We start from the raw sequence: 72,089 nt of genomic DNA, 5'->3' as shown, positions 1-72,089 counted from the left end.
TTGGCATAGGGATGAGTGAGATGTGATAGTGGGGGGTGTGGGACGTGGTGATGTGATTGGAGTGAGGGTATGTGATTGCATGTAGGTAGGGAGGAAGTAGTAGTAAAGATTTGACTTACCAGAGTCCAGTCCTCCTCCTACTCCAGCCTGGCCCTAAGGATGCATGATTGTGAAGACCTGCTCCTCCCATGTTGTTAGTTGTGGAGGAGGAGATGGGGGTCCACCGCCAGTCCTCTGTACAGAGAGTTGGTGTCTTGCTGCAATGGAACGTACCTTCCCCCGTAGGTCAGATGTCATCCCTGGTTCTTGGGTGCTGTCCCACGGCGTTGACCATGTCCACGATTCTCCACCATAGCTCAATCTTCCTAGCTATAGATATCTGCTGCACCTGTGCTCCAAAATAGCTGTTGCTCTACCCTGATGATTTACTCCACCATGGCCCTTAGCTCCTCCTCTGGCTGTCTTTGTGGTGCCATGGGTATTGTGTGAGGTGTGTAAGTATGGGTGTGTAGGGTGATGTGTTGGGGTGTGTGATGTGGGGTGTGTGGGTGGTATATAGGTGTAGGTAGTGTGTGGCTCTGGTTTTGTCTGTGGTCGTGGTGTCTGTCTTGTGCCAATGGCTTGTAATGGTAAGGGGTTGTTGGTAATGTGGGTGTGTGTTTTATAGTGGTGTGGGTGTGGTGTGTGCATGGGTGTCAGGTGTGTGTTGTTTGAATTGTCCAATGTGGTGTTGTTTTGTTTGAGTGTGTGTATTTTGAGCCCAGTGGTTTGTACTGTCAATGGTTTACCGCCGTTGAATGTCTGCGGTGGTGATTCGTGGGTCATAATGTGGTGGGTGTAGTTCTGTTGGAGTAATGGTGTGGGTTTTGATACCACCAGTTCATCACTTACCTTTGGACTGGCGGAATTGTGTCTGTGGCTGAATATTGACAGATTGGTGTGTGTGTCATAATTTGGTGGACGGATATCCACCACGGCGTCAGTAAGTTGGCGGCGATAGCGTGGCGGTATCTCACTTACGGCCAATGTCATAATGAGGGCCTTAGTGCCTTCATCCTGAAGTTTTTGTTATCCTAATACGCAGTCCTACCTTTTTGTGGCAACCGTATAACACCCTCAATGAATCCATTTCTCAAGCTAAATCGGTCTGGGTATGTTCAGTAGCCGTGACCCGCTTCGTGAGGTGCCGGAGAGCATCCTGAAGAATCCCCATCTCTGCGATCACAATATCCATTTTCAACTCCAGGGCCTTGTGGGAGTCAGTAATAGCCTGCAAGATAGCCTCTAATGTGGCTTCTTTTTGGCCCACAAATGGAGCAGCTGAGGCACAGTCCCCATCCACAACATCACTTTTGTGGGCAGTTGGCAGGTATCGGCCTCCCTCCTTTTTGAGGGTTTGTCCATAATGGTCTATGCTAGTGGCAATAGGGGCCCTCACTAACAGGCACAGAGTCAGGGTCAGTTGGTTTCGCATCCAGATCTCAGGGCCATCCATCACCCTCAGGCAACATAAAGGGGGAGCCGAGCAGCAGCGCCAATCATAGATCTCAACACCTTGAAAGTAAGGTAGCAATCAGGAGTCACTCGAGATAGGGCACCCTGGTCCTCGTGCACCTGGAGCCAGCAGGGATGGTGAAATTATGACACCCCAACACCCGATGCTCTTCTACATGGTCCAGAAACTGAGTTGACATCCAACTGCTGCCACCTTCAGGCAGCTCTAAACAGTACCAATGGTCCTGAGGCCCCACACTCCCTGTCTGCGTATACTCCTGAATAAACCCCGCAGTTGGGGAGCATCTCATCAATGTCCTAAGGCCCCTCGTGACTCACTTCTACATGCCCAAGGGCCAATCCTCAAGGGAAGGAACCATTGAGCCACTGTAGAACGCTGCAGCCACTCCTTTGCACCGCCACTTATTTTCCAGCCCTGTGGGGCACCCTGGCCAGTCTCCACTCTTTGCCAGGGTCCCAGCTGCCACAACAGCACAGTTCTCACTAGGATGTATTACCTCTGTTCCTCTGCCATTTTGAGAGTGCAGCTGTGCGGTGTCCAAGGTCCCCAGCAAACAGAGCCTTATTTATTGGCAAGGAGGCTACAAAAATATCTCTGCCAGGCAGCAGGTGCGGTTCAAGGGCACCACCATCCACTTTCAGCACAGGATTACGGTAGGATACCACTGGATGGTACCAGTCAGCCTGTAGCACCGAAGCTCCGGTCTTACTCCATCATAGTCAAGCCATGCCCCCCTCATAATGATTAAGACTTAGGGGGTGATTCTAACCCTGGCGGTCGGTGATAAAGCGGCGGCCAACCCGCCAACAGGCCGGCGGTCCAAAAAATGGAATTCTGACCCTGGCGGGAACCGCCAACACAGCCCGCCACATTAACACTCCGACCGCCACGGCGGGACAGACAAACAGCGCGGCGGTCACCGCCAACAGACAGGCGGCAGACAATGTACCGCCCACACTATTATGACCGGGCAATCCGCCACCATTTCCGGGGCGGGAGCACCGCCGATAAAAACACGGCGGAAACAGACTACGAACGGGAAAAAGCGCACCTCTACGCACTCCACGAGGAAGGAGGACAGCATGGAACCCGAATTAAACATCCTACCTGCTCTCGTCTACCTGCTCATCCACCACGAGTACGAACGCCGGCGCAGACGACAACGGTGAGTACTGCACCTACGACACAGGGGAGGGGGGAGGACGAAAGGTTACGTGCACACACATACACCCACCCCCCCAAACCATGTACACACCAATGCAGAGCAACAAGTCACAGTGACACCACCCAAACCCCCGTAAAAAAAGCAAGGACATATTTAAATTGTGACTCGAAATTTATGGGAAATAAAAACCACTGATAAGTCACGGTCAAATAGCAATAACAATTTAAAAAAAACAATTCAATATCCAGTGCATACGATAAACCGAGGCAATAAGTCCTGCACATCTAACGATATTCCAAGTGTCCGTGGGCCAAAGTGTATCAACACAAGGGCAAAGCCCACACAGGAGACCTGAGTCCTTTGGAGAGAACACTGCAGGGGCATCTGATGAAAAAACTACAGGCACCTCAGGGGGAAGGGAAGGGGGGGGATCACCACAGCCACATGAGTTCACGACGCCAGATCCACGAAGGGGCCACCATGCCCACTGTGCCATCCTGGGGAGTGCAAAGCCACAGTCTCTCAAGTCTCTACAGTGGGTGGGCTGCCCACTGTGCCATCCTGGGGAGTGCAAAGCCACAGTCTCTCAAGTCTCTGCAGTGGGTGGGTTGCCCACTGTGCCATCCTGGGGAGTGCAAAGCCACAGTCTCTCAAGTTTCTGCAGTGGGTGGGCTGCCCACTGTGCCATCCTGGGGAGTGCAAAGCCACAGTCTCTCAAGTCTCTGCAGTGGGTGGGTTGCCCACTGTGCCATCCTGGGGAGTGCAAAGCCACAGTCTCTCAAGTCTCTGCAGTGGGTGGGTTGCCCACTGTGCCATCCTGGGGAGTGCAAAGCCACAGTCTCTCAAGTCTCTACAGTGGGTGGCTTGCCCACTCGGCCATCCTGGTGAGTGCAAAGCCACAGTCCATCAGGTGGATAACAGTCTCCACCGGTCAAGGAGGAGGCATGGTGGGCACAGTGAACCGTGAACAGTAGTTCGAGACAGATCCGGCACTGTCATTGTGCCAGTAGTGCTTGAGACGGCGGGGCCCAGCGGAGCGGTGCTTGACAGGAAGGGCCCAGCGGAGCGGTGCTTGAGATGAAGGGCCCAGCGGAGCGGTGCTTGAGACGGCGGGGCCCAGCGGAGCGGTGCTTGACAGGAAGGGCCCAGCGGAGCGGTGCTTGAGATGAAGGGCCCAGCGGAGCGCTGCTTGAGACGGCGGGGCCCAGCGGAGCGGTGCTTGAGATGAAGGGCCCAGCGGAGCGGTGCTTGAGACGGCGGGGCCCAGCGGAGCGGTGCTTGACAGGAAGGGCCCAGCGGAGCGGTGCTTGACAGGAAGGGCCCAGCGGAGCGGTGCTTGAGATGAAGGGCCCAGCGGAGCGGTGCTTGACAGGAAGGGCCCAGCGGAGCGGTGCTTGAGATGAAGGGCCCAGCGGAGCGGTGCTTGAGACGGCGGGGCCTAGCGGAGCGGTGCTTGACAGGAAGGACCCAGCGGAGCGGTGCTTGAGACGGCGTGGCCCAGCGGAGCGGTGCTTGACAGGAAGGGCCCAGCGGAGCGCTGCTTGAGACGGCGGGGCCCAGCGGAGCAGTGCTTGAGACGGCGGGGCCCAGCGGAGCGGTGCTTGAGACGGCGGGGCCCAGCGGAGCGGTGCTCCTCTGCACGGCGGGGCCCTGTTCAGCGGTGCTCTTCTGCACGGCAGGGCCCTCTTCAGCGGTGCTCTTCTGCACGGCGGGGCCCTCTTCAGCGGTGCTCTTCTGCACGGCGGGGCCCTGTTCAGCGGTGCTCTTCTGCACGGCGGGGCCCTGTTCAGCGGTACTCTTCTGCACGGCGGGGCCCTCTTCAGCAGTGCTCTTCTGCACGGCGGGGCCCTCTTCAGCTGTGCTCTTCTGCACGGCGGGGCCCTGTTCAGCGGTGCTCTTCTGCACGGCGGGGCCCTCTTCAGCGGTGCTCTTCTGCACGGCGGGGCCCTCTTCAGCGGTGCTCTTCTGCACGGCGGGGCCCTGTTCAGCGGTGCTCTTCTGCACGGCGGGGCCCTGTTCAGCGGTGCTCTTCTGCATGGCGTGGCCCTGTTCAGCGGTGCTCTTCTGCACGGCGGGGCCCTCTTCAGCGGTGCTCGTCCAGTAGGTCAAGGGAGCCAGACCTGGCCTGGACTCCCTGCTCAGTCGCCCTCCGACCGTGCTGTTGCTGGACCCTTCGGTGACGGAGTCCTGGGCCCTTTGGTGTTCTTCCTAACACCCGGGATGGGGCTTGTGGGCCCCTCCTGCTCCGCGCTCCTGCTGGCTGACTTTTCCGCCCTGCTGCCCTTTCGCTCCTTAGATGGGTCTCTCGGGCCCTTGCCTCCCCTAGATGTTGTGGCTGGTGAAGTGGGCGAACTTGGCTCCTTGGGGGCAGCCGTGTCAGTCCTCTCACGGCGGCCCTTTAGCTTCCTGGTCCTCTTGCCTGGTGGGGGGCTGGCTGTCCCCTTGCTGCTGATTGAAGTGTCACTGCTGGCAAAGGGTGGGCTCCAGAACCCATGCACAACAGTGACACTCGAAGCTGGGCTGGTGGTGGCTGAGGTGCTCTTGGGACTCTTTGCAGATGGAGGGGGTGGGTCAGTGGAGGGAAAGAGGTCAAGATTAGCAAGGAAAACTTTCTTAGGACCAAGGTAATAGGTAGGAGAAGTGGTGATGTGAGTGGAGGGAGAGGATGTGGTTGTAGGAGAGTCAGGTGTGCTGTCTTTGGGTGCAGGTGCTTGTGCTGGAGGCTGTCGTGAGGTGGATGGCTGTTGGGTGGGTGTCTGCCTGCGTTTGTGTGTCTTGGAAGAGGGGGTGACAGACACAGTGGGAGAGGACACAGGGGACGTGTAAATGGTAGTGGGGGTGGTGACTGCACGTGTGCGGACTGGACTGGAGGGTGTGCTGGTGATGGAAGCACTGTCTGATGGTGGTGTGCATGCAGGTGTGAGTGTAGATGTCACAGGGAGGGAGGAGGGAGGAGGGAGACGAGGAGGAGGGGGACACAGAGGTGGTAGTGACTGTTGGAATGTCTGCATCTGGGTGTTGCTTGCGTGAATGCTTGTGGGTTCTGTGGTGCTTGTGTCTGGATGAGCTGCCCTTGGGTGTTGAGGTGTGTGCAGGCTGGTCTGATGGTGTGGATGGGATAGGCTGAGGAACAGGAGACAGAGACAGGCTAGAGGCAGTCAGAAGAGGGAGGCTGGAAACAGGGACAATGGCTGCCTTCAGTGCTGAGGCCAGAGCATTGAACGATCGTTGATGGGCAGCCTGACCCGAATGAATGCCCTCCAGGTAGGCATTGCTCCGATGCACCTCCCTTTCTACCCCCTGGATGGCATTCAAAAGGGTAGTCTGCCCAACAATGAGTGTCCTCAGGAGGTCAATGACCTCCTCACTGAGGGCAGCAGGGGTAACAGGGGCAGGGCCTGAGGTGCCTGGGGCGAAGGAGACGCCCGCCTTCCTGGGCGAGCGGGCACGAAGCGTAGGCTGAGGGGCTGCTGGGAGGGCGGGGCTGGTGCGCTGGGTGGCGGCTGTACCTGTAGAGGCGGGGGGCCCGGATGTTGCCGCCACCGCTAGGGAGCTCCCATCCGAGGACGTGTCGCTGTCGCTGGTGTCACCACCGGTCCCCGTTGTGGTGCTCCCCTCGCCCTCCGGATCACTGGTGCCCTCGGTGTCTGTTCCTGGTCCCACCGGGGCCTTGTGACTTGCAGCTCCCTCGTGCTCCGATGCCAATTCTCCTCCGCCTGATGATGCTAATGCACACATGCACAAGAAGATGAAGAAGAAGGGTGGGGGGAGAAAAACGAAGACCAGGTTGAGTGCATGCAATGTCAACACCGTTGGCGGAGAGGACAGACACAGGAGCCTCATGCACTAAGCCGCGCATTCGGGGTACACTACTCAGTACTTCTGACTAGGACAACAGGTCTAGAGACGACAAAGGCGCACATGTGTGATGCTGGACCATCGATAGCTGTACTTGTCACCCTACAGAGGTGGGGGCCGGGAGCACAGGGCCATGCCTAAAGGTGAGGACTACACTACAGAAAGCGCCCTGGCCTAATGTCATCCACAACCCTCCTCCCCCACCCAGACGCCTCCACTGCGCAGAGAGATAGCAGAATGTGCTGATACTCACCCCCTTGTGTCTGCTGTGATGTCCTCAAGCGCCCATCCAAATCAGGGTAGGCCACTGCCAGGATCCGGGACATCAGGGGGGTCAGGGTACGACTGGCACCCCTCCTAGGTTGGGAGGCCATCCCCAGCAGTGACTCGGCGGTCTTCCTGGTCCCGCGGCGGATGTCCTCCCACCTCTTGCGGCAGTGGGTGCCCTGTCTGACGTGGACCCCCAGGGCCCGGACTTCCTTGGCGATGGCACGCCAAATGTCCACTTTCTGATGGGCGCTGACCTATTTGACATGTACAGGGTGGGAAGGATAAATCATCAATTTTCTGCATGTTAGATGCGATTGGCCCCCCCCTCCCCAACCTTGCCATATGGCACATGCTCTCATCTGTCGTGCGTTGCACTCCTCATTCGCCCCCCACCCCACCAACTTACATCCCCCCCACTCCACACAGGCATAGCCCATTCAATGTGCACCCAGTGTACTTACCTGTTGGTCTGGAGGACCGTAGAGTAACGCATACTGGGGGAGGACCCCATCCACAAGTTTCTCCAACTCCTCAGACGTGAAGGCAGGGGCCCTTTCCCCAGTCGCAGCAGCCATTGTCACTTCCAGACCGAGGTCACAGCAGCACTTGCAGTATAGGTCCTCTCCTGTGGATGATCAGGTCTCGAGTGATTAAGCAGATAGAAAATGGCGGACACGCCCGCGGCGGTGCGTACCGCAGCGGTGCGTACCGCGACCGCCGGCGCACCTTGTCATTGGCTCCTGAAACCCATTGGCCTCAATGTTAGCCAATGCGGCTTCGTATAGCGGTCTTCGACCGCCTACCGCCACGGTGTGCCACGCCAGCGCATTGACCTCACATCCCATTGTCCCACTTCACAGGTCAGGCAGCCGCCATTTCAAGGGCCCACATGGCATAATTTGTACTGCGTCACACAGGCCTAGGCCTTGCATTGCCACACATACACGCATTTCAATACATAGATAATCGTGTGCTATGCATGCAGTGGTGAACGTACCTGTGATTTGCTTGACTGTGTGCGCCATGTTGTCCTTCCTAGGCACCGTCCGCTGGGACTTGCGAGGAGAAGGATGAATCCTCGCGTGTACCGACCGCTAGTGGACCTGTCGACAATGGAAGAACGCCATATAATACTACAATACCGACTTGACCGAGCCACTATACATGAACTGTGTGCCCAGCTGGAGCCAGCCCTGATGTCCCCCATCCGCCAACCCACAGGAATTCCCCCTCTAGTGCAGGTTCTGTCAGTCCTCCATTTTTTGGCAAGTGGCTCATTCCAGACAACAGTGGCCATGTCATCTGGAATGTCTCAGCCTATGTTTTCAAAAATCTTGTCTAGAGTGTTATCTGCCCTGACGAAACACATGCGGCGCTACATTGTATTCCCTGAGGAGGTTGATTTGGCCACTGTGAAGGGTGATTTTTATGCCCTTGGACATATCCCCAACATAATTGGTGCCATTGATGGGACCCATGTGGCTTTAGTACCCCCAAAAGACGATGAGCAGGTGTACAGAAACAGGAAAAGTTACCATTCGATGAACGTCCAGGTGGTCTGTTTGGCTGACCAGTACATCTCCCATGTGAATGCCATGTTCCCTGGGTCAGTGCATGACGCGTATGTGATGCGAAATAGCAGCATCCCTTATGTGATGGAACAGCTACAGAGACAACGTGTGTGGCTAATTGGTGACTCTGGTTACCCCAACCTGCCTTGGCTATTGACCCCAGTGAGGAATCCCCGGACCAGGGCAGAGGAACGGTACAATGAGGCCCATGGGCGAACTAGGAGGATCATTGAAAGAACCTTTGGCCTCCTGAAGGCCAGGTTTAGGTGCCTGCATATGACAGGGGGATCCCTGATGTACTCACCAAAGAAGGTGTGCCAGATCATCGTGGCCTGCTGTATGCTTCACAATCTGGCATTGCAACGTCAGGTGCCTTTCCTGCAGGAGGATGGTCCAGATGGTGGTGTTGAAGCAGCTGTGGAGCCTGCGGAGAGTGAAGAGGAGGAAGACGAAGAGGACGACCCAGACAACAGGGACAGAGTTATCCAACAGTATTTTCAGTAGCACACAGGTAGGAATCAGCCACGCCATTTAACATTTACTGAAAGCCCCCTGCATCTTTACTTTGTGTATTTCCCCCCAGTTCTTTTAAACTGATGTTTGATTTTCCCTTCCCTTTTCAGTGCTGTATGACCCACTGCGTGACTTCTGCTTGGTTAGCCCATGGACTAATGCTTATTGACATCGGTATGTTGTCATCACATAAATTACAGAACATTATTAATAAGTAATGTGTTATACATTTGTCAATAATACAGGCTGACTCCAGAATGATTTCAGTGCAATGAGTGATTTATTTTTAGTGCTAGATATTGGTACATGATATTAAAACGGTGATGGGTGAGGGTGGAGTTATGTCCATGGCAGAGTCCAGTTCTCGGTCGCACAGGTGCATTGTCCATATGCCTGTGGAAGGATGGAGCAGGGGCAGTTCAAGGTTGGACAGGGTGACAATGTGGGACAGTGGGATGACATCAGGGGGGATATTAGGTTGGCGGGGGTCTTGGCATCCTACTCTGTCTTCCTTTGAGATCTCAGGTTCCTCTTGCGGGGTGGTTGTTCTTCAGCAGGAGGTGGGGTTCTGGTGGGCCGTCGTTCTGTGGGGGCCTCCTGACCACTAGCACCGGCGGAGGTGGTAGGCTGTTCCTGGCTAGTGACAGGGGCCCTTTGCGGTGCCACATGGTCCCGCAATGTGGTTTCTATCCGGTTGAGGGCCTGGACTATGGTCCCCATAGCGGTAGTGATGTTCCGGAGTTCATTGCTGAACCCCATGTACCGTTCCTCCTGCTGTGCCTGGATCTCGGTGAACCTGGCCAGTACCGTCGCCATCGTCTCCTGGGAGTAATGATATGCTCCCATGATGGTGGTGAGGGCCTCTTGGAGAGTGGGTTCCCTGGGCCTGTCCTCCCCCCCCTGTCGCACAGCAGCCCTCCCAGTTGCCCTGTTTCCCCGGGCCTCTGTCCCCTGGACGGTGTGCCCACTACCACTGCCCCCAGGTCCCTGTTGTTGTTGGGGTGTTGGGTCAGCCTGGGTGCCCTGTAGTGGCGGACACACCGCTGATTGACGCGTCCGCGAGACAGAGGCATGGGCCCGCTGGGTGGGAGCTGTGCTGGTGTTCCCAGAGGGGTTTGGGTCTGCTGTGGCCTGTGTCTGTGTGTGGGGAACCGACTGTCCAGAGGTCCCCGATGGTCCGGGCTGGTCGTCAGGTTCTAGGTCGACAGAGCTGCTGTCCTCGCTGGGGGCCTGTTCTGGGGGTGGGATGGACAAATCTGGACCCTCCGTGGCGGTGTGTTGGCGTTCGGGCCCTGCAGGGGTAAAGGAGTATGGTTATTGTTTCTGTGTGTGCCATGGCGTGCATTTTGAGTGCCCTTGTCCCCCAGTGCTGGCATTCCCTTGTGGGAGGTGTTGTGAGGGTTTGGGGGGGGGTGTATGGGTATGTGCAATGGTCATGCTTTGGTGGTGGCTGTCTATGGTTTGTGTTGGCATTCAGGGGTTGGTGTTGTTTAGGGTGGGTTGTGCTGGTGAGACATTGGCAGGGAGGTTGTGTGCTGGGGGGTTGAGATTGGGGGTGAGGGGGGGGGGTTGGCATGCTGGTGGCTGGGGGGGGTGAAGTAGTTGAGATTCGACTTACCAGAGTCCATTCCTCCGTGTACTCCAGCGAGGCCATCAGGATGCAGGATGTTTACCACCTCTTGCTCCCATGCTGTGAATTGGGGTGGAGTGGGTGGGGGTCCGCCGCCAGTCTTCTGCACAGCGATGTTGTGCCTGGAGATCATCGAGCGCACCTTCCCCCGTAGGTCGTTCCATCGCTTTCTGATATCTTCCCGATTTCTGGGATGCTGTCCCACAGCGTTGACCCTGTCTACGATCCTTTGCCATAGCTCAGCCTTCCTTGCTATGGTGGTGTGCTGCACCTGTGTGCCGAAGAGCTGGGGCTCAACCCTCATGATTTCCTCCACCATGACCCGGAGTTCTTGGTCCGAAAACCTTGGGTGTCTTTGGGGTGCCATGGGGTGGTGTGGATGAGGTGTTGGGTGGTGTTTGTGGTGATGTGCGTGGTGATATGTGGTGATGTGTGCGTGGATGTGGTGTGGGTGATGAAGTTGGGTTCCTGTGTGTGTTGGGGTTTTCTATTGCTGTGCTCGCTCTCTCTATCTCTATCTCTCTCGCTCTCGCCTTCGCTCCGATTTCCAACTAGTGGGGGTTTGTGGGTGATGTGGGTGTGTGTTTTATATTGTAATGGGTGTGTGGGAGTGGTGTGTGTATGTGTATCAGGTGTGTGTATTTCGAATTGTCCAATGTGGCTGTGTTTTGGAGCTGTGTGTGTATTTTGACAGCGGCGGTGTGTACCGCCAATGGAATACCGCGGTTGAAAGACCGCCGCGTGGATTCGTGGGTCAGAATGGCATGGGCGTGTTTGTGTTGGCGTGACGGTGGAGGTTTGGTCATCTCCAGTTTTCCGCGGCCCGCTGATGAGGCGGCCTTCTTTGGATGTCGGATTTTTGGTGGATTCACAGTTGGTGGTCAGAATGACTGTGGCGGTTTACCGCGGCCGCGGCGGTAGAATGGCGGACTTCTGACCGGCGGTAAGGGCCTTTTACCGCTGAGGTCAGAATGACCCCCTTAATGATTTATTCTGAAGACTGATTTTAATGGTCAGGATGGAATAGATTTGTACAGGTTTGGTCCAAAAAACATAATTAGAATTGCCTCTAACTTTACTGACAAAAAGATTTCCTGGAACATCTGAAATATTGGCCTCTTCTGGGAAACCCTAGTTCGCACCTACTCTTTGTAAACTTCGTACTTGTATAGCACACTACTCACCCATTGGGGTCTCAAGGCGCTGTACACATACCACTGTGGAACCCCTCCCGGCTTTTCCCTGTGAGGTGCTTACTCCTGGACAACCTCCAAGGTGAAGCCAGGCATCCCAGCACTGTTGGGGAGATTAAGCAAGCTATTGCCCAGAGTTAGACCCATGAATTAGTTTAGGCACTGATGCAAGAATTACCAGGTCCGAGGAAATTGAGCCCAAGACCCACCAAGGCAGGAATTGAACACTGGTCCCGGGCAATATATCTGCATCAGGGTCTGCCGCTCTAACCATTGAGCCAAACTTCTCCACCTTTGTTCCATCCTAGCTCAACAGATGGGGTCTACCATACTGCATGCAGAGGGTAACATCAGAGCTCACATCACATCCTCTCTGGATACCAGACAGGGGTAAACGGAAGTCAAAATGTCCTATTCCAACACTTACTGATCAGGTGTTGTCTTCACCTACTATTGATCTCAAACTTCTGGCATTCTTTACCAAGCACAGTAAAGATCCAACAAAATGGAATCAATGCACTTGGTCCTCATGCCAGGACAAGCTTTTGTAGGCTATGAATCAGATAACCAAAAAACTTTGAGATGCAGAACAAGCCAAGCAACAAATAGTTCAAGTGATTTGTGTAACTGGATACAAAGAGACACCTGTTTTATTGCCAATGAAAATACTACAATTATCCTTGAGAAACACCCAGGTTTGTTACCGGAAATTGACTAAATTGGCATCTTACAAAACCAGTACTTTTGCCTAGTGACTTCTATTTGTTGACCATTTCATCAAATATTTTTTAAATTATGTCAACACTTTCACTATGGACAAGGTGTAAAAGAAGTCAGTTTGTGACCTCCTCTAGGATTCTTCACAACATTGTTCTAATAAAACAGAACTACGTCTTAGGATCAATCTTTAACATTATCATTTTTTCTTCTTGAGTCATTATTTCAAGATGAAATCAATTTATTATCCCAGTGAATGTCTCCAAGTAACGACTGAAGGGTGTGCCTCGATCTAAAAGACGCTTTCCTCTCATTTCATGTTCATCGCTCTCACATGAGGTATCATCACTTCAGATGGCAAGTTGTAATTTATCAATTTGCAATGCTCTGGTCTCTTCTGGCTCCTTTGGTTACACCAAGTTATCAAAATCTGTAATGTCACATGTAAGAGCTCAAGGAATCAGGACCGTGTTTTATCTTGATAACATCTCAATAACAGCGCAAAACAAATACATTTTTCACTCACACTGTCATTTAACCATATCTCTCCTTGGAAGCTTGGATTCTGTAATAAAGCAATTAAAATCAATCCTAAACGCTGTTCAATCAACAGAATATCTTGTACACTCCTGTTTCAAAAATTCAAAGTTTTTAGAAAATGAAGGCAACTGTCTAATTTTCTGACAAGGTCTCAAATTTCTTTCTTTCACTTGGTGAGAACTGTGGGACTTTTGGCTTCATCTATCCAATAGGTATTCCTAGGACCTCTTCATTGTTGTTGCCTTCAAGGATTAAATATATGTCACCTCAGTAAGGATCTGTTACTCAGATCTAATTCCTCTAGATTAAAAAAAAAGAAGTGACTCTGTTGGTTGAATGAGCTTGAAGCTTGAAATGAAAGAGCAATTTTCACATCTTCCCATAAAATCTGATGTCAGTTTGTCAGGGTGGGGTCTCAATGCAGCTAGTTCTCCAAAGCTAACACATGGTCCGCGAAGCAGTATACTATGCACATTAACTGTTTAGAGCTTCTTGTCATTTGCAACACTGGTGTTCATAAAAAATCACGCTGTTCAGTTCTCTTTCATATGTACAATTTCACAGCAGTACAATACATCAATCTTATGAGGCACTCATTCAAACATCCTGTTGACTCTGGCCAAACAATTCTCGGAGTACTATCTCCATCATATCTCAATAGCAGCGGTATACCTTTTGGTTGGCTCAAAAGGATCACAGACTGAAATTCATGCCATGTGAAGAAATTAAAACAAATGGATAAGTTACCATCTTTTCTTCCATCAGTTTCAGACTCTTTGTCCATTTTCAACTGATGTTTTTTCCTCCGGACTCAACCATCAACTGCCTCCTGTCTACCACTGGAGATCATATCCATTAGCCCTAGAAATTGAAGTTTTTCTCCAGCTCTGGAATATAGTCCTTCCCTGCACGTTTCCGCCCTTCCTAATGATTTCTCGTTTCCTTGACAGGATGATCACATCTCTAGCAATATCATCAGTATTTTTTACCATCATTGATCTGGTTCATGGACCTCTTACAAATGTCAGTAGAGATCCCACTTCTGCTTCCCAATGTCAATTACCTACTCCAAAATCCAATAGGACTGTGCCATAAAACAGCTTTCAGAACATCTATAACTTATGGCCTTGAAGATTTTAGATCAAGTTGGTCTGTCACAAGACTTTCTGATTACCCAATCAAACTTATTATGGGCTCCCAGAAGGGTCAGGGATTATAGTTTTGCTTGGTCTTGCTGGTTTTTGGGATCAAATCATATCTCCTTTTTGCTGGATATATATACAAGCCGAGACCCATCCGTATGGGCTCAGAGGCCATGCCCCTCACCCTTTTCCCAACAAGAAGCGTGTCTGTCAGGCTAAACAAAGGTCAGCCTGACAGATACTTTTCTGGTGCAGGTCACTCCACTAGCCAAATAGTATTCTTTGGGGGATGTCCTTTTTGAATAATGGTCATACAATCACTTAATTTCTTAAAAGTGTTTGTCAGTACAACGTACTATATTATTATGCTTTATTGCTGCACAAGGGTGTCTGACGTCAGAGCTCTGGATCTGTTGACCTGACAGTTTACTCATACTGTTTTTTTCTGCTCCAAAATTACCTTCGTCAGTGGAGTATCCTTATTTTTCTCAGCATCAAAAGCTTTGTACTGTTCATTGTTTAAAGGTGTATGAACTCTGGGCAGCCACTCTCAGAACGCATTTAAAAAAAAATCTGAAAACCTTATTGCACCGGGATATGGATATGGTAAGCACTGATGATGAAATGTTCAGGAAACAGTGCTTGCCTCTGTGTGTTTTTTTTAATCCATATTTTTTTATTGTTTTCCTTTGGCATATATCATAAACATTTTGGTTTTACATTTTATCATTCAAATGCTTTGTGTACATACAACATCATCTAAACTTGGCTGGTGGTGTGATCTTACATCGCTCATACTGATCCCTCGTATCTTCCTGTAAGAGAAGGTCACAGGTGTTCTCTCTGTTTCAACTGTGTGAGCTATTTTCAGCAACCAGGTTCAATGATGGTCTGTATGAATCAAATTATATTACAAACTAATAACATTTCAAACCAAACTGGGGTCCTTCTGGGGGGTCTATTATTTTCATACCCAAGTATGTTCTATAATCGTTTGTCAGAGGGCTCTGTTTTATTCTCCCCTATGTCGGCCTAGAGGGGCTTATGTGGTGGGGGGTCTGGCCAACATGCACCTTCCACCTTGTCCACAGATTGCCTCAGCTTCCTCTATGGGGTCACTAACAGCTGCCGAGTCGGAATCACATATTCCCGCGCCCGCTTGCTTCAATTATGGCTATCCGCTACTTAGGCCTCTTAAGAGACTAAGGGGGAGAGGCAGCCGAACTCGTTTCTGTCCATGTATCTTCTTCCTGATGTTCACAGGTTCTCAGGATGTCCAACCAAAGCCCTGCCAAGGGCTGTCTCCTTACGCCCTGTTTTTCCTCTTGGACTAGCACCTGTTCTTCAGCTCCAGCCCATTTTGTTACTTCCTGCGTCCAGCTTAACATCATTGGGCCTATCCCAGACTTCCATTGTTTGGCTATTCTTTGTTTAGCAATTATCATGGCCATATCTACAAATCTATTGCCCACTTGTTTCCGTCCAACCCTTGGGTACTGACCCAGCAAGCAGGTCTCTGGGGTGCATGCAAGACTAGGTCCCCAATACCTTATTCAGTTTGGCAACAACCTTTTCCCAGAATTCCCGGATTACAGGACAGGTCCGTGTCATATGGCCAAAATCAACTGCTAGGGATGAGCATCTTGGGCATTTTTTAGGGTTCCCTCCATATATGACTTGCAGCCTATATAGTGTTAAGTAAGTCATGTGTAAATAACTGAATTTAGTATACTTTATTCTGGTATTCCTGGTGACCTTACATGTAGAGGCCAACATTTCTTCCAATCCGTGTCCAATATCTCTTGCCCCAGTAATGTCTCCCACCTCTGCCTGGCCTTAATTAGGGGCTTCTGGGTTGTGTGAAGGAGTGTATGAAACAGACACTTTACTATGTGCCTAGTCCCCCCCAGCATCAATAGGATCGCAAAAGAACATGATATGTTAAAAACTGTCCTGGGGTAAGTCCTAGATCCGCAAAGGGCAAAAGAGTTCCCTGCTGAAAGCAGTCCCCTACTGTCCTCAATCACACCTCTGTGCAGGACACCAGCTGCCCATGAATGAACACCATCATCAGGTCTCTGTGTGGCAGTCCCCCCAAGGGTACCGCCGGTGCGTACACTAGAGTCCCCTTTGATCTACTTAGGCATCACCCCCAAGTCCACAAGGCCACTTCCAACAGAGCCCGTGGACGTGTGGACGTCACCGATTTGATGAGCAGTCTGGCTAGTAGAGGCCACTGAACCTGGTGTCACCTGTGTCTCCCAGTTCTCTGAGGTTAGCGCCCCCAATCATTCCGCGACCCACTGCAACTGCACCGCTACATAATACGGCTCAAAATCTGGTACTCCCATCCCTCCCTCATCTAGGGGATTGCGAAGGACCTCAAGCGCAACTATGTTCCGTTCACCATCCCAGACCAAGTCACAAAGAAGAGAGTCTAACTGTTTAAACTATGTGGCCGGTATCTTAACCGGTAGGTTAACAAAATAATATAGCAGTCTGGGTAGCATTATCATTTTGATTATGGAAATCTGAACCATTATCTGTGACTTTAGGGACCTCCAGAAGGACACATATGATCTGAGCGATCTAAGGGCGGCACCCAGATAAGCATCCAGCGAGTCCATCAGGGAGTAGGAGACACGAATTCCCAAATAAAGGAGAATAAATTTAAAGGAGACTGGAGCCCATTCCAATCCATGTGGTATCACAGATGGCTGGGGAGCGTCAACCCTCAAGGGGAACAAATAAGTTTTATTATAAAACCAGAATATATAGCAAAGTCCTCCAGGATAGACATCGCCTCTGACACCCATGGGAGCCCTCGTTCAAATAGGCGAGCAGGTCATCAGCATATAGGGATATGGTATGTTCCTGGCCATCCAGCGAGAGTCCCAGTTCCGCCCCTCGCCTGCAAAATATCCCTGCCAATGGCTCAATCATTAGTGCAAACAGAAGAGGTAACCGTGGGCACCCCTGCCCAGTGCCATTGTGAATAGCATACTGGGTGGAAACAACTCTGCTCGTCCACACCCTGGCCGTGGGGGTGGCTTTAAAGTAGTCTCACCCACTCTACCCACATTTCGCCCAGCCCCATTTGTCGCATAACCGCTATTAAAAAATCCCATCTTAGAGAACTGAATGCTTTTTCACGGTCTATGGACATTAGCGTCGCATTCGGGTGGAGCTCCACTTCCGGATGGTACATAACATGGTACAGCCTATGTAAATTCAGGGAGGTGCTTCTTGACAGGATAAACCCATTCTGATCTGATGGATCAGAGTCTGCATATACGGGCCCGTTCCATGGCAAGTATTTTGAAATCTAAATTGAGCATGGAGAGAGTGCAGAATGCTATGACTGGCGCTCCTTGGGCATCTGACTCAGGCAATATTATCACCAGTGCATCGTTATTAGACATCAGTAGTTGCCCTAGTTTGAGTGATTCGGCATATAGTATCTCTAATTTCGGTGTGAGTGTTGGAGAGAAGGCAGCATAGAACTCCGCCAGGAGTCCATCTGGACCAGGGGTCTTACCATGTGCCATCCCACTAATGGCTGCCAGAATCTCCTGCACTGTTATGGGTCCACCCAAGGCATCCCGTGTGGTAGGGTCTATTGAGTTCAGTTGGATGGGGTTCAGGTCAGTGTAGGAGGCTGGCCTGGCTTCTAGTGGGTACCTAGTGGTACTTACACCGTGTGCCAGGTCCAGTTATCCCTTATTAGTAGATTAGAAGTGTTCTACAGCAAACGCCTTGGACCAACGACTCACAGCTGTGGAAGACCAAGTAGCGGCACTACCCGATCAGGAGGCGGAGTTAAGATCCCTCCGAGCAAAGATCACCGATCTGGAAGATAGGAGTCGCAGAGACAACGTATGCTTTTTTGGGGACCTGGAACATAAAGAGGGATCTGATATCAAGGCCTTCCTCAAAACACTTCTGTCTGACCTTTTCGGCATAGAGTTCTCGCCACCACCAGAGTTTCAGAAAGCACACATGATAGGCCCGCTCCATAAAGCAACCTCAGACAAACCACGTCCTATAATATCATGCTTTCTACGCCATGAGCAAGCCCGCCAGGTCATTTGAGCAGCCAAAACACAAGTCCTGGTCTCCCTGGAGGGTCACGAGATCAGAGTGGGTGCAGATTTCTCTAGACTGACAAATGAAAAATGAAAGGCATTTCTGTCTCTCCGTCCGCAACTCAGGAACCTAGATATTAAATATGGCCTTTTCGAACCAACACGTATGTGGATCACTTACCATGGCAAATCCAAAGACTTTTCTGAACCAGAAGACCTCAGCTCCTTTCTGAGTGACCTTGCTTCACACCCCATGGACACTACACCCGGACACATGGGCCCTGACTCCCTCCAAACCGGGAACGTCCTCACCACCCTGCGGTCTCAACCCCACCACCCATCTTCACAAAAGAGAGGACGAATGTACAAACGTCCCCCTAAATCTCAAGACAATAGTGAACATGTCCTGCAAGCAGTAATTGACCACACCCAGGACATGGGCAGAGACAAATCCCGTTCCCCCTTGAAACCATTATCAGACCACCACCCAGGATGTTGATCTTCCAGAGATCTGGAAGAATGCTGGATCTGAACCCGTCGCCAGGTCCTCCCACCTTCCGACAGCTAAGTGGAAAACCCAATTAATCTAATTGAGGACTACCTTTTTGGTGGGAGGGGATCTGGGAGGGATTTGGGCCCCATCCTCATCCTACAATGTTCGATACCTATTTGCGATGTTACTGCCATATCAGTTCAGGGCCAAACTTATGACTTATGATTGGACAAATGGGCAAAACTCCAGCGGGGTAGATGTCCTGTTAATTTGTTGTTGCGTACTCTTTATTTTTTACGATGAGGTTTCCCCGACACAACCGTTACAAGATTAAAAGTTTCCCCCCTTATGACGAGCACACACCACACGGCCCCCCTCAATATTTTTCACACTCCGGTTAAAGATAAGGCCAACCCTACATCAACAAATCATCCCCTCCACGTCTGACAGATTGGAAGGGTACGCAGGGCTCTAGTACAACAAACCCCCAGCATCCGCACTAAATCCCTGGGGACCTACCTGACCTCCCTAGACACCCCCCAGACGAAGCCCCGTGGATAACCCTCCTGTAACTGGCCCCTGAGATTAGATTAGCGAGGACACACTCACCAACCGCTAAAACAGGCTCATTAGGCACCAGACTCCCCAGTTGGGGTCAACGCCAGCACTGCCCTCACCCCCGTATCTGATAGCACTGGGTCTATACCCTCTGAATATTTACTTGGGCTCCCACACAGAATACAGCCCTGCCCACTATAATTCTTTACACCCTGCAATACTTTGCTACATATATACCACTCACTGCCCATATCCTAAGAAATATCTCATGATTCACCATCTCTGCTTCCCAAAACCTCAGCACCCATATCTATAACCTTCAGCATCATACCCCCCACCATACAAAGCTCATTTAACAAGGAGGTTCCCTGGTGGACTTACAAGACTACATGTGAACCACCAATCCCCCCACTTCATCCTCACCCTATAACAATGCCCTCCCAGTGCGTGGGCCCTACAGGTTCAGACCCGCAGTTTAATAGGACATCCGGTAGCGAACTATCTCTTGCTACTGTTCTCTTCCCTCTCCCTTTCCCTAACATCACTTATTTCGATGTCTTATTCTCAGATCTCTACACCCTCCTCCCCACCCCTGCACTTATTAGAGCACTAGCCACTCTCCGGTTACTTGGGGGCTATTTCTTCCTCCGTCTTATCTTTCTATACTACTCTCTAAATAATATTTGCTGTCCCTCTGACTTGCCCTTCCACCTATCTAACTCCTCCCCCTCTGTGACTGAGGGGCTTTATCTCCACTACACGTTTTATTCCCCCCAGCTCCCTTGCCATCACACGCTTGGGCAGAGTTCTTTTACGCTTAACACCCCCCCCCCCCACTCTTCCCCTCTCTCTCTTTATCATCGAACACAGAACCCGATACATCCCGTAGACTAGGCCTTCCCCACACACACCCAGGGGGTCGACGACTCCACTCACAGTCCTATCCTGGAATGTACACGGTATGACCCACTACATCAAACGGCAGAAGGCACTATCCTGTCTCTGCTCCAAACATGCCGACATTGCCTTACTACAAGAAACACACCTCTCCTCATCAGAATCCGAAAAACTCCATAGACACTGGGTGGGCAAGGTGCTTTTCAGTGAATTGCCATCCGTGCATGACGGAACACAGGGCACAGGGAGAAGGTGTGGGGTAGCAATACTCCTTCGTCGCTCATTACAGTTTTGGCTACTCAAAACTTGGCATGACCTGGAAGGACGCTACGTCCTCGCCAAACTCACAGTAGGCCCCTCCACAATCTGTATAGGCTCCATATACGCTCCCACAGGCTTTAAACGTTCCTTCTTCCTCTCTCTCAATCGCCTATTAACGCAGATTAGCACATCACAATATATACTAGGAGGAGATTGGAACATTGTTCAGGACGCCATCCTTGACCACTCAAGCAGTCTTGATATAGGCAACAATGCAGACCGAGCTCTCCTGCAAGATGTCCTTTCAGATCATGGTCTGCTAGATTCCTGGCGTCTATCACATCCATCCGATCGTGAATATACCTTTGCCTCCTCGGTCCATGGGACTCAATCACGGCTAGACTACTTTCTGATCAATCACCGGATGGTGCAATCGATTTGAATGTCGGAAATCCTCACGGCCGCACGGTCTGATCATCTCCAAGTCATATTAACTTTGGAACTTGGGATGATCACACCCGGCCGTAAGCCCTGGCGCCTCCCCAATCCCAGATAGCGAACCCCGAAAGGAAAAGAACAACTCAAAGCACACGTAGTCACATACCTTAAGGACAATTAGGGCTCAGTGTCTTCGCCCCCAACTTCTATGTGCGGCGGCAAAGGCAACTATTAGAGGTCTGCCAATGAGAGATGCGGCCATCTCCAATGCTCTTAGGAGGGATCAACAGACTAAACTAGAGGATAGTATAGCCCACGCCACCAGGGAGTACACTCGAGCCCCCATCTCATTCAACCGTCGCCAACTAGAACAAGCTAAAATGTAACTCAACTCCCTCTATACCTCAAGAGCGGAATATGCATTACAAAAGCTGAAGGGCCGCCACTATGAACACGGGGAGAAAGCGGGTCGCCTGCTAGCCCCCCAACTACATCAAAGGGAAGCTGCGCTAGCCATACCAGCAATACATAACTGGGACAACACACTTACTACACACCCACAGGCAATTGCAAATGAATTTGGCCTTTATTACTATATACCCCAGAAACGGTCAAGGACACTAATCGCCTGGATGCGTTCCTGCGGAAAGCAAATATACCCTGTCTCACGGCTGAAGGTAGGGCGCTATTAGAGGGTGATATTAGTAAAGTGGCGATAGCCAACTTATCATACCATAAAGCACCAGGAGAGGATGGGTTTACATCCGAATTTTATAAATGGTTGGGAGCTGACACTATGGAAGCCTTGTACGAGGCATTCAAAGGGGCTGACCAGACAGGTTCCCTACACCCTCTCTCCAATAAAGCCTCCATCACAGTTTTACCCAAACCAGGAAAGGACCCTCTACTCTGTGGAAGTTACCGCCCCCATTTCCCTCCTCAATGGAGATATCAAAATATTGGCCGGGATATTGGTGTCTCGCCTCAAAAAAGACATCCCCTCCCTAATTCACCACACTCAAGTAGGCTTTGTAACAGGCCGCTCCTCAAGGAACCACCTCCACACGCTGTTTCATGCTATCTGGACAGCACGAGACACACAAGAAGAAGCCCTTGCACTCTCATTGGACATTGAGAAGGCATTTGACCGAATAGAATGGTGGTAGCTTTTTGAAGTCCTAAAACGTTGTGGACTAGGGAATAGTTTCATTAATAGAGTATGTCTACTATATGACTCCCCAACAGCCCAGGTAAACTGCGGACAATTCCTCTCAGACACCTTCCCGATCCACAGAGGGACCCGCCAGGGTTGCCCGCTATCCCCCTTATTGTTCCTACTGGCCGTAGAACCCTTAGCAGCGGTTATCCGTGGCTCCAATCTTATATCGGGCATCCCGATCCAAGGTGGGTGCTCCACCATCTACCTATACGCAGATGATATTCTACTCACCCTCACTGACTTACCCAACTCCCTCTCAGCCCTTAAAGAGATACTAACGGAATTTGAACATCTTTCGGGCTACCGGATAAACTGGGATAAAAGCGAAGCACTACCGTTATCCCCTGTAACAGTCACCACCTCTTTACAAGAACTCCCGGTCAAATGGAAACACTCACGCCTTTGCTACCTGGGCACTGACATAATCAAAGGTTTGGATAAAATAGTGACGGACAATTTAGACCCCTTCCTTAACAATATGAAACAAGACTTTGAGAAGTGGAAACAGTTGGGATTCTCTATGTGGGGCAGAGTGTAGGCGGTGCGAATGGTAACTCTACCAAGATTCCTGTATGTCCTGGGTATGCTCCCCTTACATATACCCCTATCTCTCCTCCGAGAGATAGATCGCTGTATCTGTGCTTTCGCCTGGGGATCCATGCGCCCATGACTACCCAGGTCCACACTACTAGCCCGACGTGAGTTTGGAGGTCTAAACCTCCCCTCAGTTGAACATTATGCATCCACCTTAAATCTTTCGCAGCTGGTCTTTCTATTACCGAACACACGAGATCCGCCACTCTGGGTGGATGTAGAAAGAACGCTTACGGGCGCCTCATACGGCCTCCAGAGGCTATATGATACAGGTCCGGTGGATCAACGACCCACCAATCCCATGATTGGAGCTATGAGGAAAGCTTGGCGACAGGCACATTGATCCTTGAAAGTAGATCCCCATCTACATGATAGAGCCCCATTATGGAGCAACAAAGGGTTTCAGATTGGGGGGAAGACTATCTCCTGGAGGGACTGGAACCTAAAAGGCATCATGCGGGTAGACCAGCTCATCTCTGGAGATACCTGGAAGACGTTCGGAGAACTCAAGGAAGAATTTGATCTCCCTGAACATCACTCATGGTGTTATCTTCAAGTCTGACATTGTCTAGTACAACGGCTAGGGCACCTTCCTCGACGACGTGCACACTCCCCGGTACTTCAATATCTGGAAACGTGGGGTCAACTGAAGGGGGCCGTATCCGGACTACAGGCATTATTGAACCGGCACCTTTTCTCACTCCCCCTCCTAAATTCCCTCAAGAATAAATGGCGAACACGCCTACAAATTGACTATGACCTAGAGGACTGGGCTGACTTGATCGAAGCCCGAGACCGAGGAGCCCGTGAGGCCGGTCTGAAATGTTGTCTTTTCAAGAACTTACATGATTGGTTTTGGACCCACCAGAAACTACGCACAGCAAGATTATTACCCCATGCATCTTGCTGGAGATGCTCGCACGCTCAATGCGACTTAACCCATATTTTACTTGATTGTCCGGCCATACAACCCTTTTGGCAGTCGGTAGGAAATACCCTTAGGGAAGCGCTGCCCCTACCACTACTCCTCACCCCATCCCTTCTACTACTGCATGATACTAGAGAGTTGTATAATCTCTCCTGACCACAAGGCCGACTACTGCACACCACATTGGCCACGGCAAAATTATGTATCCTCAGACACTGGCGAGCAACGGCCGTCCCCTCTCACAATGAATGGATCGCTGCAATGTATCCGGCGGCCTCCCATGAACGACTTATATATGACCTACAGGATAAAACAGATGTGTTCTTACAAACCTGGTCGCCCTTCCTCTCCGGATCAACGAACTAAGCTCCCCCGTGCGAGAGACCACAACCAACCTACACAGATGAACCTCCACCTCACTGAATCATTCAATGCCACTCCCTATTGAATTATATCCCCCCAATCCGATCCAATACTGACATCCTATTGAATGCTCACGTACAGTCTATCATGGATGTATCATCTCCCCACCCCCGTCATTATCCATCTCACTTTCTTCTTCATTCCCACCTTCATAAACCCCCTACCCTCCCCCGCTTACGTACTATCATCGCTCCGTCTGCCTTATGACTCCAGCTCTACCATCTCCTCCCTCTCTATATATGATTCTTTCTTCCCCCCTCAGTCACCATTACTAATATTAATGCTATTATTAACATCACCCCTAACAACACGAACCTCTCTCTTATCTACATCCCGACTTTTATCTATATCCCCTCCTCTCTCCTTTCTTCTTTTCTATTCTTATTCCCCATCCCTTTCCCTTCTCCCTTATCTCTTCCTCCTCAGCATACTTATAGCCTTACTCTTTTCCTCTTACTAGCCTGATTTGAAAACCCCTCCTTCATTGGATAATTTCCGCCCCTCTTCCCTGATTACTCCATCTCTGTTCTACATAGCACTACGAATTACCCGTTCTCATTATCTACACCACCATTACTAAGGAGTCCTTACATTTCTGCACCCCATACCCATAGATCCCTATATTAAGGTTCCCCCTCAGGCCTCCCCTCCCCATATCAAGAGCAGGATGCTAATCTCTCCTACACCAAGCTGGAACGACCTCCCTAATCCTCAGCTTCTACCCCCTAACTGGAGGTCATTCGGAGCTACCTTCTTCTCGCCATTACCTGCCGTTCCCCTATAACATTCTTTTTATATCTGCCCCACCACGCTTACCTCGCTTATCTAAGGAAAAATTATTCCGGAAAGACACAACAATCTGGCCCCCTCTTGGAGACCTTGGGCAGGACAGAGAGAGATTATTAGACTATTATTGGACTCTGTCGCTAGTATAACAATGCTATAATAAAGCTATATCTCAGGGCGGATGTATCATACACTCATGGTTATACTATAATAAGATATTGGGGGTTATTCTAACTTTGGAGGAGTGTTAATCCGTCCCAAAAGTGACGGTAAAGTGACGGATATACCACCAGCCGTATTACGAGTTCCATAGGATATAATGGACTCGTAATACGGCTGGTGGTAAATCCGTCACTTTTCTGTCACTTTTGGGACGGATTAACACCTCCTCCAAAGTCAGAATAACCCCCATTGTTTGAGAACCCCCTTGTATTATTGTACTGTAACTATTTCCCTATTATAACAATATACTGGTGGTAATAGTTATACACCGTGAACATAAATACTTGTTTAAATTGTTTATTAATTTGACATGTGTATATATGGCAGACCACAGACTGTATGTGTCAAATAAGCCTTGAAGGGCTAAGCTCTATATTCTTTGAATACCTGTTGTGAAAACAATAAAAAACTACAACACAAAAAAAGAAGTGTTCTAGCAGCTAAGGCTGATAGAGGTAGCTATAGCAGAGCAGCTTAGGCTGAACTAGGAGACATGCAAAGCTCCTACTATACCACGTATATCATATAGCACTATATCACAAGGAAACACAATACTCAGAGTTACTAAAAATAAAGGTACTTTATTTTAGTGACAATATGCCAAAAGTATCTCAGGGGATATACTCCCTTGGGAGTTAAGTAATATACACAAAATATACACATAAACCAAAATCAGGTAAGTAAAACACTTAGAAAAGTAGCACAAACACTGTAGAACACAATAGAATGTAATAGGGAAAAGTAGGCCTAGGGGCAACACAAACCATATACTCCAAAAGTGGAATGCGCACCATGAATGGACCCCAGGCCTAGTGTAGTGTGTAGAGGGTTGCTGGGAGTGTAAGAAAACACTAAGGGTGTCTGAGATACCCCACCCCAAGACCCTGAAAAGAAGGAGTAAAGTTACCCTACGACACCAGAAAGACAGCAAAGTCGAGATAGGGGATTCTGCAAAGACAACAACTGACTGCAAAGCACTGAATACGGATTCCTGGACCTGAGGACCTGTAAAAGGGTATCAAGTCCAAGAGTCATGGGGGCAGGAGCCCACCAAACCCGGATGAAGGTGCAAAAGGGCTGCCTCTGGGTGGAAGAAGCCAAAGATTCTGCAACAACGGAAGATGCCAGGGACTTCTCCTCTGGTCAGGAGATGTCCCACGGTGTGCTGGAGGATGCAGAGTTGTTTCCACGTAGAAAGACCGCAAACAAGTCTTGCTAGCTGCAAGAGTCGCGGTTGAGGATTTTAAGTGCTTCCAGGGCCCAGGAAGGACCAGGAGGTTGCCGTTTGGAGGAGGAGCCAGAGGGGGCACTCAGCAACACAGAGAGCCCACGCAGAAGCAGGCAGCACCCGCAGAAGCACCTGAACAGGCGTTCAGAAGATCTGAGCACAGAGGTCGTCTCAGCACAACAAAAGAGGGTCCCAAGAAGTCAGAGTCCAACTCAGCGAGTTGGGCAATGCAGGACGGAGTGCTGGAGACCTGGGCTGTGCTGTGCACGAAGGAAGTCTTGCAGAAGTGCACAGAAGCCCTAGCAGCTGCAGTTCACGCAGTACACAGGATTACTGTATGGCATGGGGAGGCAAGGACTTGCCTCCACCAAATTTGGACAGAAGGGCCACTGGACTGTCGGGGATACTTTGATCCAGCTCCTGTGTTCCAGGGACCACGCTCGTCAAGATGAGAGAGGACCCAGAGGACCGGTGATGCAGAAGTTTTGTGCCTGCATTAGCAGGGGGAAGATTCCGTCGACCCACTGGAGATTTCTTCTTGGCTTCCAGTGCAGGGAGAAGGCAGACAGCCCTCAGAGCATGCCCCACCAGGAAACAGTTGAGAAAGCCGGCAGGATGAGGTGCTACAATGTTGCTGGTGGTCTTCTTGCTACTTTGTTGCGGTTTTGCAGGTGTCCTGGAGCAGTCAGCGGTTGATCCTTGGCAGAAGTCGAAGAGAGAAGTGCAGAGAAACTCTGGTGAGCTCTTGCATTCGTTATCTGGTGGGAAACCCACAGGAGAGACCCTAAGTAGCCCTCAGAGGAGGATTGGCTACAGAGAGAGGTAAGCACCTATCAGGAGGGGTCTCTGACGTCACCTGCTGGCACTGGCCACTCAGAGGTCTCCATTGTGCCCTCACACCTCTGCATTCAAGATGGCAGAGGTCTGGGACACACTGGAGGAGCTCTGGGCACCTCCCCTTGGGAGGTGCTGGTCAGGAGAGTGGTCACTCCCCTTTCCTTTCTCCAGTTTCACGCCAGAGCAGGGGTGGGGGGCTCCCTGAACCAATGTAGACTGGCTTATGCAAGGAGGGCACCATCTGTGCCCTTCAAAGCATTTCCAGAGGCCATGAGAGGCTACTCCTCTCAGGCCCTTAACACCTATTTCTAAAGGGAGAGGGTGTAATACCCTCTCTCAGAGGAAATCTTTTGTTCTGCCTTCCTGGGACTGGGCTGCCCAGGCCCCAGGGGGGGAAGAAACCTGTCTGAGGGTTGGCAGCAGCGGTAGCTGCAGAGAAAACCCCAGAGAGTTAGTTTGGCAGTACCCGGGCTCTTTGCTGGAGCCCCCGGGATGCATGGAATTGTCACCCCAATGCCAGAATGGTATTGGGGTGACAATTCCATGATCCTAGACATGTTACATGGCCATGTTCGGAGTTACCATGGTGACGCTACATATAGGTATTGACCTAAATATAGTTCACACGTGTAATGGCGTCCCCGCACTCACAAAGTACGGGGAATTTGCCCTGAACAATGTGGGGGCACCTTGGCTAGTGCCAGGGTGCCCTCACACTAAGTAACTTTGCACCTAACCTTCACTAAGTGAGGGTTAGACATATAGGTGACTTATAGGTTACTTAAGTGCAGTGTAAAATGGCTGTGAAATAACGTGGACGTTATTTCACTCAGGCTGCAGTGGCAGTCCTGTGTAAGAATTGTCTGAGCTCCCTATGGGTGGCAAAAGAAATGCTGCAGCCCATAGGGATCTCCTGGAACCCCAATACCCTGGGTACCTAGGTACCATATACTAGGGAATTATAAGGGTGTTCCAGGTATGCGAATAAGAATTGGTAAAATTAGTCACTAGCCTGCAGTGACAATTTTAAAAGCAGAGAGAGCATAAGCACTGAGGTTCTGGTTAGCAGAGCCTCAGTGATTCAGTTAGGCACCACACAGGGAACACATACAGGGCACACTTTATGAGCACTGGGGCACTGGCTAGCAGGATCCCAGCACACAGGCAAAAACAAACATACATACTAGTAAAAATGGGGGTAACATGCCAGGCAAGATGGTACTTTCCTACAGTCAGTCATGTCTGTCTCTATAAGGATCCTAGTGCAGCAGTATAGGTGTTCGTAATATTTCCGGAAAGCCTCATTAATATCTCTTGTTGTGTATACCAGACGTCCGTCATCTCTTAACAACTGTGTGATTGGCTTCCCCCTAGTTGGGGATGCAACCAACCAGGCAGGCTGCATCTCCATCCCGACCTCTTCACTGTGTGTCATGTAATCATTGTAATCTAAACAATGGAGATGGTCTGGTGCTTTAAAGTAATCTGTTCTAATGTCTCCATGGAGGTTATCTGCCCCACCATTAAGCCCCAACTGGTTATCTAGCTCATGAAGTCTATCCTCCAGCCCCTCAGGCTCTTCTTCCAGCTCTTTCCTGGCCCCCACCAGTTCGCAAATACAGTCCTCATGGAGCACCACCTTCAGGGCCTCCCACTCTGCCAGCCTAGTAGTGGCTGTACCTTGATTGTGCTTAAAAAACTATGTGATGGCCTTTTGTAATGACTCCCTGAATGGGGAGTTCTAGCTACAGGGGGTTAAGATGTCAGAGGGGGACCGCTGGCCTCTCCAGCAATGGGCAAAGTTGTAATAACAGTGGGCTATCATCTGACAAAGTGCGCCCCGGATATTCTGCAGACAGTGCTGAATACCCCACCAGGGAGAAACACAAAAACATATCCAACCTTGTGTGTAGTTTGTAGACCAGTGAATAGTAAGAATATTCCTGTAGTTGAGCATGGTGGGCCCTCCAGATCTCCCGCAGGTCCTAGTGGGTCATCTATTGTCGTAGCCACTTGGATAGTCTCCATGCTGGGGCCCCGACAATAGGGTGGTAGATCTATCTAGCTTCACATTCACTACACAATTAAAGTCCCCAACCAAGAGTAATTCACCATCCCCTATGCTAGCCAAAGGGGTCGATAACTTATTGAGAAACTGCACTTGGTCCTGGTTGGAGGCATAGATGGATCCTAAGATTATTACTTTACCCAGCAATCAACAGAGTATTCTGCCTGCCACTGATCAGTACATAGCACCCCTCTTTATCAATCAATGTGTGCATATGTTCAATGGGGCACCTGCCCTTACCCATATGAGCACCCCTCTTGAATAGACAGAGTATGCAGTGGCATATACGTTACCCCGCTATCGGCGGCGTAGCCATTCAACCTCACCCTGCATTAAGTGGGTTTGTTGTTGCATAACTATTTGTGCTTCTCTGCGTTTTAAGTATCTGTGTATGCTGTACCTCTTAGCAGCCGAACCCATTCCTCTGACATTCCAGGTTATGAATGAGAGTTTGGGCCCTGGTTCATCTGCCCGCTCTTTAAACGTATAGGTGTAAGGTACTCTCCAGTGTGTTCCCTACTCTGCTCTGAGAAGTCAACATATGTATCAGTGACCCCCGGGACCTGCAACAACAATTCCCACATTGAACTCTCTTAACCCAGGGCAGTCCAGCAACGGCTGGCCATCTAAACCTAAAGAACAAAAACATTAATAGAAGATCACCACATCCAGCTCTCTGGTAAGGAAGTCTTCCTGTGAGAGGGGAAGCGAATAGGGGCTAAGTTCTGGCCTTGTATGACGCTAAGTTAGGCTTAATTTGACATCTCCCAGTCCAAATTACCCCTAATGCACCCCCATTGTTTTATCCATGGGGGCAGCAGCAGAGGCCGTCCGGCCCGCCAGGACGACTAGGCCAACTTCTCTGTTCTCAGATGATGCTTTTGGCCACCTGTGGTGTTATAACCGGCAATCCCTTCCCCAGGGAACATGAAGAACCAGAGCCTGACACGCTCTAGCCTGATCCTATACTTCATCTGATCTGTCATCCCCTCGAGGCATTGTTGCCAGTTTTGCCACTGCCCGTAGTGCTGCCACTCTCACCCGTTCTGTATGCGAGCGGGAAGGCCTGGTCCGGAGGGACCCCAGTGCTTGCCTTTAGGTTTCTTCCTGGGTCTTCTGTTGGGCCTTCTGTTGGGCATTTAAAATTTGCTTCTGGGCTTCAGACTTAGTGCTCTGCATTATATGCGTCTAACCAAGTCCAGTCTTCTTCGGCCGAGGCGCAGAAGTGTGTGGTGCCATGCTGGATGATCCTTAATTTTGCCGGAAACATCAGCCAATATTGCAGTCTTTCCCCACTAAGGAAAGTATAGTCCAGGAACACCAGAACACCAGTACTTTCCCATTACCCAACGTATATGGTCCATTGCTGCATGCTTTATGGAGTATGGTCTTGCAGTCTTTGAAATACAGCAACTGCGCCACCACTGGGTGAGGCAGGCGGCCGGGCACCAGCTGCCTTGCCGGCACCCTGTGAGCTCTCTCTAGGGCAAACAAGGGGGTGAGGCAGTCCGGGGTCACCTCCGTCTGTATCCATTTCTCCAAAAATGCCACCATATCTGCACCCTCCTCCCCCTCCGGTAGTCCCATCAACCTTATATTGCTGCAGTGATTGTGCCCTTCTGCATCTTCTGTCATGTATGGAGACCTCCTCATTACTTTGGGAATCCTCTGCCTGCAGTTGTTCTAGGGGAGTCTCCCCGACCCCTGAGCAGCCGGGTTCATCTTGTTTCGTGTCTTGCCCATAATGCCCATAATGTCCACCATTGTTGGGCACTTTTGCTGGGTTCAGCACGCCCCCTCCAGCTTCTTTGCTCAGTCTATTAGTGGACCTGGCGTGGGCCGAAGGAAGGGGGACCACCAGCCACTATTTTGCTTGTTTGCACAGCTACAATGGACCTCTCCCCCGTCTGTAGACCTGTATGGGCAGCTAACAGTCTCCATTGTCCATTGAGGGTGTGGTAGTGTGTGCACTATTCTCTCCAGCCATTTCTCTGGGAGCACAGTCTCTGCTCAGGCCCCCTGGCTATCCCCTGCACAAGTCCCCTTCGTCAGCAATGGTTGGCTCAACTGGCCTCCCAGCCACTTGGGCCTCCACCTCACCCACCACATCGCTGCTGTGTCGTCGGTCTGTCTCGGCTCCCCCTCCCGCTCCTCCACCACTCGGCTGCTCCTCTCAAGCCACAGGGCTCCTCTACGCCATGGACCGCAGCACTGCCCCTGCTGCACCGTCTCAGCTGTCGCATGGGCCGGGGTGCCACACCTCTGGTCCCTGTCGTCAGCAGAGTGGGAACCGCAGCCCTCAGGTTGCGCTGGTCCCCTCTGGGAATTCAGCTGTGCCGGTAGCCATCAGTGCAGCCTCAATCTGTTTTTTTTTCCAGAGTATTGCAGAGGCAGTGGAGCTTTCTGCTCATGAGTCCGCCATCGTTGGCCTCCAAACCAAGCCCCCCCCTTACTGTGCTTATTCATTAAATCGCCATATATTTTTATACTGTTTCTAATGTCTTTCTCCTCGCTGGACCAGGTATGGCAGGAATGGCTGGGTTTCCTTATTACTCTTCTTTTATTTTCCTCGTTGGGGGCACTGCAGGATTTTCTGTCCAGTTTCCAGGACCTCCGAGAAAGGAGAATTACGGTTAGGTGTATGTCTGAACAGTTTCTCAGAATCAGAGTGGTGGGCTCGTGAGGAGGGCAGTGTAGGTGTAGGAATTACCGTGTGGGAATATTTTCTTTCACCCGTTGTGCCTCGGTAGCCTGTTACGCCATGTGGGAATATTTTCTTTCACCCGTTGTGCCTCGGTAGCCCGTTACGCCTGGTGCCAAAACACTGTAACGTAGGTGCTTCCCAGTGTATGGGTTGAGCGGGAACAGGGAAGTGTAATCATGCAACCTCTCACATGTTTATGGCGACCCCATCACCACCCATCCTTCCCTCCCAAGCCAAAACCAGTCACTGCAACCGCGTATGCGGTCACATACCTTGGTAAGCCACATGGGACATGGCTGTCAACTGCAACTGCATTCTCCTCTGTCCCTTTGGCCTTCTTCTGTTGGACTGATGTCTTCAGTGGTTGTCTTCCCATTCAATGCTCCACATGCCCTCTTGCCTTGGTCCCTCCTGGGATCTGGTTGCCCTGCTTCTTTGTCATGGGTTACCGATCCTCTCCTCCTTCTTCCAGTCACCCTCTCCTTCTTTCCTCCTTTCGGGTTCATATCCAGTTTTTTTTCCAAACCTCGTCCTATCAGTGAATATTGCGTTCACTGACGCTGAAGCAGGACCATCAATTGTTTGGGTCATGGTACCCTCAGGGCACTCTCCATAGTCTTGTGCCTGCCGCTCTTCGTTCGCCTATCGTCTGCCGGGACATGGATGAGCCCATTACTGTGGCTCTCCCCTGACATGGCAGTTCAGACCATGACAACATTGGTGAGCTAGACAAATAATCTGCTGTGACTTGTTCCACCCCAGGAACATGGCGGGTCTGGAAAGAAAATCGTTGGAGGGATAAAAACCAATGTAGTACCGTTGGATTGGTATCTTTATGTTGTGACAACCACGTAAGGAGCATGTGTAGGAACCTGGCCTGGTGTGTGGTGGTATCACCCTTTACCAGGTTCAGGGTTCCCCTATTAGCGAGGTATAGTCGGTGTCTAGGAAGCCAGGTTCTCTAGAAGTAGCTGAGGATAAGCAGCCAAGGCTTAACTAGGAGACATGCAAAGCTCATGCAATACCACTTATTGTCACACAGCAAATACATATATGAAAGAACCACAAAGTGTTACAAAAATAAAGGTATTTTATTTTAGTGACACACATACTAAAATACTATAATACTCCATTGGCAGGTGAGTAAACACACTATTACATACACCTTGGTAATCAGGAATGGGCATAGAAAGTCAATAGAAAACAGTGAAATAACAGTAAACAATAGAGACACTATGGGGAGACCAAACTATATACTAAACATGGAATGCGAAAGTCAGGCCCCCACCCAGGTAAGTGAAATCTGTAAAGGGGAGCTGGAGGAACTAGGAGACCTGAGAGCTAAGTACCAGAGTGCCCCCAGCGACCAGGAGAGAAGAGGTAAGTACCTGTTTTTTCCCAAACACACAGAGAAACTTTGTAAGAGGACTGTGTAAGACCCAAGCAAGATTGGAAGAAACAAAAGATGGATCCTGACAGAACAGGACCTGCAAATGAAGGGAACCGAGTCCAGTTCCAGTTGGAGTGCCTGGTTGGGGCAGGAGCCGCTACACACCCTTCTGGAGGTGCAGGACCAGGTCGACAATGATGACCAGGAGTTTGCTATGCAGCACAGGAGCGGAGGAAGAGTTCCAAAAGTGATGCAGTCGATGTCCCAATTCGGAAGAAGACTTGCAGTCCACCAGTGGTGTGGAAAAACCACCAACAAGCCTGGTAAAGGCAAGAGTCGCAGAAGAGAAGTTGCAGAGCTGCTGGGGACCAGTAGGTTCCGAGGGGATTCAACCCAAGCAGGGGAGTCCCACGCGACCCCCAGCAGTCAGGAGAGCAAGAAGTTGTGGATGCAGCCCCCACAGGCAACTCACAGCTAGCAGGCACAGGAGTCGCAGTGAGGCCCACTCAGCACACCTAGAAAGGACTCCCACGTCGCTGGAGCAGCAGGCAGGAGACTACGCGTTGCATAGAAGAGTGCTGGAGGCCGGCACTACAAGGAGCCTGAAGATCCCTTTAAAGAAAAGCCAAGGTGGCTGCAAGAGTCGCGGTGCACAGGGGTACTGTCCTGCAAGGAGAGGCAAAGACTCACCACCTCAAAAGTTGGACAGCTGGTAAAGGGAACGAAGGGGAACACTCAAGACCACCATTTGTGTTGCAGGATCCACACAGAGTTGCAGAAGAGAGGACCCAGGCAGCCGGTCGTCGTTGAAGTTGGTGTCTACAGAAGGGGGGGGTGTCTCCTTCACTCCAAGGGAGATTCCTTCTTGCTTCTTGGTGCAAACTGAAGTCCTGCTGCCCTCAGAGGATGCACAGCCACGGAAATGTTGCAGTTGCTCGAAGGAGCCGGAGAAACAATGTTGCAGAGTGAAATTGTTGCTGGTGCTGCAGACTGTAGGTTCCTGTGAAGTCCAGTTGCGGTTCCAGTGACCAGAACTCAAAGTAAATGTTGCAGAGGAGTCCTGCTGGAATCTTGCACGTTGAATCTGAGGCCCCACCCAAGAGGGAGACCCAATATAGCCCTAAAAGGGGGTTTGGTCATTTAGTAGGGTGGCCACCTATCAGGAGAGGGCTGTGACATCACCTGCCTGTCCTGGCCACTCAGATGCTCCCAGAGGCATCTGCCCATCTTGGGTTCAAGATGTCAAAATCAAGTGGCCACCTGGAGGAGCTCTGGGCACCACCCCTGGGGTGGTGATGGACAGGGGAGTGGTAACTCCCCTTTCCATTGTCCAATTTTGTGCCAAAGCAGGGATGCAGACTGGTTTAAGCAAGGAGGACACCAAATGTGCCCTTCAAAGCATACCAGTGGCTTGAGATAGCTACCCCTCCCAAGCCATGTAACACCTATTTCCAAAGGTAGAGGGTGTCACCTCCCTCTCCCAAAGAGAATCCTTTGCTATGCCTTCCTGGGCTTGAGCTATTTAAGCAGCAGGAGGGCAGAGACCTGTCTGTAGGATGGCAGCAGCGCGGGCTGCCTGGGAAAACCCTGCAAACTGGAAGGAGCAAAGCTGGGGGTCCTCTAAGTAGCCCCCAGAGTGCATGGAATCATTCAACCAAAACTGGCAACAGTATTCAGGTATGATTCCTACATGTTTGATACCAAACATGCCCAGATTCGGAGTTACCATTATGTAGCTGGACATAGGTAGTGACCTATGTCCAGTACATGGGTAAAATGGCTTCCCCGCAATCACGAAGTCCAGGAAATTGGAGATGGAGTTCGTGTGGGCACCTCTGCTCATGTAGAGGTGCTGTAACACACAGGTACTTGCCCCCTTCCCTCTGGGCTAGGAGGGCCTGCCATAGAGGTGACTTAATGTGACCTGGTGCAGTGACATGTAGTGAAAGGGTGCATGCACCTTTTCACGAAGGCTGCAATGGCAGGCCTGCAGACACATTTGTTATGGACTCCCATGGGTAGCATAATACACGCTGCAGCAAATGGGGATTCCCTGGTGCACCAATGCCCTGGGTACCTAGATACCATATACTAAGGACTTATATAAGGTCACCAGTATGCCAATTGTGGGGTGTACTAAGTCAGAGATAACCAAATTCGGAGGGAGAGAGCACAGTCACTAGGGTCCTGATTAGCAGGATCCTAGTGAACACAGTCAAAACACACTGACTGCAGGTTACAAAGTGGGTTTAACCATGTCAAAAAGAAGGTACTTTCCTACACATGGTCTGTTAAAAGGGTAAAGAAACAACCAAGAAGATAATATTGTAAGGCTTCTACTGCCCATTTTATGGAAAAGCATTCCTTTTTGATTGTGGCGAAATGTCTTTCTTGAGGTAGTAGTCTGCGACTGATATACACTATAGGGTGTAACTGGCCATCCACATCTGGTTGGTAAAGAACAGCAACTAACCCCCTGTGCAGAAGCATCAGTTTGTAGAGTAAATATTTTTTGAAAATCAGAACATCATAGGCCCAGTACATCTCCCATGTCACTGCCAAGTATCCTGGGTCGGTGCATGATGCCTCTGTCCTGAGGAATAGCAGTGTCCCACAGCTAATGGCACGACTATAGAGGAACAGAGTGTGGCTTATAGGTGAGTCCCCACCCAATGTATGTCAGTGCATGCCTACAGGAATCACACTCCATGCCATTGCGCAAGGCTAATGTGTGTCCCTCACTTCTTCCAGGTGACTCCGGCTACCAAAACCTGTCCTGGCTCTTGACCCCTGTTAGGAATCTGAGAACAGGGGCTGAGAATAGGTACAATGATGTTCATGGGCGTAGCAGGGTTGTTGAATGCACCTTTGGTCTCCTGAAGGCCAGGTTCAGGTGCCTCCATCTGACAGGTGGATCCCTATGCTACTCCCCTGAGAAAGTCTGCAAGATTGGTATGTTGTGCTGCGTGCTGCACAATTTGGCCCTCAGACACCATGTGCCCTATCTGCAGGAGGGGGCTGACAATGCAGCTGTGGCAGCAGTGGACACTGAGGACAGTGAGGAGGAGGAAAAGGAGGAGGATGTGGACAACGGGACACATATCATACAGCAGTACTTCCAATGACACTCAGGTAAGACTGTTGAACTATACATTTTTCCATTTCAGTGTTGTGCTGTTTGGCTGTTAAATAATGCCAGTCACTACCTTTGCATTCCAACTGACTGTCACCTATGCCTTCCCTTATTGCAGATGTTGGTGTGGTTACAACAGTGTAATGCTGTGATGTGTACAGACGGCTGAGACACATATGTAGGATAGATGAACACATTACAGGACATTTGCACAGGATCATGCAGTTCAGTACAGTTCAAGACATTGTACATTTCCTTCAGATAAAGCACTATTACTCAAGTTGTGTCCAAGATTGTTTATTTATGAATTTGGTATACAATGCAAAGTGCAATAAGGTGGGGTGATGGTTGGGAAAAGTCCAGTGTAGTGGGCCAGTCTGTTTGTAGCACAGGCCCAGTATTCAAGGGGCCATAGGAAGAAGAGCAATGGCAGTTCAAAGTGGACATGGTGACCCAGTGGAACACAAGAGGGATATTCCAGGAGGGACTCATTTCTTGGCAGTGGTCTTGGTCAAGGCAACTGTCTCTGGTGTCTGTCTGGGAACGTTTGTGGGTTGTTTACCTTCTGCAGGGGGAGGATTGCTGGTGGCATATGGGTCCTGTGGAAGGGCCTTCTGTGCACTAGCTGCAGTAGATGTGGAGGGCTGGTCAGTAGACTGGATAGTGGCAGGGGCCCGATGGTGGGCTGTGTACTGCCGCATGATGTTGGCCATGTCACCCAGCACCCCTGCAATGGAGGCCATGGTGGTATTCAAGACCTGCAATTCTTGCATGACCTCCTGGTGATGTTCCCCTTGCAGCCGCTGGTTCTCCTGCATAATGTTGAGCACCTGACCCTTCCTGTCCTGGGATTGTTGGTATGCCCCCAGGAAATTTGTGAGTACCTCCTGAACAGTGGGTTCCCTGGGCCTGTCCTCCCCCTGGCGCCCAGCTGTCCTCCGACTGTCCCTGGCCCCATATGCATGTGTCCCCTGAACAGTGTGCCCACTCCCACTGACACCAGGACTCTCATTGTCTTGCCTATGTGGTGTGAACTCTGGTCCTGTACAGGTGGGGACATTACTGATTGACATGTCCTGGGGACAGAGGTTTTGGGGCGTTGGCTGGCTGCTGTGGTGTTATATCCAGAGGGGGGGCTTTGTAGTGGACTGGGTGCGGGATGGGGTAGCTGACTGACCAGTGATCCCAGATGGGCCAGGGAGTTCATCCAGATCAGTGCTCCTGAGTTTCTGTCATCACTGGGGGCATCTTCTGGTGGAGGACTGGGTAGCCGTGGCACCTCCTCGCCGCTGACATTGGCTGGGGCACCTGTCGGGATGTGAGTGATGTGTTAGGGTACTTCTCTGTGACATATTCTGCATTCCTAGCTTTCCCTATGATATTGGTGTTGTCCTCCCCCCTTTGGTAGTGTGTGGTGATGGATTGTGGGATTGGTAATTCTCCATGCTGTGCATGCATTGGTGGTGGGTGTGCATGCAGAGCTGGAAGGGATGTGCTTGCAGTGGGTATGGCATGCAGGGGTTGCCATTTAGATGTGGTAATTGGTGTGGTGAACTGTGTGAGATGGAGTGGGGTGTAGAGAGTCAGGGTGAGCGGGTGAGATGGCATGCAGGTAAGGAGGGGTGATAGGTTGATAGGTTGTAAATGGTGACTCACCAGTGTCCAGTCCTCCTGCTACTCCAGTGAGTCCCTCAGAATGTAGTATCGCCAAGGCTTGCACCTCCCATACTGTCAACTGTGGGGTAGGAGGTGGGAGTCCACCACCAGTCCTCCTGATGACGAGCTTGTGCCTTGCTGCAATGGAACGCACCTTCCCCCCCAAGGTCGTTCCACCTCTTCCTTATGTCCTCCCTTGTGCGTAGATGTTGTCCCACGGCATTTACCCTTTCACAATTCTCCGCCAAAGCTCCATCTTCCTGGCAATGGAGATCTCCGGAACCTGTGCTCCAAACAGCTGTGGCTCTACCCTGACTATTTCCTCCACCATGATCCGCAACTCCTCATCAGTGAACCAAGGGTGCCTTTGTGGGGACATGGGTGTTGTGTGGTGTGTGTGTTGTGCAGAGGGTGATGTGTGATGTGGTGGGGTTTGTGATATGTGGTGCATGACAGATGAATGGGTAGTTGTGGTACATATGTGTAGTTGTCTCTGGGATTGATGTGGCAAGTTGTGGCGGTCTTCTCACGTTTGCAAAGGTTTGTGTTTGTTGTGGGGGGGGTGTTTCATACTGCCGTCGGTGGGTGTGTGGGGTGGGTGTAGTTGTATCAGGTTTGTTTTTTTTGTTCTGGCCAATGTTGTCTTGTTTTGTATTTAGGTGGCCATTCCTGCCTTGGCCGTGTGCACTGCCAATGTTTTACCGTCGTTGAATGTCCGGTGTAGTTATTTGTGGGTCATTATTTGGAAAGCGTTGTTTTGGTGGTGTAACGTATGGGTGGTAGTTCTGACAGTTTATCATGTTCAGTGGGTCTAGTGGATTTGTGGTTGCGGCTGGTTTCTGTCGGTTTTGTGGTGTATGTGTCATAATCTGGCGGGCGGATGTTCGCCTCTGCGGTGGTATGTTGGCGGCAGTCACCGCGGCGGTATTCGGTATTACCGCCAATGTAATAATGAAGGCCTAAGTGTGCTATGCCTCAAGCGGGGGTTGATGCCAGTTTTTACGTATTTCATTCTTCAAAGAGAGCCAAGGCCTTCTAATAGGTTGGTAGTTTCGAAGAGATTTTGAGAGCAGCTGATTGATTTTCAGCTTCTATGTTTGAAGTGTTCTATTGCAAACCTGCATCTCAAGCCTCTTTTTCAATAGTCAGTGCACTTTAAATTTGCTTAATAGGCGCCTTCGATCTATTCAAAATGTAGATTTTCAAAGGAATAGTGTAGAAAATTCCTGATTTTCTTAAAGACATTGATTGCAGTCTTCCTGCTCATTGCCTTTCTCACGTATTTCATTTTTACTATTTATAAACAAAATGAATTGACTTTGTTACATTAAGAAAGAGGAGGTAATATTTGTGACGTACTATTATGTACACCACTAATAAGCCAGCTGGGCAATAAATTGCAGTTCAGATTCAGACACTTAAGGAAGGTGATGTTTTTTCTGTAGCTATTTCCTGATCTATCTTTATTGTTCAGTTTCTGGCTGCTAAAAGATTAAAGCAAGTAAGTTGATACACAGTACTCACCTCTGTATACTTAATAAAATTAGGACTTTCCTACACTAATCCTTGAAAAATCTGCATTTAATAAATATGTATAATGGTTCAGGAAAAAACTGTTCAGTAATTCTATTAGTCAAGCAGTTCAAGGCCAAACTGCAACTTATTCCTTGAACATGAATGAAGACAGTAAAAGTCTAAACAAAGGACCAAGTAGATGCTTAACAAATATTAAGGACTAGTACCCCTCTCTGTAAAGCTAAAGTGGTGACCTTGACTATAACGTAGTAGGCCATGAGGCCTTCTGGAGGACCAATACTCCTTGCAATGTAAATGCTGATGCAGAGTACCCATCTGGAAATCAACTGCTCACAAATGGCACGTCCTATTTGGCCTAGCAAAGCCAATGAAGAATTGGCCACATACATGGAAGCCTAAGGGTCAGATTTATAATCTGGCAGACAGCCCTTTTTCTCGTTAGGCTGCGGGAGTAAATTACTCCTGTAAAGGTATTGCCTGCCAGACTCAGAAATGACAGTCCATGCAGGTGAATATTTCTGAAAGCATTGCCGAGAACTACTGCCACAGCGGTTCCTTTCAATGCAGTTTGTTGCAGGGTCCCATCAACACGATGGAGCCCTGCAGCAAACATTTTTTTTTATCTCCAAAGAGAAAATCATGCAGCAGGATTTTCTTTTTGAAAACTGTAAGAGGCGGGCCTGGTTTGTAGTGGGTACCCTGGATACTTACACCTTATACCAGGACCAGTTATCCCTTATTAGTGAAATGTAGTAGTGTTCTACCAGCTTAGGCTGATGGAGGTAGCTATAGCAGAGCAGGTTAGGCTGAACTAGGTGACATGCAAAGCTTCTGCAATACCACTATAGTTACACAGTATTTACACACAAGTAAAGACAATACTCAGTGTTACCAAAAGTAAAGGTAGTTTATTTGGGTGACACAAGGCCAAAAATATCTTAGAGGCAATACTCCTTCTGGAGGTAAGTATTATACACAATACATACACTAGACACCAAAATTAGACAAGTAAATAGTCATAGAACAATGTAAACAATAGGAAATGCTATAGAATGCAATGGGAGAAAATAGGTCTAGGGGCAACACAAACCATATACTAAGAAAGTAGAATGCGAATCACAAATTCCCCCCTAGACAAGTGTAGTGTGTGCAGAATCGCTGGGAGAGTAAGAATACAGTAAAGGTAAGTAAATTACCCGACCCCAGAGCCGCAGGAGTAAAGTACTGCAACTTTCCTTAGGACACACTAAACCTCATGAACAACAGCTGCTGGATTCCTGGACCTGAAGACCTGCAAAAGGAGGGGACCAAATCCAGAAGTCGAAAGAAGTTCCAGGAAGGACAGGAGCCCCTGCCAACCCATGACGTGAAGATGGATGCGGATGTGATTTAGTGTTGGAAGTCGCCAAGAAGCCTTGGTTAGGACAAAAGTGTATTTTGTGTCAAAATGGCGCTGGCTGGACCCAGGAGGGACCTGGGGGCCTCAACTTTGTGTAAGGAGGAAGTGGGGGCTCTCAGCACTTTAGAGAGCCCTCAGGATGACAGACAGCACCCACGGGAGTCCCAGGACATGGGGACAAAGGAGGTGCAAAATGCTGGTTGGTGCAGCACAACGAAGTAAGGTCCCACGCCGCCGGAGAATAACTCAGCAAGTTAAGCATTGCAGAATGGAGTGCTGGGGACCTGGGCCAGGCTGTGCACGAAGGAATTTTGTAAATAGTGCACAGAGGCCTCAGGAGGTGAAGAAGATGCAGTACACAGGGGTACCATTGCTCTCAGGGAAGGCAAGGTCTCACCTCCTCAAAATTGCGTCAGCAGGACCTCAGGACATTCTATGTTGATAGGGTCCAACCTCTGTGTCCTTAGGAGCATGCTCGTCGCTGTGAGAGGAGTCCAAGGGTACCGGTCGTCATCTAAGAAGGTGCCTGCTGGAGCAGGGGAGTGACTCCGTCACCCCACAGGAAATTTCTTCGGTCCTTCTGGTGCAGGAGGAAGGCAAGAAGTCCTCAGAGCGTACACACCATGGAAACTGTTGCAGTTGCTTGCTGGAGCTAAAGCTGCAGAGGAAAAGTATCCCTTGTGTATAATTTGTTGCTGTTACAGCGGTTCCTGGAGCAGGCTGCGGTTGATCTGAGGTCAGAGGATGATGAAGTAGTTGCAGAGGATTCCTGAAGAAAACCTGCAACCAGAATCTGAAGAGAACCCACAGGAGACATCCTAAATAGCCCTGAGAGGGGGATTGGCTACCTTATCAGGTATGGACCTATCAGGAGGGGCACCTGACGTCACCTGCTGGCACTGGCCACTCAGAGCCCTTCAGAGTGCCCCCACACCTTGCAAAGCAAGATGGCTGAAGTCTGGGACACACTGGAGGAGCTCTGGGCACCACCCCTAGGGTGGTGATGGACAGGGGAGTGGTCACTCCCCTTTCCTTTGTCCAGTTTCGTGCCAGAGCAGGGGACAAGGGGTCCCTGAACCGGTGTAGACTGGTTTATGCAAGGAGGGCACCATCTGTGTCCTTCAAAGCATTTCCAGAGGCTGGGGGAGGCTAACCCTCCCCAGCCTGTAACACCTATTTCCAAAGGGAGAGGGTGTAACACCCTGCTCTCAGAGGAAATGCTTTGTTCTACCTTCCTGGGACTGGGCTGCTCAGACCCTAGGAGGGCAGAACCCTGTCTGTGAGGTGGCAGCAGCTGTAGCTGCAGTGCAAGCGTCAGAGAGCTGGTTTGGCAGTAGTGTGGGTCCATGGTGGAGCCCCCAGGATGCATGGAATTGGCTCCCCAATACCAGATTTGGAATGGGGGGACAATTCCATGGTCTTATACATGTTACATGGCCATATTCTGAGTTACCATTGTGAAGCTACATATAGGTATTGACCTATATGTAGTGCACGCGTGTAATGGTGTCCCCGCACTCACAAAGTCCCGGGGAATGGCTCTAAACTATGTGGGGGCACCTTTGCTAGTGCAAGGGTGCCCTCACACTTAGTATCTTTGCACCTAACCTTCAGCAAGTGAAGGTTAGACATATTGGTGACTTAGAAGTTACTTAAGTGCAGTGAAAATGGCTGTGAAATAACATGTGCGTTATTTCACGCAGGCTGCAATGGCAGGCCTGTGCAAAGGTTTGTCTGAGCTCCCTATGGGTGGCAAAAGAAATGCTGCAGCACATATGCATCTCCTGGGACTTCAATGCCCTGGGTACCTAGGTACCATATACTAGGGACTTCTAAGGGGGGTCCAGGGTGCCAATTGAAATTGGTAAATGAAGTCACTAACCTACAGTGACAAATTTAAAAGTAGATAGAGCATAAGCACTGAGGTTCTGGTTAGCAGAGCCTCAGTGACACAGTCAAGCACTATACAGACACACACATTAGGCCATAAACTATGAGCACTGGGGTCCTGACCAGCAGGATCCCTTTGAGACAGGCAAAAACATACTGATATACAGGTAAAAATGGGGGTAACATGCCAAGGAAGATGGTAATTTCCTACACTTGGGAAACAGGATGTGCAGGGAACTTTGCTGCACCGGGCTGGCAGCACACGTTCTATTTTTCCATAAGTCTGTTTATTAGTATTTTTGATCATTACATTGCTTCATGTTTTGGCACTTGCTTCGTTTTGACATAATATGGTGTGTGCTCTTATACCATTACATATTTGTTGATATAGACGAAACGCATTACTGCAGCATATTATACAGCATATACTTGTAATTAGTCAACTATACATTTCGTTTTATGCAGTTGTTTTACAGTGTTGCTTTTGTTGCTTGGTGGGTTTTATTGTTATCTACCCATTGCATAATTATGGTTGGAAGAGTCAGTGATGTGTCTAGTGTCCATCGGCCTACGCGTCATTGACAGCGTACGCCGGTTTAACATTATGTCCAACACAAGTGTTCAGTTGGGGCGGTTTGGTTACGTAGGCAGAGTTTATGAATTTTTTATATACTAACTTTTAAATGAAAGGAAAAAGAAGAAAAAGATTAACAGTAACATTTGACGGCAATAGTGTGTGTTCCCATGTTATTCAGTCGCAGCAGCATTTCCTCCCAGCAGGCGAACAACGGAAATTGTCTCAACCCCAGGACTTCTTCCCGTGCCAGCGCTGTGCCCTCAGCCCCCGCCCACACCTTGAGAGAGCGCCTCTAGGCTTGTATCGGTGGAGGATCCGGTGATTTCCACCTGCGGGTCACAAATCGCTTCGCTACAATGAGTCCTAAGTCCGCAAAGCGTATCTCCGCTCTGCGCTGCTTGCTTCTGGGGAATAATCCTAGGATACATGTTTCCCAAGTGAAGGGTATTTGTTGTGTTATACAATCAGACAGGTTGTCAGTTACCGCCCTCCAGTCGGATCTTAAGTCAGGGCAAGACCATAGCATATGTAATAATTCTGCTCCTGTCTCGCGGCATCGGGGACAAGCCGCATCTCTGCGAACAAAGTATCTGTTCACGCGGGCTGGCATGAGGTAAGCTCTGTGCACTATGTAATATTGGATTAAGCGGAATCGGGAATTGCGAGGTACGTTTAGGTAGCCCGAAAGGGCAGATCTCCATTGCGCTGTTGCAATCGAATCACCAGTATCTGTTTCCCATGCCTCGTGTAATGTTTAATTTTCGAGGGCTGTCTGGGATCTCAGGGCACCCGCCAGCCAGCTAATCAGGTGATGCCCCGACCCATCGCCTGCAGATACTGAATCAACAAGTGAGTGGGGGGAGCCACTGAGATGTCTCCCCACCTAGATCTCATTGCCCTCACCAAGAAGCAGCGTAATAGAAACTGACCAGGCGGCAATTCCATCTCCTGAAGCCTGGCAAAAGGGAGCAGTTGGGTTTCTTCGTAGAGGTCTCCCAGTGTGTACAATTCTATTTTGTGCCATGTGCGTAGTTCGGATTCTGACGTGACTCTGGTGCCTCTTGGTGTGCCCAATAAAGCCAGGGCCGGTGCGAAGGGGATTATCGAGTTTCTGAGGCGGAGTGATCGGCGGAGACATCTGTGGGCTACCCTGAGAAAGAGTTGTTGCGGGGGGCGCGTTTGCGTGAGTGGGTGGAATAAGTGTTGTATCTGTTGGGGTGACCAGGGTCCACTCTCTGATGCTGTGTCCATGAGCTGAGCGTCTGCTAGCCATCCGGATATCCACTGAAGCTGAGCCGCTAGATAGTATTGTTCAAGGTTAGGGACTGCTAGTCCACCTTTGTCTGGCGGTAGGTACAGTTTTTTTAAAGCAACTCTACAACGGTAGCCATTCCAGATGAATTTCCTCAACCCTGTCTCCAGTGCTCTGAAGAAGCCAGGAGGAACATAGTGTGGGAGGTTAGAGAAAAAGTCTAGGAGTCGGGCAGAACTGCCATTTTCAGGAGCGCTATCCTGCCTGCTACTGACAGCGGCAGTGTCCTCCAGGAAATCATTTGGGACTTGACCGAGGACACAGCTCTCACAAGGTTACCCTCAAATATATCTTCTTCGCGGTGGTAGACTCGGATACCCAGGTATCTGAATGTGTGAGGCTGCCATGGAACAGGGTTCCCAGCAAGGGTAAGTCCCGGGTCCGAGAGTCCCGGGTCGAAGGGAAAGAGGCAAGATTTAGACCAATTGACCCACAAGCCAGATATTAGCGCAAATCGTTGTAAAAGTGAGCCGGCTTCAGGAGGGATTTGTGTGATGTCTCGAAAGTATAGGAGAAGGTCGTAAGCGTATAGTGACACTATGTGGAGACTGTCTCCTAATGGGATACCCCAGTCACTCCCTTCTTTACGCAGGGTCGCCGCTAAGGGTTCCATAGCAAGTGAGAACAACAACGGTGAGAGAGGGCAGCCCTGTCTCGTACCTCTACACACCCGGATCGGTTCCGATATCTCGGATCCCAGACTCACCCGGACTAGTGGTCTAGTATATAGAAGTTTAATTAGACGAGTAAAATATGGTCCTATACCAAACTGCCTTAGCACTCTGAACAAATAGGGCCACTCCAAGGAGTCGAAGGCCTTTTCCAGATCTAAATAAGACAGCCCGCTCGCGGCCAATCACATTTCGCATATTGCATGACACGGAACAACTTTCTGATATTGTGAGAGGTGTCTCTAGCTGGAACGAACCTGTTTTGGTCCGGGTGTATCAGGCCCGGCACTGTCGGTGCAAGGCGAGTCGCTAGTAGTTTGGCCAAAATTTTATAATCAGTGTTCGGCATTGCCAATGGTCTGTATGAACCCATGTCTACCGGGTTTGGGAAGGGAGACCAGTAGTGCTTCTCTTTGGGTAGCCGATAAATGGCCCTCCTGTTCAGCTGTCTCGTATACACGGAGCAGTTTGGGTGCCAACTGCATTGCAAAGGCCTTATAAAAGTCAACTGGGAGCCCGTCTGGGCCTGGCCTTTTGCCGGATGCAAGCTCACGGATACTAGATCTAATCTCTTCAAGATCGAGGGGTGCTTCAAGTGCCTCAGACTGTTCGTCTTTTAACTGTCGGAGCTCTATTCCGGCAAGAAATTCTGCACCGGAGTCACCTCCAAGAATTACCCTCGAGGCATAGAGTGTTTCGTAGTGTCTCGTGAACTCGGATTGTATCTCTCGGGGTGTGTATATCAGTTCCCCTGCCTGTGAGAGGATTTCCAATATCAGTCTCCTCTCACAGTCCCGTCGGATCAACCAAGCTAGGAGCTTGCCTGCTTTGTCGGCCGCTGCATGGGTTCTCGCGGAGTGTGGAGTGTAATTTAGGCCTCGCAGGCGCTCTAGTAGTGACAGGTGTTCGGCGCGTATTATCGACAGTCTTGAGTTGTCTGGTTGGTTATTAATTGCTTCCCTCTCAGGCTGTAACAGGTCCTGCTCCACTCTGGTCAGTTTGCGCTCGACTGAGCGGCGCAGATTACATTGAGCTCCCAGACAGTGCCCTCGTATGAAAACCTTGAATGCATCCCATTCTATCAAACCCGACGAGGCAGAGCCATCGTTTTGTTCAAAGAATTCTGGGATTACATCGCTCAATGGCGCTCGAAAAGCAGCATCTTCCAGTAGTTCCGGTCTCAGTTTCCATGTGGGAATAGCCGGGCTGGGGAGGATTCCCCAGCACAGGCGTGCAATCAGGGGGTTGTGGTCTGAGTGTGTGCGCCCCAGGTACTCTGAGTTCGTCACCACCGGGGCGAAACTCGTGGTGCAAAGTATTATATCTAGTCACACATGTAGGGAGTGCGGAGCAGAATAAAAGGAGTAGATCCTGTCTGTCCTATGCCGTTGCCTCCACACTTCTACTAGTTGCCATTGTTGGATCCAGTTTACTAGACCCTTCGAGGCTGCTACCACTGGTGATGTAGATAGCGGGGGAAAGGAGCGGTCTAACTCCACGTCCAGTACACTATTGTAGTCTCCCCCCAGCAGCCACGGAAAGCCACTCCAACCCGCCAGTCAGTGGGAAAGATTAGTAGAAAGGCATTTTGGTCTGTGTTTGGGGCATATATAGAGCCCAGTACTACCGTGTGTCCTGCGAGTCTTCCCTTAACTAGCACAAATTTACCTTGTGGGTCCACAACCTGCTCCTCCGCTGCAAAGGGGGTACGAGCTCTAATCCAGATTAGTGCACCTTTAGCATATGCTGAGTGTCCCGTCGCATATAATTGTCCTCTCCAGCGCTGGCGCAGTCTGGGAATCTCGGGGCTCGCTATGTGTGTCTCCTGTAAGAGTGCTATGTGGATCGAGTGACGTTTAAGGTAGGAGTAAATAGCATATCGCCGCTTGGGAGTGTGTATGCCTCTTACATTACAAGTGAGTGCTGTGTACGTGGCCATATTATAAGCATTGGGTTTTCTTTTGTTTCTCCCTGCCCAGTCCCTCCGTACAGTATCTCATCATTATTTTTCCATTCCCCACTAATGGCCAAGGATTTAGTAAGTGTCGGCAGGCAAAAACAAAACATAACTAATGCCATCGGAGCAGTTAGACAACAGGTCACCGTCCAAACACCTGGCAGCACACGTTCTATGGCGTCTCTGCAAATGAAAGCCTTGACTTCTTCCTGAATGAGGCGCTGATGTTCAGGGATAGGGTGTGCCTGAAGGGATGGGGTTGCAGTGAGTTCTAGACATTAACTCTTCCTTATGGTGGAGAAGAGCCACTCATAGGAGGCAATCTCCTGCCGCTGTTCCAGAAACTCCAGGTGTAATGTGATCGAGGGGAGTGTAAGTGAGTCAATGTTTGGCCACGGCAGTTCTTATAACAGCTTTGTTTGTCCCTTTATTCCACGAGAAGCCGAATAAACTTGAAGATGATCACCAAAAGCGGTTGACTCAGTGCTCGGTGGAGAATTAGCCGAACCCAAAACAATCTACTATTTGAGCCCATGCACATGCACTTTACTAGCAATAGGAGGCCACACTATGCCTTTTGACTTGAAAGACTCCTTTAAACAAAAACAACTTGAACACATTCAAGCCCAACGCTGGATGGCAACAGTATGTACAGCATGTGTATCAACAAATACCTATCCCACAAATATTTTGTTTCTTCTTTCCTTTGTTTTCTCCAGTTTTGTGTGTTTGGATTAATGGTGTAAGGTTTAGCAGCATGTTTTAAGTCTGATCTAATTATTTTATGAAATGTAGAGAACCTGGGAATACTAAAATCATATTTCATCTTTTGGCAGTGTTTAATTCTTTCAATGACAGCTAAAATGACTGTCTCAGAAGAATCTTGCCAAATAAGTAGCATCAAATGCACTCACAAATACTGAATGGGTAAAACCCTTTGAGAGATCAACCCTCTTTTCCAACAAGCCGGTAGTAATAGCAGCTTAATTGGCAAACACTCCAGGTATTAAACATTCAATGCAAGGTGTAGTGACAGCTACCTGAGAAAATGTGCTTTCCTCATGCACATCGGATAGTTATGAAAACATGACCCAAAACTTTTCACATACCATCATAATCAGTTATGTGTAATACTTTCAGCTATTCTTGTTTTTCCCAACTGCACTTTACTGCTGGAGTTTTTGAGCCCATAGTTACAATGTTAACAGCACAATTCCAAGTTGCAAAATACACTGTGATGTCTGTTACAAACCAGGAAGCATCTTAAAGTTAGACATTTGTCATGGGAAGATTTGGCAGATATGAATGTCCATGGAACGGCAGCATTACTTTAATGTAATCGGGTAAACAGTGCAGAAAAGCACTGGTGATTATGCTTGAAGCATGAAGTTTCAGGTGTCTCGAAATGCAGGGCTACAGATTATTCTGGTGTAATTCAAAGTCTTCAAAGGTTCACAAGATACTATGTTGCTGGCAGTGTTCATCTCCCCTAAAAAGTCCTACTATTCAGTAAGGTATAGGGTAAATGATCCCCAACTGTACAGGAATTTGTTCATTAAAACGTTTGAATATAGCACTCTTACTATTTGAATCCATTGAAAGTCCGGTAAACCAGACAATCCTACCACAGTGTGTGTGAGAACTAATGAGATGTGAGAGAGGGTAATGAGAGGGAAGTGTGAGTGAGAATGAAATATACAGGCTTATTGTCCTAAAACAGCATGTCCTCAGTCCATCAGACTCACTGCCAATAGTAAAACACTACATGCCCTGCTTTACGTGTTAAAATTAAATATGTGCTGTACAACAATCACTGCATTAAACAACACGTTTTCTAAAGACTGGAAAACACAGTTTTGCCTATTTTGGAAGTTAGGCAGCTGAATAGACACTGATAAGCACTGATTTCAAAGGTTTGGAAAAAACAGAGAAAGCACCACTGACATCTACAAAAAGTAAACACTGAAAACAGGCCAGTGTACATTTAACACTTGGGGTGCACTTGATAGCAAGGTAACAAAATGCCAAGACAATTCTGCTTTTGTTCTACCAGACTTCTGTCTCTGGGTGTATTGTGGCTAGAGTGGCGCTCTCAAACTAGATTTTAACGTTAAATGTGGGAGGACGACAGAATTACCATAGTACACTCCCCACATACACCCCCAGCACTCAGAGCCCAATTTAAGTCAGCTCAAAACTTTCACCATCTTGAAAATGGCCAAGTAGGTAGGGGTAACCCAAGGAACATTGACTGCATTGGGAAGGGCATGTCCAGGAGTCATTCCTACCCACTAGCTAGTACCAGGCATAAATGTGGCAGCTCCAGACACCCACATCAGAACACTCACTGGACATCAGGAAGCAGAGAAGAAGACTGGTCCTGCTGTCTGGGATCTGAGAAGTGCAATGAAGGACTGGATCTCCTCTGCCCTGTACCAGGACAAAGAAGAGGACTTCAAGGTCATAAGGGTGGCCTTTTGTTCAAGCTACAGGTATACAACAAGTTACAAGAGGGCTGACCAGGGGCAAATGGACCTGCGCTGAACCATGCTGTTGGCCTCTGCCTTACATCCTGTGAGTCTCTAACTGCCTTCCATGAGGGCCTGGGAGATTTAGAAGTGTACTCCTGTGGTGGATCGTGACTGAAAGGCCTAAGGACCCAATTTATATCTTAGAGGTAAGCAGTGCTTAATTTGTGCTTGTTGTTTCCGGTTTTGGGCACTGGCACTTATTTGTCAGGGCCGGCGCTTATTTTTCTGCCTTAAGCATTTGCTGTGAGCAAAAGACACATATGTGAAAGACGGAGGAAGACAAAAACTAAAAAGCGTCACAATGGGAGAAAACAGATAGCTGCAGGAGTGAGCTGAAGGGGCAGGGAGTGGCTTTAAATGAAATAAAGGTGCCCAAGATGGGTTCAGGATTATGCTGCCTCAGTATTATGTGCTCGCACATTTAAATGCAGCAGCCACATTTTTAAGAGGAGAGCTTTGGGTACCGGCACGTTTTTATTTACAAATTAAGAATTGGTGGTAAGCATACTCTGTTACAACGGCGACAGAGTATCCTTATCGCCAAGATAATGGTCTGTCTGCCTGATGTAGATGCAGGAGGACCACAGGTTTGGCTACAGTGGTGGCTTCTCCGAAACCACCATAGCCAAACTTCAATGACAGCCCAACAGAGTAATGGCCATTGTAGAGATGGCTAGATGTCCGTCCACCCAATTAGGACGGACGGACATGTAGTCATTTTTTTACTATCCTTCATGCCAGGCAAAACTTTGCAGTAAGGGATGGTAAAAAAGGAATAATGCTTCCCTTGCCACCGGAGAAGACTTACATTGTGAAGTGGGCATTTTGTTTTTTACCCTGTTTCAGAATTTTCTTTCCGAAAATAGAAAAGAAAACTGTTTGGTGCAGGGCTCTGAAATGTACCCAGAGCCATCCACCAAACAGCAAAGAGCACTGACAGGAACAGCCATGATGGCAGTTCCTGCCAATGCTATATAAATTACTGCCAGAAAGGGGGAATTTATAAATTCGGTGGGTGGTCCATCCACCACTGTGATGGAATGATATACTCTGGCGGAACAACAGGCCGTCTGCAAAAATATCTATCGGGTCCTAAGTCGGAAAGTGAAATCTTTGACAACAATAAACCTGGTGGGTGTATTCAACCGAGCTCCATCATGGGCAATCTCACATTGCAGCTAGGTCCACTCTACCATGACCACTGAATATCATTAGTGTTTTGTGCTTTTTGTCACTATTTCTCCTTAAAAATGTTTAAAATAATTTACTGGTTCTCTTTACTGAATTTCAATTCTATTTTGTAACTATAACTTCCTGTAACCTTTGTTTTTTCAGTGAATTTCTATGGTTTGTTTAACGTAAAGTAATTTTCATCACTATACGTTAATCCAACCACCTCTGCAAATGGCCTTCAGCCGCGTGCGGCTGTGGTTGACCCCTAACCACCCAACCCCACGCAGCCAGACACTGCAGCCAACCACCAAAACCCGTGCTGTGCATGGCCTTTGGCCATGCGCAGTGGGAGTTGTCTGCGGCATGTCTCTCTCAGTGTGAGAATAGGTGTGACAGGTTGTACCTGGGTGTGGCAGTGGTTGTGAGAGTGTCTGTCCGGGTGTGAGAGTGGGTGCATCAGTGTCTTAGTGGGTCTGTGAGTGGGTGCATTAGTGTCTGTGTGGGTCTGTCAGTGAGCGCATGAGGGTCCTTAGTGGATCTGTGAGTGGGTGTGTGAGAGTCTGAGTGGGTCTGTGAGTGGGTGTGTGAAGGTCTGAGTGTGGCTGTGAGTGGGTGCATGAGGGTCTGAGTCGGTGCGTGAGTGACTGAGTGGGTCTGTGAGTGGGTGTGTAAGGGTTTGAGTGGGTGTGTGAGTGGGAGAAAGACTGAAAGTGAGAGATAGTGATAGAAAGAGTGAGATGGAGAGAGATAGCGTTTTTTATGCTTTGATAAAATAAATACTTAGAATGAGATATTTCTGGACAAATTGAAAAGAAAAATGTATTTTGTCAATTAAAAAGAGATAGATCACCTTTCAGTATGAACCTTAAACTTTTGATGTTTAAAAGAAATTAAAGAAGCAAAATGGTCACTGGCACCCCTGGAGTGTAACCCTCAACTTCCAGCCTGAGGGGAGGCGACATTAACCCTTAGGCCATAGGTGACTCCTTACAGTGAGGCTTCCAGACATACTTATAACAGTCAACCCACAAACGTGATTTGAAAGAAACATGAATGTGCCATTACTAGGAAGCTTTAACAGTCAAAACACTAGTAAATAAACAAACACACGGCCAAGAGATACTAGGATTTTAACCTTCAGCCTTCCGAGTGACAGCACAAGACCATCACCATTAGGCCAGAAGTGATTCTGTTCCACTTTGCATCAAAACGTAACTATAAGATTCATACCAAACATCTTACTAGTTTGAAGCTGTTAAGTCATTGCATAGAGAGACCATTGCAATCACAATGTTTCTCTCCCTCTCTTCCAACCCACTATGGGATGGAAGAGAGAGTGAGGGAGAGTGACAGGATTTGGGGGGGCCAAGAGGATGCCTTAAGGCCCATGGGGTCCTAGCCGGCTCCTTCCACCGTCCTGCGGGAGCCAGGATTTCTACCCCAAGCAGGGAGCGTCTTTTAATAGCAGAATCCTGTTTGCGGGAGCAATGTTTTCATCTGCCTTCCCCACACGCATATTTGTATGCAGGGAAGACAGATGAAAACTCTCCTTACTGCAAGTGAGAGCCGTTTGACGGGACCCCAGCACCAGAGCTAAGGGGTCAGGATGTCTCTAACCTGACCCGTTTTCCTTTATTGTGGCGGGACTTGGCTAAAGCTGAGTATTAAGATGGAACACTTTCTGGTTGACTTTTATGCCCAGAATTTAGACCCTCCATTGTGACGCCTTAGGGGAGACGTGGAGCGCTCGAGGTCCCTTCCACTGTCAATCCTGGGTAGAGCCGCACTGTTGGTGCTGCCCCGTTTCCTTTACATACTTCATAATACCCTGTATCCGATTCCTACATTGTATTTCCAAGACATTGATCAGGAGATATGTACACTCTTCTGGGATGGGGTCAGGCATGGATAGTTGTAGCCAAGCTAACAAGAAGCTGGTATGATGGAGGTACTGCCCCCACAGATGAGCGTAACTATTATCATGCAGCCCAGCTAATGTTTATTAACCAGTGGACCTTTCTACTGGTAATGGAGCCAGCCTATCGAATGGACAGAGATGCCATGCGGCCAGGAGTAGTACTCCGGGACTTGTATGGTAAGCGAAAGCCTCAGACCTTCCCTGATCCTACAGCAATTACCCTAACTCTCTGGCATGAAACATTGTGTGTGCTAGGGTGGAAAAATGTCTCTACGCAGAGCACCCCTGTAGGAAGTTGGCTCTGTATGTACTACTTCAAAGTAAGAAATAGCATGCACAGAGTCCAATGGTTTCCCTTAGAGGTAAGATAGTGGCAAAAAGAGATAATTCTAATGCTCTATTTTGTGGTAGTGTGGTCGAGCAGTAGGCTTATCAGAAGGTAGTGTTAAGCATTTGTTGTACACACACAGGCAATAAATGAGGAACACACACTCAAAGACAATTCTAGGCCAATAGGTTTTATATAGAAAAATATATTTTCTTAGTTCATTTTAAGAACCACAGGTTCAAGATTTACAAGTAATACTTCAAATGAAAGGTATTTCACTCAGGTATCATAGGAACTTTGAATCAACACAATATCATGGACAGTTTTGGCAAAAATTATAATAAGCTATTTTAAAATTGGACACTGCAAAATTCAACAGTTCCTGGGGGAGGTAAGTATTTGTTAGTTTTTCAGGTAAGTAAAGCACTTACAGGGTTCAAAGTTGGGTCCAAGGTAGCTCACTGTTGGGGGTTCAGGGCAACCCCAAAGTTACCACACCAGCAGCTCAGGGCCGGTCAGGTGCAGTGGTCAAAGTGGCACCCAAAACGCATAGGCTTCAATGGAGAAGGGGGTGCCCCGGTTCCAGTCTGCCAGCAGGTAAGTACCCACGACTTCGGAGGGCAGACCAGGGGGGTTTTGTAGGGCACCGGGGGGGGACACAAGTCAGCACAGAAAGTACACCCTCAGCGGCACGGGGCGGACGGATGCAGTGTGCAAACAGGCGTCCGGTTCGCAATAGGCTTCAATGGGAGACCCAGGGGTCTCTTCAGTGATGCAGGCAGGCAAGGGGCGGGGCTCCTCGGGTAGCCACCACCTGGGCAAGGGAGAGGGCCACCTGGTGGTCGCTTCTGCACTGGAAGTCGGATTCTTCAGGTCCTGGGGGCTGCGGGTGCAGTGTCTCTACCAGGCGTCGGGTTCTTTGAAGCAAGCAATCACAGTCAGGGGGAGCCTCTGGATTCCCTCTGCAGGCGTTGCTGGGGGGGATCAGGGAGGTCAACTCTGGTTACTCACAGGGTCGCAGTCGCCGGGGAGTCCTCCCTGTAGTGTTGGTTCTCTGTGCAGGTCGAGCCGTGCAGGTCGAGCCAGGGGCGTCGGGTGCAGAGTGGAAAGTCTCACGCTTCCGGCGGGAAAAGTGTGGTCTTTAAAAGTTACTTCTTAGTTGCAAAGTTGCAGTCTTTGTGGAACAGGGCCGCTGTCCTCTGGAGTTCTTGGTCCTTTTAGATGCAGGGTAGTCCTCTGAGGCTTCAGAGGTCGCTGGACCCTGGGGGAAGCGTCGCTGTTGCAGTTTTTCTTGAAGTGGGGAGACAGGCCGGTAGGGCTGGGGCCAAAGCAGTTGGTGTCTCCGTCTTCTAAGCAGGGCTTCAGGTCAGCAGTCCTTCTTCGTCTTCAGGTTGCAGGAATCTATCTTGCTTGGTTCTGGGGGCCCCTATATACTCAATTTAAGGGTGTGTTTAGATCTGGGGGGTTAGTAGCCAATGGCTACTAGCCCTGAGGGTGGCTACACCCTCTTTGTGCCTCCTCCCTGAGGGGAAGGGGGCACATCCCTATTCCTATTGGGGGAATCCTCCATCTGCAAGATGGAGGATTTCTAAAAGTCAGAGAGACCTCAGCTCAGGACACCTTAGGGGTTGTCCTGACTGGCCAGTGACTCCTCCTTGTTTTTCTCATTATTTCCTCCGGCCTTGCCGCCAAAAGTGGGGCCGTGGCCAGAGGGGGCGGGCATCTCCACTAGCTGGGATGCCCTGTGGCACTGTAACAAAGGGGGTGAGCCTTTGAGGCTCACCGCCAGGTGTTACAGTTCCTGCAGGGGGAGGTGAGAAGCACCTCCACCCAGTACAGGCTTTGTTCCTGGCCCAGAGTGATGTCAGGATACTTCAATTCGATTTCCTCAGAAGCAGAAGATAACTCCTCAGTCCCGACCCGAGCTACTCACAACGAATATTAATCCTTTGTGCTGAGTACCCCGGAGGGGGAAAGGGGAATGGGATGATAGAGAGGCTGCTACAGAGATGATGAACGCCAGTACTCAGTCTGCCTCTTCACATCTAAGATTGGATACAGCACCCTGAGTTCTCTGTAGCCTTGCTTCTCTCTATAAATGATAGCTCTTCTTAAAAAAATGCTTATTACTGATTCTGGAAGAACTTCTCAACCTTTGTTAGAGATTGGTTTTATGTTGCTATATATATATATATATATATATAGTTGGTGATAATGCGTTCTTCAAATCAGCTGATGTTATTTAATTTCTCTTGTCTTATTGTGACTTCTGTCAATATTTGTATTTGTAAATGCTTGTTTATTAAAGTTCGTTTCTCCTTTCTTACTTCGACATTTGTTGATAACTTGTATTTGTAAATGCTTGTTTATTACAGTTAGTTTCTCCTTCCTTACTTCGACATCTGTCGATAACTTGTAGTTGTAAATGCTTGTTTATTTAAGTTCGTTTCTCTTTTAAACTCTATTTTGGTTTATTACCATTGAATTTGTAAATGCCTATTTGTTAACAGTTCTTTTCTCCTTTAAACTTGGCCTTCGTTTATCACCTAGACATTTGTAAATACTTGCTCTTTTAAAGTTCGTTTTTTCTTTGTCTTTAATATCTTAAACAAGAACCTTGTAAACATAAGGTTAATTCATACATTAACTCTGTAGCCTTGCCGACTCCCACGGGAACGGTCTACAATCAAACTCTTCGAATAATCCTTGACAATATCTATCTGTTGTCTGTAATATAATCTTCAAATGTAATTTTACCTCACAGGAGTTTCTGTTCTGAAGCGCGCTCTCTCTCCACAAGGCTGATTCCTGTCAGACCTCAGTTGAAGTGCAAGGCTTCCAGCTGGAGAGCTCGTAACCTAGCAACCAACCGATTGCAAGACTAGAACTGTAACTAACCTTCAGGACTCACAGCGGCCATCTTGGATCTTCTCTTCTTGATTCTTCCTTTGAAATAAGCGCAAGATTACTCTGCAAACCTTCTTCCAGTTTGGGCTTTGCTGTCTCCACTGAGGATATCTCTTTGCTTTTCTCATGCACTTCTTTGATTTGACTTGGCAAGTTTGTGTGGTCATGACAGTACTCCCCCTCAAGGAACAGTTCTCCAATTTAGGTTTGCTTGGGTAGGTTCTATGAAAGTTTCTCACTAATCTTGAAGCATGTACATACTCGTGCGGCTCCCAGGATCGTTCCTCTGGACCATAACCTTTCCAATCAATTAGATAATAAAGCTGGCCATTACGGATTTTGCAATCTAAGATTTGATTGACCTCATACTCTTCTGCAGAGCTAATCTGGATAGGAATTGAAGGGGAGGTTTGACGTACATTTGGAGGACTGTTCTTTAACAAGGAGACATGGAAAACAGGATGTATCTTTAGATGAGCTGGCAACTGCAATTTAACTGCCACTGGATTGATCATCTTGTCAACTTTGAATGGGCCTATAAATCGTGGCTGAAATTTGCGATTTCCTTTGAGACGTAAATGACGAGTGGATAACCAAACTTTGTCTCCTTTCGAATAAATGGGGCTCTCTCTTCTTTTTCTATCAGCCTGAGTCTTATATGAGTCTTTTGCTTGAATGATGTTTTTTCTAGCCCTAACTAACGTGGTCTGCAAATCCCTCACCATCTCTTCTACTGCAGGCACTGAATCATCTTCTTTACCCAACATTACATTAGGATGTCTACCATGGTTCAGATAAAAGGGGGTGAACCCAGTGGTGGAATGAACAGCATTATTGTAAGCAAATTCAGCTGCCCACATCAACTCGGGCCATTCCTTCTCTTTATCGAATAAATTGAGTCTTAAATACTGTTCTAACTCTTGATTCACTCTCTCTGTTTGCCCATCGGTTTCAGGATGGTAACTGGTAGAGTAACCAGAATCAATTCCTAATCTTTTACTAAAGGCCTTCCAAAAGCGAGAAACAAATTGGGACCCCCTGTCTGAAACTAGAATTTTTGGGATACCATGGGCGCGTACTATGTGTTGTGTAAACAACTGTGCAACCTGTGGGGCTCGAGGGATTTCTTTCAAAGGAATGAAATGCGCCATTTTAGTGAAAGTATCTACAAAAACTAGGATAGTGTTAAAACCTTGGCTACTGGAAGGTCCACTATAAGATCCATAGTAACAGTATGCCAGGCATGGGGTGCAGTGGGCAAAGGTCTTAACAGACCTTGTGAAGCTGTTCTATTTGATTTCCCTCTTTGACATTTGTCACAAGTTGACACATATTGTCTTATCTGAGTTGTATTAGATTTTGAGTCTTTTGAATTCCTTTGTGTCCAGCCAATTGATCGTCATCATAAGCCTGAAGAATTTTTTCTTGCAGCTCCACAGTCGGAACATACAGTGCACCTTTAAAGTATGGCAAACCTTTTTTGATTTCTCTTCCTTGGCCTTCTTTGGACCACTTCAGCATTCCTTCGAATGTTAAGTTTTCTTGAATTTCTTTGGTTAAATTTTCATACAATATGGCAGATATGAACTTCTCTTGTGGAATAATCAATTCTTTTTCTGGAGGCTCTTTAACTGCACCAGTATCAATTCTAGATAGAGCATCTGCCTTCCCATTTACTTTTCCTGGTCGGAAAGTGATAACAAAATCAAAGTCTGCAAAATATAGGGACCAACGCAGTTGTCTAGCTGTTAGAGTTCGAGCTGATTTTAAAAACTGTAAATTTCGGTGGTCCGTGTAAACGGTCACTTTATGCTTAGCTCCCAAAATGTAATGCCTCCACTCACGAAAAGTTTCTTTGACTGCCAATAGCTCCTTATCCGCAATTGAATAATTTATCTCTGGTGGTGTTAATTTTCGAGAGAAATAGGCCACTGGATGTAATTGACCTGTATCTTTATGACGCTGGGAAAGGATACCTCCTATGGCAAAATCTGAAGCATCTGCCTCCACATAATATGGCTCATCTGGATTGGGGTGGAGCAAGATTGGAGCTGAGACGAAGGAATTCTTCAAAAAATTAAAAGCATTTTCAGCTTCTTTTGTCCACTCAAACTTCACTCCTTTCTTCAACAATCGAGTAATGGGTGTAACTGTTTGAGAAAAATTGGATATGAATCTTCGATAAAAATTAGCGAACCCCAAGAAACTCTGGATCTCTTTGACATTGCAAGGAGAGGGCCAATGTTGCACTGTCTTTATCTTGGCAGGATCCATACTAACTCCTTCTGGTGACAAAATGAATCCTAAGAACTCAACTCGTTCCACATGAAATGCACACTTCTCCAATTTTACATAGAGATGGTTTTCTTGCAACCTTGTGAGGATGGATCGAACATGGGAAATGTGCTCCTGTAGATTGTCAGAAAAGATTAAAATGTCATCTATATAAACCACGGCAATCTGGTCGAGGAATTCTCGTAATATATCATTAACGAAATGCTGGAAGGCAGCGGGAGCATTGCATAACCCATAAAGCATCACTTGATATTCAAATAATCCGTATAGAGTCCGAAAAGCGGTTTTCCATTCATCCCCTGAAGCCACTCGAATCAAATGATATGCTCCTCGCAGGTCCAATTTGGTGTACATTCTAGCATTCTTTACTTGATCTAATAAAACTGACACTAAAGGCAGTGGGTATCGATTCTTGATGGTAACCTGATTGAGGGTTCGATAATCAATGCAAGTTCGAAGACTCCCATCCTTTTTTGGTATGAAAAATAATGGGGATGACACTGGAGATTCAGAAGGACGAATAAAACCATTAGCAAGATATTGATCCAAATACTCCTTTAAATGTTGATTCTCTGCTTCGGTCAATGCGTATATTCTGCTACATGGCAATATCGCACCTGGCTCCATTTCAATTTTGCAGTCGTAGGGTCGATGTGGTGCCAATTTCTCGGCCTCCTTTTCATCAAAAACGGCAACTAAATCCTCATATTCTTTTGGGATTTCTGCTGTCTTTAGTGCACAGATCAATGAAGAGTGTGATGATAAACAGGCCTCTTGGGACTTGGTGGACACTTCCACTCCATCATGAGAGCAATTCTCTTTGCAGTAAGAGGAATTCATCTTGATCGTTCTTTTGCTCCAATCAATTTGTGGATTATGTTCTGTAAGCCAGGGCAGACCCAAAATGAGTTGAAATTGTGGAGCATCTATCAAATTAAAGATTATCTGCTCCTGATGTCCACCAAAACCTTGCATCTGAATTGGTTCGGTCTCATGGGAAATGGGTCCTGAAGAAAGATTGGTTCCATCCACAGCTCTTACTACTTCCAAAGTAGATTTCTTGATAAATCGAATACCCATTTTACGAGCGTATTTGATATCACAGAAGTTGCCCGTAGCTCCAGAGTCTATCATAACTGAAATCCCTTGAATTTCCTTCTCAAGGGTCTTAACTGATACTGTTTGTACCAAATGTGGCGCTGCGGTTTGTAAGGTATTCGCCACTCGTTGATCTAAAGGAGTTGTCTTGGGTTCTGCTTTCATCAGGGCAACTCCCTCTACTGATGAAGCTGGCCTTTTCCCGACTGAAGAGCTTTGGGTTTCTTGGGACAGTTTTTAACAAAATGCCCAGATGCACCGCAATATAAACATAGTTGATTCACTCTTCTTTTCTCTTTTTCTTCCTTAGATAAAGGACCTCGGATGGAACCAATTTGCATTGGTTCTTCTATCGTTATCCCTTCTCCGGCTCTTGTATGATAATTTCTTACACGATCAATTCTCAGGGGAAATGGTCGATACTCTCTTCTCTTTTCTGCTCTTCGTTCAGTTAACCGGTGGTCAATCTGTAACACAAGATCAATTAACTTCGAAATTTCGGTGGGTCTATTTGGAACTTGTGCTAAAGCATCTTTCAATTCATCTCTCAGTCCACGATAAAATATGGCGGCTCTTTTTGACTCCGGCCAGGCAGTCTCTACAATGAGTTTATTGAAATGAGCCAGATAGGCTACTAGATCTTTATTACCTTGCCTGATTTCCAGTAGTTCATTGTCAGTGGCTTGAGCTGCAGTTCGCCGATCAAATATTCTTAAGAACTCTTCCTTGAAATTTTGGAAATTATATAAAACAGGATGATTTCTGGAAATTATTGGCATGGACCATGCGGCCGCATCTCCTGTCAGATAAGACAATATAAATGCCACTTTGGACTGGTCTTCGGAAAAAATGACTGGTCTACATAAAAAATGCAATGAGCATTGGGTCAGAAAAATCTGCGCATTATTTGGATCCCCACCGAAGCGCTCGGGTTGAACCAAAGGAATAATAGGGGAAACTGCATGAATTACTTGAGTGGATATACCTGCAGACTGTGAAGGGCTAGGGATTTGTGAAAACACAGATTCATTTGATTTAGCGGTGTTCCCTAACTCATTTATTCGCTGTTTTATTTTGACTGTTTCTTCTATGGTGTTATTTAATTGTTTCTGTAACCCTTCCAAAACGGTGGCTAATGCTTTTATATCAATTCCCTCTGCCATTCTGCTCAGGAGGAAATCTGTTTTTTCCCTAAAATTAGGGTGATGGCACTTCAATCTGTCAGGATACTTCAATTCGATTTCCTCAGAAGCAGAAGATAACTCCTCAGTCCCGACCCGAGCTACTCACAACGAATATTAATCCTTCGTGCTGAGTACCCCGGAGGGGGAAAGGGGAATGGGATGATAGAGAGGCTGCTACAGAGATGATGAACGCCAGTACTCAGTCTGCCTCTTCACATCTAAGATTGGATACAGCACTCTGAGTTCTCTGTAGCCTTGCTTCTCTCTATAAATGATAGCTCTTCTTAAAAAAATGCTTATTACTGATTCTGGAAGAACTTCTCAACCTTTGTTAGAGATTGGTTTTATGTTGCTATATATATATATATAGGTGGTGATAATGCGTTCTTCAAATCAGCTGATGTTATTTAATTTCTCTTGTCTTATTGTGACTTCTGTCAATACTTGTATTTGTAAATGCTTGTTTATTAAAGTTCGTTTCTCCTTTCTTACTTCGACATTTGTTGATAACTTGTATTTGTAAATGCTTGTTTATTACAGTTAGTTTCTCCTTCCTTACTTCGACATCTGTCGATAACTTGTAGTTGTAAATGCTTGTTTATTTAAGTTTGTTTCTCTTTTAAACTCTATTTTGGTTTATTACCATTGAATTTGTAAATGCTTATTTGTTAACAGTTCTTTTTTCCTTTAAACTTGGCCTTCGTTTATCACCTTGACATTTGTAAATACTTGCTCTTTTAAAGTTCGTTTTTTCTTTGTCTTTAATATCTTAAACAAGAACCTTGTAAACATAAGGTTAATTCATACATTAACTCTGTAGCCTTGCCGACTCCCACGGGAACGGTCTACAATCAAACTCTTCGAATAAACCTTAACAATATTTATCTGTTGTCTGTAATATAATCTTCAAATGTAATTTTACCTCACAGGAGTTTCTGTTCTGAAGCGCGCTCTCTCTCCACACAGCTGATTCCTGTCAGACCTCAGCTGAAGTGCAAGGCTTCCAGCTGGAGAGCTCGTAACCTAGCAACCAACCGACTGCAAGACTAGAACTGTAACTAACCTTCAGGACTCACAGCGGCCATCTTGGATCTTCTCTTCTTGATTCTTCCTTTGAAATAAGCACAAGATAACTCTGCAAACCTTCTTCCAGTTTGGGCTTTGCTGTCTCCACTGAGGATATCTCTTTCCTTTTCTCATGCACCTCTTTGATTTGACTTGGCAAGTTTGTGTGGTCATGACAAGTGACAAAGGCACTCTCCCCATGTGGCCAGCAACATGTCTGGTGTGTTACAGGCTGGTAAAACTAGCCAGCCCACACTGGAAGTCGGGTATGTTTTCAGGTGGCATCTCTAAGATGCCCTCTGGGTGTATTTCACAATAAAATGTACACTGACATCAGTGTGCATTTATTGTGCTGAGAAGTTTGATACCAAACTTCCCAGTTTTCAGTGTAGCCATTATGGTGCTGTGGAGATCGTGTTTGACAGACACCCAGACCATATACTCTTATGGCTACCCTGCACTTACAATGTCTAAGGTTTTGCTTAGACACTGTAGGGGCATAGTGCTCATGCACCTATGCCCTCACCTATGGTATAGTGCACCCTGCCTTAGGGCTGTAAGGCCTGCTAGAGGGGTGACTTATCTATGCCATGGGCAGTGTGAGGTTGGCATGGCACCCTGAGGGGAGTGCCATGTCGACTTAGTCATTTTCTCCCCACCTGCACACACAAGCTGGCAAGCAGTGTGTCTGTGACGAGTGAGGGGTACCCAGGGTGGCATAAGACATGCTGCAGCCCTTAGAGACCTTCCCTGGCATCAGGGCCCTTGGTACCAGGGGTACCAGTTACAAGGGACTTACTTGGATGCCAGGGTGTGCCAATTGTGGAGACAAAGGTACAGGTTAGGGAAAGAACACTGGTGCTGGGGCCTGGTTAGCAGGCCTCAGCACACTTTCAAATCATAACTTGGCATCAGCAAAGGCAAAAAGTCAGGGGGTAACCATGCCAAGGAGGCATTTCCTTACAACCCCCCTGTGGGAAACTGCAGCACTAGGCACACTGGCAACTCAGCCTGAATTTAATAAATGGGACATCATCGGTCTCACAAAAGTGGGAAACCTATGGGCATGAGGAGCCGTTCTTGCCTTCGCAGATGACCAGGTAGAGTTCCAGCTCGCCCTGACAGAGACGTACCACTACCTCCAAATCAGACATGCACTCTATAGAGTATTATCCAGACGGAAGGACCCTCCTGAGTCTTCCCCACTTGAAGACCGAGTACTATCCAAACACATACCTAAAAAGGCAATGTCTCTCATGAAATAATCAACAACCTACTGGATGTATGCAAGGACCTGAAAGTGTGCTGGGTACAGGATGTAGGGGAATAAGATGACGACGAGTGGCAGGAGGCTTAGCATCCCCTGGGAGGTAGGAATGCGAGCAAGGTTCCGATTAGTGCATCTGAAAATTCTCCACAGGAGCTAATATGCCTGCACTACCTTATCCACGATCGGCAGGGGAGCTTCACCCTTGTGTCCCTGAAATTGTGGCCAACTCAGGTCATTCTATCATATGCTATGAAAATGTCCAAAGATAGAGTGATACTGGACTGCAGTGGTATCCTGTTTAAATACAATTTACGGATCCACTGTAGAGCCTCAACCCAAGTGGTGTGTACTATATATATGGGAAGTAACTGATCATACCCACATGGATCAGAAATGGATGATGTTGAGATTGACATTGGCAAAGCGCAATATAGCCCGGGCTTGGAAAGCCACTAGTTCACCAAGGTTAGAGGAATGGAAACATGACTTGGACTGGTGCATGCTGGCACAGAAAGTGATTTATGAGAGTAGGGGATTCCCCAAAAAATGACTCAAGGTTTGGGGGAATCGGAACTCCTACAGGGGAGGATTATGTACATTGGAGACAGAGGCAGGACCAGAGGAGTAATATGCAACATGAGAACTGAATGTGACAAGACGTGGATCCGGGAGAGGAGAGAAATAGAGGAGGGATCTATGGGATCGAGATGATGGGAAATGGTGATGACTGATTGTATTCTGACTGATATGACTCCAGAGGCTGCGATATACACTTGTTTTGTTTTTTCTCTTGTTTTCATCTAATTAAAATATACTTTTCTAGAAACACTTCCTGGTTGAAGTATTAGCAGCCAATCAGAGCTCTGCATTTCGCTGCACGAGCTCATCAATATTTGCGAAGTTGTCGCAGCTAGAGATTTTAAAATTTGGATTTCCTTAAATGTCTTAAAAAACTAATGAATGGATTAACACCAAATAAGCAAAAGCACAATCTGCGTATCGAAAGCTAGCTTTCTGCCAAATTTGGTGTAATTCCGTCCAGTGGTTCGGGCTGTAGTTGTGTTCAAAAGTCCTACGGGATTTAACATGGGAAATGCAACTTTTTTGACTCTCCTTTGTTCTCTACCCCACGCTCGACTGATCAACCCAAAACTTTCAGTGAGCAACAAGAATCACTGGGGCACTTTTTTTCGGAAATGTTCGTGAAGATTCGTCAAATGGTGCCAAAGATGCAGACAATAGGCAAGTCAAAAAACGCTTTTTCTATGGAAACATGATCCTAACTATAACTACTTAGTCGGGCGACCGCCACTAGGTAATATACATATATAGATATATATAGACATATATATCTATATATGTATATAGATAGATAGATAGATAGATAGATAGATAGATAGATAGATAGATAGATAGATAGATAGATAGATAGATAAATAGAAAACGTTCTTTGCCCTGTAAGAATCTGTTCTTGGCATGGGGTAATGTGTAACTGGAGAAAACAAAAGTAAGAAGAAACAATATGTTTGTCAATCAATCAATTTGGATTTATAAAGCGTGTGTAATCACTCATGAGGGTGGCATGTGCATACTCCTGCCATCTAGTGTTGAGCTCAGATGCGTACAACTTGTTTTTATTTAAAGAAGACATTCAAGTCACGAGGTATAGTGACTCTTCCTGTAACTGATAATGTGCATGGGCATTGGCTTCATTGTTAGATTGTTTTCCTGCACAGTAGGTGAGGATGGAGATGGAGCACGGAAAGTGCAGGAAGATGAGCGTGCAAGGGGTGTTGTCTAGGGCAGTTTCCCAGCCTGTATTCCTGAACTTTGTTTTTTCCTGTGACCCGGGTGGGTCTATGGCCGCCAACCACCCTTGCGGCAAATGGGACCAGAGGACCACAGATTGCGCTTAAAAGCTCAATAAGGGTCCTGCAGCATTGGTATTGCCTAGGGCGATTTCCCTGCCCGCACTGTCAAACTTTGTATGTTCCTGTGACTGGGGTGGGACTATGTCCCCCAGCCACCCTTGCAACAGGCGGGACCAGAGGGCCACACAGTGCTTAAAATCATCATAAGGATCCCACAGAGTGGCTGTTGTCTATGGTGGTTTGCCAGCCCACATTGCTTTGTTTCTTCTTGTGACTGAGGCGGGCCTACGTTCCCCAGCCACCATTGCAGAAGCAAGGGTCAGAGGGCCAGACATCACACTTAAAAGTGCCATAAGGATCCTGAAGCGGGGGTGTAGTCTATGGCGGTTTCCCGGCCAGCATTGCCGAACTTTGTTTCTTCCTGTGACTAGGGTGGGACTAGGTCCACCAGCCACCTTTGCAGCAGGTGGGGCCAGAGGGCCACACATCTTGCTTAAAAGCATCATAAGGATCCTGCAGCACAGGATGCTCACAGGTCAAGCACCTGTCAGTGGCCGACAGAGGCTGGGCTGGGCCATTCCTCTCGTGTTTCAATTATTGCCGGAAACTACCAGCGGTTCTGTCATGGGGAAGCGTAATTTATATTCCCTGGCTCCTAAATCAGGTACAACCCTGGGTAGTTTCTGCAGTGGGAGGTGGGGGTTATAAGTAAAGAACTTGAACTGGTCGATAGGCGTTTATCCCTGTCATCTCCGCCCGCCGTATGTGTCCCCGTAGAGCCAAATGATGATATGGTGATCAATAATTGCCAGGATTTTGTGCCGAAACTAGCATTCTCAGATAACTTCTCTAATCTAGACCATAATGATCAGGGGGAAGGACTGCAAACTACTGGCAAAGACTTAGCAAAGGGATAAAAATGAAGACCCAAGGTAGGCAAAGGGAACAAAACAGAGGTAGAGGAGGGGGACAATGTCCCGGACTACAAATGTGCCTGCATAGCTTGGGGAAAATGACTGATAAGATCAACCCGCTGTCTGGCAGGGAACAAACTGCCTATTTGGTTCAATAGATCTCCAAGGGTGTTTTTACATCTCTATCAGCTGCTGTGAGCTCTGTGCTAATACTTTTACCAAAAATTGAAGAAAATGTATCTAAACTGAACCTTGCTTGTCACAACTTCATCTTGTGCCCTATGTGCAATGGGTTTTATTCACCAGCCCATGTAACCCTTCCTTTGTAGCGCCTCCCTAACCTGAATAATCCCAGTCATACTTGTTTCCCTAGTGGTTCTCAGGCCTGTACTCTCTTTATAGTTTTCCACTCCTGAGAAGTCTTAACTATTGACCCTCCCTTTGTGCTGCTCTGCAAGTTTCATCCAGTTTGCCCCTGCAGATATCACATGTCCAGTTAGAATAACTACATTTCCCTCTGAGAATCACTGGGTTGCATTATCATGAACTTGGGTGCCATTGTTATAGTTATACATCAATTACTGTTTGCACCTGCTACTTGGTAGGCCAAGTTCCCTTGTTATGCAACACTTGAATTTCCCCCTCCCTAGGTTCTTTGGAATATTCCACACTTTTATGTGGGTCATGTGCCCTTCTGCAACACTCCTGGCTTCCTTTAAAGATACCCCCCCTTTGAACCTGCATCAGCGCTTGGTCTCAAACTTGTTCCCCATGTGCACCAGCATCGTTCCTACACTCACCCTCCTTTCCCAGTCCTGCACGTCTCTTCCCTGCGATCGTCTCCTGATTGGCCCGGAGTTTCCAGGGCTCTAGCCTTCCAAACCTTTCTAATGACTCTGTGAGTCTGGCATCTGTGACGCTTCAAGTGTCTTTCTTCATGAGTTACGACTCCACTCCTTTTGTGCTTCTTGCACCAAGTTTCCTGTCGTTTTGGATTTCAGTTCCACTATTGTTAAGGCTAAGTACTTAACTCTAAGTTACTGTGCACTGAACCATAGACTTGCAAAATTTCAAGACTTTCTTTCTTGACGACATGATTCCGTTTTAGACTTTGAAAATTGTTGGATCATTGAATCCTTCTCCTGAGGCCCAGCGCTTGAACACTTTGTTGTAGCACTTTGAACTCTTCATACACAAACTGAAATTTTGTAATTGTGTTCTTGATAAGTACTATTGAGCGCCTTGAAATAAGTTCCTGGAGACTATAGTTGAATTCATTCTGAATGTGAATTACTGTATGTTCTGGACTTTCAGAGGTTCTTCACTTATTCTTGAATTGGTTGCTGTTCTCTCTTTCATGCAATGTTTATGATAATGCCTGTAAGTGTACTAGAAGCATAAACTATTGTTTGAGATTCTCAGTAGGGAATCGTAGATAACATTGTCTGTTGTTGTTTTGTAGTGTATCGCATCTGCAGAGAACATATCGAGGCCCAGAGAGTCCCAACATTCTAGGCAGTGTACGAGGCAGTCAAGCAGTTCCCGTAGTGATGTGGGTTCTTCTTTCCTTGTTTTGTCCTCTCCCCCGTCCCCCTGGGTCCTGTCGATGGAACTAGACTTGTTACACTGTGTAGTTCCAGCTGGGATTGGAGGTCCAGCATTGCCCCTGCGGTTGGAACCAGGTGAGTACATGACATTGCTCTTGGGGAAGGGCGGCAGACTGGTCTGTTGGAAATTATTATGGTGAACACTACTTTGAATTTGTTACCACCAAGAGGGACACAATCTCAAAGTGAGTTTGCTATAGTGGACAGAGCTTCGAATTTGTTGTCATCAAGGGTGCCACAATCTTACGTATGTTAAATTGGCCATAGGGGGGGGTTCAATCATTTTATTGGTAGGGCACAAAGTACACACAGGGAAAGGGACCATAGCCCTCAAAGACCACCAAATGGGAGGGATCGTGCTCAGACTCAAATACAGGAACCATGAGGCTTGTCAAGCAACATCACCAGCTGTCCACCAGGGCCCTTGAGGCTCCCAACATTGCAACTACAACCTCAAGCAAAACGATAATGTTAAAAGGTGTTCCCCCTCTGAGGCAGGATATGAGGGAAGAATATGATCAGTTGTTGAATAAAGCAGTGCATTGGATAAATGGCAGTATAGAGGGTCCAGCTTTGTTGCACAATCAGATTAACCATGTCCAGAGAGTTGCCTGGGTTGTCCATACTACAAAGCTGGACAACAACAACTTCATTGTCATACAACTTTAAAGACAAGACAGTCACAAAATACTTTCTGATCAGGATCCATTGTTCTGGGTGACCACCCATGCTAACTGAAGCACTCCTGTTGGGCCTTTTCTATGCACCACAGAGGCGAAGTTACCAGCCCCCATGTCTCCCTCTTATCCAGTGCTCACTGCCAATAGAGTTTACCCTCTTGTACATTTGGACCAACTAGCTTGACTCCTTGATCAACCTTCTTCTTCTGGTCAAATTCATCCTAAAGATTGGGCCTCAGGGTGGATATGCCTAGTCCTGTCTTAGCAAACCAAGATCGCAAGGCAAATGTAATTTCATGGAATTTTGCCCACTTTGCCAACAAAATCGAATCAGAGGACTAGGCAAAATATGTCTAAAATGCTCACATAGTATGCGTACAAGAAACATGGGTGACTAATTCAATAGACCTTGATGGACTTGTGTCATTGTGTACTGTAGCCAATCCATCCAACAAGGGTAGGGCAAAGGGGGGCCTGGTTACATTAACCTCCACTAGTTTTCCCCCTAGAGTCAGGAAAAGCTTTTTAATATTTCCCTATTACCAATTTATCTGATTTACCTCTGAAGGTAATCCACACACAATAGTAATTAATTTCTATAACAATGTCTTTGATTCAACAAGGGCCAATGTGGTCAAAGCCCTCAAAACAATCTGGACCATTTCATATACCAGCCCAATGAGGATTACTGTGTAATGTGGGCTGAGGATTGTACCATCACAGCATGTCCCACTATGTCCAAACAGGTTTGTAGTTTTAGTGACACCAGAGGAAATGCCATGGCCCATTTCAAACACGGTCATATGGCTTAGCACTTAATGACTCCATAATGAAATAATTTAATTTGAAATAAGTAGAATGCTGTAGCCCTAGTAGCCACCTTCAGCCTCCAGCCTTTATAGAGAGAGGTTGCAAAAGCAATATTCACTTTCTCAACTCAGACAGTGATGAGTTATTGCACAGGATCTACAGGTGGCAGTCAACTGCATAAGTGACCACAATCCAGTTATCCTGAAGTCAAAGGTTAATTAATTTAAAACCCTTTATACAGGGAAAATTGATACTATAATTCCCATATGTATGAATGGTATCAAAATAAAATGGATGGGTGTAGGCCCCTCTAGTTTTTTTTAAAGATTTACTAGCTGGGAACTTGGATGTCTTTATGATAGGTCTGGCCCCAGAAAGAAATCATGGGGAGACGCGGCACACCCATATTTAAACATCACAACTTATTAATTAATTACTGACAGCACGGCCAAGAGGACAAAGGAGAGATACAAGGGGTTGGTTCAACCACCAATACTCAAGGGCAGGGAGTAATCCAATTAAAATATGGCATCAGTGTTCTAGGGATTCTACGGCAGTACAGAAAGCCCGATCTAATTAGAGTACAGCAATAAAAAACATAAAGAAAGAAACACGCTCGGGAGAACTTATTACATGCTGCATAAACTAAGGACAGTATTATATTTTGGAGAATGATTAATGCTCCATTGTTCTCCAAGAGGCTAGGTCGCAACCTGGAATCCCCAATCACCCTCGCCCAACAGGCGAAACATTTCGGATCAACCTTTTCACACCCTAGAGAAGATGAGGGAGTTTATCAGCCTCCTGTAGTCAATTCACCAACCAAAATGGTTTTTACACTAAAAGAGGTGGTAAGATCATTAAATAACTGTCCTAAGGGGAAGGCCCCCGGTCAGACAAGTTCCCAATGGGTCTTGCTAGAGAGATTAGAAAATTGTGCAGAAGAAAATTACATTTTAACAAATGCCCAATATGGGTTTAGGAAAGGTTTGGGGATGGTTAAGGAGTAGTTCAACCTGAACCTTTTTTATTGAGAAGTACATCCTTGCCAAAGAAGGCTCATTACACATCAACCTAAGCTGTGTTTCGACCTGGTCAATCACAGTAGACATTGGGGATGTATGGAAAACCTGGGGACGCCAGATGAGATAGTCTCGCTTCTGGCATATATGTATAGCAATTTAATAGCTAAAGTCCGCTATGGGGTAAAGAGGACTAACTCCACCTTTCAATATAGGGAGAGGGGTTCGGCAGAGGTGCGTGCTGGCGCCCTTTCTCTTCTCCATTTTTATAAATGGAGTGGATGAAAGACTCCAGTTGGTAGGTGCAGATACCCCTAAAGAAGGTGGCAATTACCTATACTCTTGTATACCGATGACACGGCCATCTTGGCATTAACCTCAAAAAGCTTACAGGACCTGATAAATTCCTTTTCTGAGTTCATTGAAGGGAGAGATCTAAAAAATAATGTAGTAAATACAGCAAAAGTCGTCTTTCCCATGAGCTCTGGTCAAACAAGAGGAAAGTCTAATATTTTTCATATTAAGGGAAGTAAACTACAAAGTACCAACATTTTCAATTATTTAGGAATACAACTATCCTCCAAATTAGACTGGAAGCATTATAGGGAAACATGTATATCCAATATGATTAGAAACAATGAAGGCCAATTTGGTTTGCTTCCAAGCTAGGCTTCAAACCAATCAGAGAGCTTTTAGCCCTTTACAAGGCTAAAACGATCTCAGCAGTAATGTATGGAGCAGGAATTTGGGGTATTGGGGACAATGGATCTATACAAAAGAAAGAAGATAGGTTCCTAAGAAGACATTTACTTTTACTCCAATCAACACCAAATTATATGATCAATTTGGAACTGGGAGATGGATTTATAAAAGATATTTTAGAAAGTAAACACCTGTTCCAATGGCGCTCCATATTGTCCAAAGTAGAGACACATTTTACTAGATTAAATATTAATGATTGTATGGGACTTGACCAGGCCAGCAAAATCCCTTGGATACAGCACATCAAGCATATGCTAAGGGGCATAGGACAGACAGAGAAGGACCATTAGGCTCACCCCAAAAAACATTACTGGTTATTCAAAAAAGTTCCTAAAGGAGAATACACTTAAAGTCTGCCAAGAGAAAAGGGTGCAGTTAGATCATCATAAGGTGTCACTGGGTAGGTACATTGCACTGGATGAGCAGCCCGGATGCAAACTATGTCTTAAATTAACCCACCACACTTATCACAGATTCCTTTTCACTCATTGTCATCTCCTTATCCTCCATGACTTCATTCTTGAGGAAAGAAGGGTTTTATAACTTGAAAAATGCCCCTGCAACCACAGAACAGAGCAGTCAACCCAGCATATTGTACTTTTTTGTAGGTTTTATCTGACACATAGAAAGTTTTATTTCTAAGCACTCTTTAAAAGAAAGAATTATTTATCATCATGAGGCTTTCCAGTATTTATATGACTTAAAGGACACAACAGTATGCAATCGGGTAGCTATGTTTCTCTCTAAGATGCTTCAAACCAGAGATTTATTGAATAGCATAAAACATTAAATAATCTAGCTGATGTGCCTTATGTGACAAACACATGCCACAGTCGTTGTTTGCTACAATGAACTATGATTGTAGTCTACTAACTGAAATAGATGATGTAATAGGTACATTTTAATTGCCTTCTTTCAACATTTTCATCTGGTGTGTTTTGTTGTGCAATTTTATCACTTGGTGTCATAGTATGAAAATTGATGTTTTTAAAAGAAATGTTGATCTCACATTGATTTGATGCATTCATGGTTTATTTGGTATAAACCGGATAAAGTTTTGAAACTTGTAACTTGACCATGTTAGCAAACGTAGGAAAGAAGCAAAGTAAAAGCACAGTCATTTACAACAACTGAAAGCTTCCGGGGAGGAGGGTAGACACATGTGAGTCTTCAGCACTACACGTCACAAACAGATGCTTACACGGTAAGGAACATTTTTCATTCTTGGCCTGTCTAACTGTTGATAGACATGTTCTGCCAAGAATGTAAAGCAATTC

The sequence above is a fragment of the Pleurodeles waltl genome, chromosome 2_1, assembly GCF_031143425.1.
Source record: "Pleurodeles waltl isolate 20211129_DDA chromosome 2_1, aPleWal1.hap1.20221129, whole genome shotgun sequence".
NCBI lineage: Eukaryota > Metazoa > Chordata > Amphibia > Caudata > Salamandridae > Pleurodeles > Pleurodeles waltl.
Note: the sequence above shows the minus strand (reverse complement) of the source record.